Here is a 72,089-nt window from a genome sequence, read left to right on the forward strand (position 1 = left end):
AACTCTGTGACATCTTTAGAGTTATCACAAGAACTCCGGGACATTTGAAAAATCGGGTATAAATCTGTTAGCCGGTGCTTTATTTTTGCAATTTTGCATTATAATTAGTTAATTATGTATGGCAAGAATGAAGACCAGAAATAAATAGGTCAATACTTGTGAATAGGCAAATAATTTAGAAATTTTACTAAAAACTACCAGATTTGAAGCAAGAGGCGATTAAAAATGGCCTGTGAATTAGTTTTTGACACATAATACAAGATGTAAGATAAGCTTAATCAATAAAGTTTAATTTAGCACCTAAAACTCATTTTCGAAAGATGAAAATAACCATTTTTAACGAGTGTTTTTGTAGTATATACAGATGTTTTCCGACGAACTCCGTGACAGTTATCACAAGAACTCCTGAACAAGTTATCATAAGAAATCCATCCTTCGTGTAACACTTCCTCCCCCGTGGCCGTTTGGCGTGCTTCACTAGAGACAGAACGACAAGACGAGAGCGCGACAACGCGCCGTTTGGCGCTTTGTCGTGTTGTCGCTAGCGACAAGACGAAAAGGCGATAAGCGATCAGTTTGCGTTGTTGCGTTAGTCGACAAGGCACATCGCAATGCACCAAATAGTCCACATTTTACAACACGTAAGAAGAACTTTTTAACAGCTCATGCTGGGGTAATAGTCGTAATTATTAATACAGGAGGAAACTAGCAATAGTTGACACCCTCAATGCTAAGGTTACGTGCCAAACAGTAATTAGTTAAGTAACTAAAATTCATGTAAAACAGACAATATTATTTTAGAAATTTGAGCTTTGGGCGATACTGATATCCGCCAAAGTTTATGTATAGTCCACATGAAATAATAACAGACTATAATAAGCAACTGTCTACGAAGCATATGAATTTTACTAAGAATAATGCTTTATAAAAAGCTATGATGTCTTGATTGCTTCAGGCTAGATAATCACGTGCTCGCTTACCTACACCGATATCCAACATCTACATTTCTTGTCAATCTCCTACAATAAATAAATAAATATACCCCCCCTCCCTCTTCCAAAAAAAACAACAAACAAACAAAAAAAACAACACACAGTTAAACACATTTTAAAATACATGTATGCAGTAATACGCGTAAAAAGAAGCGGTGCCATGGTTCTGCATGATGCGATTATACCATGTTTATCAAAGTTTTCTTGATTTTACAACATTATTTTTGCATTATTTGTGTAAAATTGGTATGTTTATCAGCTCGTGTCAACGTTTTTGTGATCATTTGACATCTGATACTTCTTCCGACAACTTTATTTTCGGAAAAGGATGAAAAATGTTCGCATCATGCTCAACACAAATGTTTCACGTGTATAAAAGTGTTTTCATTAGTTTCTGGTTATAACAGCCGAATAGGGTTGCAAATGGTTTTGCACACATAGATGAATCATTCAAAACTTCCGTGGTGTATGCAAACTCTCTAAATAAAATCAATATTATTAAGAATTTTTTTCATTTTTGAATTTACCTCTTGCACTTTTCAGAAGATTACGTAAGAATGATACGGTACTTGCGCGCAGGATTATCGACGGTACGCAGAAAAATGATGCGTATACCTATGACACCGTGAAAGTTAAAAGGGATATAATATTTCAAGACAATATGGAGGATTAAATATGATAGACTTGCTAATTTTCATTAACTCGATTAATCAAGTAGGATCAAAGAATATTTTGATGAAAATAACCATGGATTGTGGAAAGAAATAATAAAGACAGATTTACAAAGAATAGGTGGAATCGATTTATTTAAAAGTAATCTAAACACATATGATATGCAGAAATTAAAAATAGAAAATACTTTCTTAATATTTTTGTTACCTTTTTAAGGTCCATCTGCTACACGGTCGTCTCGGGCACACTTCATTGCATCATTTTTCTTACATGCATGCCCATGATGTGAAGTAAATGATTGCTAGCCATTACTCTAGAAATAAGTAGGCCCAGAAGAAGAAGTTGGTAGCTCTGCATAGTACTTCATGGCATAGCCCTTGAATATTGTTATTATCATTATTTACAGTACCAGTGACTATAGAATAAGTTTTCCTGAAGAGAACATTATTTAAATTATGTTACAAATATATTTACAAGAGCTACGTGCTCGACTATTCTCAGTCAGTTTTTGGTTCGAAAATAAGAACCTATTATGCACTCAAATTAGTTTGTGGAATTTCAAGCCGTTCAAGTTTTGGAGATACCATCATGCAGGCCAATATTTCACCAATGTGTGACGCCGACATAGACGGCTATAGATGTTCTAGACGAGTACTACTGTACAATATAAATTGGATGGCCATTTCCAAGAACAAAGTTATTGTTCGTCGGAGATGCTGAAAATATATCTCTACTTGAATATTGTCTGACATACTGTCAGAAAAGAAACAACAGAAAATACTTACATGATAGTCACCCCCCCCCCCCAAAAAAAATAAATAAATGAATAAATAAAATAAACAAGAATGTGTTTGTTAAACACAAACGCCCCCGGCCTAGATTCTTGTCAGTAGCAATATTTAAAAAAATGTTTACCCATTCACTCAGTTATGGACAGAAAAATTGCCAAAACATTGTAAACACAAGTTATATAGCTTGACAAAGTCATGGCATTTTGTAATTGTGAAAAATATAAGTTGCCAAGTCATTGCTCTGACATTATCTGGAATAAAGTAAAATTCGTGCAATTGTTTAGTTGCATTTTAATTTTAAAAGTATTTCTTTGAAACATAAGACGGTTTAATGCTTATATCACAAGCCTTATTATTTTAAATATTTTTCCTATCTTTCTGTGATGATGATGATGTAAGTGAAATTTTGTCAATCGAAAGTTTTGAGTTAATGATTTATAAAGGCACTTTAGAAATATTTCGATGAACGAAAACATTTATTTCATTGAATAAATCCAACAAATCCGTGTTCTTTGACAACGCTATTTTTGACTTTGTTTATATTTAGACAAAGACTGACATATAAACTAACGTAATAGATAAATAAATAATTATCTTATTAAAATATTAATTAAAGCATTAAATAAATTATTAATTAATCATTTAATTATTAATTTATTATTTAATCAATTAAAAGTGTTGTGTACAGAACAGAACAGTTCCTTTATTTCTTTCCCAGGGTACATGGCAATACAACATGGGGATATACTATATACAGATACAATATGATAAACAAACTTAAGGTAGCACTTTATCAGCCATTGAATAGTGTTTTGATTCAAAATAGCATGAAGATTCAGTAACATTTAAAGATTAAGATGTTTATTTTTGGTATGATTTAAAGCACTTCAAGACCATAAGGTACTGGATCATAACTGAGGCATGGTTATCTTGTTATATAGACACGACTGGTTTGCTAATTTTAAATACTAGTAATAACCAAGACAGGCAATTTCACCAATTTGTCAAAATTCGTATACACATCCCAGTTTTTGTTTTGTTTGAAAATGGTTGATTCCATCAAATGATAGAAACTCGAAGTGTCTTTCTGATGTTTTCGTAAATCTAACAACATATACAATATTTACTTTTTGTCCAACGTATTACTTTAGTATTACTTTTGTTTTTTGGTCACTTTTCAGCTTTCTTCACCTAAAACAAACTGACGCCCAGTGACAGGTGACTTGGTTTATCCAGAGGACAAGTTGGTTTTTCAACAGTTCCCACAATCTCCCAGTATTCCATCCATTCTGTTGGTAACCAGATTCCCTTTACATCTTGTCATTGATAACCAGAGATGACCTATTAACATTTACATGTACTTGGAAATTCAATAACTGATTATACGGATAATCAGTCATCGAATTCTTGGATAGTAGATTAACAGTCACATACTTTTGCTTGTTTGATTGGGTTTTACATCACACCGACACAGTATAGGTCATATAGCGACGTTCCAGCTTTACCGATGGAGGAAGACCTCAGGTGCTCTTCCGTGCATTACTGACACGAACGGCACCGGAAGTAGAAGCCCCACCCGGACGTTCCGAACTAGCGGATACTGCCTAAAGCACAATGAAGAATCAAGGTCAAGGATCGATACCACAGCAGTGGAGGGGCAGTGGTTGAATGTTAACGACCTAACCACTCGCCAGGATGCTATAACAGTCACATACATTCATAACCAATTAGCTGTACCATTTTCTTGGACAACAAATTCACTGTATTATTTTCTTGGGACAACCAATTCACTGTATCATTTTCTTGGGACAACCAATTCACTGTATCATTTTCTTCGACAACCAATTCACTGTATCATTTTCTTCGACAACCAATTCACTGTATCATTTTCTTTGACAACCAGTTCACTTTTCCTTTTTCTTGGGACAACCAATTCACTGTACCATTTTCTTTGACAACCAATTCATTTCTTGGACAACCAAATTCAAGCAAACGAAATAACAAGAAGTAAATGCTGTTTCAGATATTTTTTATTGAGATATGAAGTTGCATGTCAACACTTAGTGTTGAAAAAAAACAAGACAAAAACAAACAATATGCATGTACAATGATTTAAAATGTTACAGTTTTCTTTATCGTAATTCATTATCAAAATTGCAACAATATTTTTATCTAAAAAAATTTTCTCAACTTTTTTCTTTAAAATCTATACAAAAAGGACTAATATAATTTGTAAAATCTAAAAGTACATATCAAAAAAATGATTTTTTAAATTGAAATATATCTGAGTCATGAAGAAATTTTCTACAATGTTCCTCCACATTCAAATTTCAAAACCGATCGGAGGCTTTGTTATGACATTTTTGTAATATAATGAATATGGGACATAAATTCAACAGACATTTATACATACACACATTCAATGCTTTTATTTCGAATTTCAGACTTGAAATTAAATTTGTATTGTGCTTCAAAAAGTATATATCTAAAAATAGAAACCTCTCTATTCTTAATAATCATTTTCAACAGATTTCTTTTAAAACATTTTCAATTAAACTGAAATTCAATTCCTTGTTCAATAAATATCAAAACAATTTTACTGGCAAACTTCCAATTGTCTGTAACTTTAAATAGCTTTTTCATTAAAAAAAACCAACTCTATTTAAGCAACAGCCATTTAAATACAAAAAATTGTAAAAGATGACATAAAAATAACATTTCAAATTCAAAAATAGAGTAAACATTAACAACTAGTGTAAGAAATTTAAACAAATCCAGCTGCTTTAACTTAACCAACTAAAATTTGACATTAAAATGTAACAAAAAGAAAATCAACATAAGAATTCTAACATTAATACAAACCCCTGCATAAATCAGGACAGAAAACATATGGTATATGTATTGTAAGTCATAATTTTCTGACATAACTAATGTGCACTATTAATTAACTGTGTATCATAATTAGAACTCAGATGCAAGTTAAGCCCTATGTACATTGCACATGGTTATCTTACTAAAGAAGATTTATTTGACAAGAATATGTCTGTAACCATTTATCCAGCATTGCTTTAAATTATTTTAAAGGACAGGCTACTTTGGGACAAACTCAGGTATGTTATTTGTAAAAGAAGCAAGAACACCTATTATGTATCAGCATGAAGGAAATTTTTACTGTGATCCTGATAAAACTGGTATTTGATCTAACATAGTTGCTAATAATAATCCCCCACACACAATGGCAATAATTATCAGACGTGTTCTGAATGCTGGTTATTACTAATAAAATATTGAAAAGAACCGATAACAAATTTTGTTCATTAACAGCCAGGTAAAAAATCCTTATTCCATCAAAATAGTTAACATTCATAGTTAACATACATAGTTAACATTCATAGTTAACATACATATAGACAGATAACAAAAACATAGTTTCATAACATCAAAAACATGATCTTTTCCAAATCATTTATTATTAAGTATTCAAATCATTTTTTTTTTATTTCCAAGTTATGCAACATAACAAATTGAACATTATCTTCTTACATCTATTTTATGCTTATAATACATGATTAATAAGTCATAATTAATCAACTTTGAGAACACGGCAACATTTTTAAGTAACATTTCACATAACAAATACTGTATTACATATATATTTATAAAAAGAAGTAAATTAGGAAACAGTAAGACTTTAGACAGATTAAGTCGATATATTTAAAACACATGTCAGTTTTCTTTTTTTTCGGGACGTGTAAACTCAGTAACCAAACCACACACTGTCCTCATGTTGCTGATGTCTTTCTCATTAAGACAAAAGAAAACAAACAAGACCAAAGAGGCCAAAGCAGGCAAAAGTAGCCAAACTAGGAAAAAGGAGAAGAGTTTGAGGATTGTATATTTCTTCACTGTAAATAAAATTAAATTATTTTTAGCCTTCTAATACATCAGTTTTCCTTCCTTTGAAACTGTTCTACATGTACTTAGCAGAATATAAGATAAAATTTTAAAAACTTTTTTTCTCTCTCTTAAAATTTCTCCATAAAACCAACCAATGAAATCCCATACATCTCTTCTCCTTTAAAAATATTCTATTCAATCCTGATTGAATCTCAAGATTGAACTATAACGAAATTAAACGAAAATTATTTTTTGTTAGTGAAAAGCACAGCAGAAAATCAAAGTAAGATACAGATATATTTGAAATGTTAAGTCTAAGAATAGACTATGTCACTTGAAAAGGCACTACACACAAAGCCTTGTTTAATTCATTTACTTCAGTCAAACTTGATGACAATATAGGACAAAAAATTACCAATATTGTCTAGTATATTTTGTGGATATGGTAAAATTTAGAACATTTTAACTATTAAGAGTATTTATACACAGCGTTTGATAATTTTGTTCATCGATGCTATTTAGATTTTTATTAAATAACAGAAAACATTTGCCATTGATGCTTCGATGTTTGACTATTAAATTAAGCCTTAAATTTCCTTCACACGTCTCATTATTCACAAAATAGGGGCTAAATAATTATAAAGTAATTGTCTTCAAACAAATAACATTTTCGTGAACAAGTGAATCATGTAGGCCTTTTCAAAACTTACAACCAGTTCGAACAGTAATATAGAATATAGAAAAATTAAAAGCAAACCTATAGACAGTTCTAGAATAAGAACTAAGTCAGTGAGTATAAAAGAACGTTTAGAAATAAAAAAAAAGTCATACTCAGAAAAGTTTGAGTACAGAGTTGTAAGAGGAAAAAACAAAGCACACTTCATTAAGACATTTAAGATATGTGGTTACTGTTGGAAGTGACCACTAGTAAAAATTCTATGATAAAAACAATCATGAACATGTCTTTTTGTTATTCTCCAAAAAAAACAAAAAACTTGAGGAATGCGCAGGCAAAGAAGAAAAAATTTGGATAGAATATTCATCATTAACATGCTGGGTATATAAATATTTAAATGTTCTGCAATATAAAAAACATTCATAATAACTTGCATTCATTAAAAACATACAGGTGACTTAATTTCAATGAATATTCAAAATTTAATATTAATGAATATTCAAAACTTAATTTTCATGAATATTCAAAACTTAATTTTCATGAATATCAAAATAATCATTTTTTTTTCTAAATAGTTACAGAGAAAACTACATGAATTAAAAACTTTGTACAGTAAGAGTCCTGGTATTAAACTTATGCCTGAAAAAATAATTAAAGTATAAATTAGTCAATGTTCACCAATTTACTGGTAAAATAAAAATTTGTTGATATATTAAAAAAAAACATCTTGTGTATCATTAAATATAAGGCACACTTTAATAAAAAAATTTAAAAAAAGTGTTTTTTCTCTTTCAAAATGACATGTGCTTGATGTGTAATCATAGCATTTACTTTTTATAAAAAAATACATACATTATGTACAGTATAAAATTACAATAATATGCACAAAAGTTAACATAAATAAAATGGTACAAAAATAACTTATACAAACTAAAGGGTTTGTAAAAGCAAAAAGAAGTCAAAGCACTCTTTTAAGACATTTTCACCTGTTCAGTGAGAAAGAAAAAAACAAACAAAAACAACACTATCATTTTATCCTAAAGATACATATAGTGTTAAAATATAATGAATTAAATCTCTTTAGTGTGGATTTGATTCTCTTAAAATATATGTTTCATTACTTGAGTATATTGCCAGAATGAAACAGCGGCAGAAAAATTATCTCCCTTGTCGCTAACACTATCATGTTGAAAAGTACCTCCCTTGTTTTTACTTGTCAATTTCACTAATATTATAGGGCTGGATTTTGTCCCATACTCTTTCACAGTTAAAATTTGCATTATATGTTTTTAATTATAATCAAAAAATAACTTTTAAAGACAATTTATGTATCAGTAGAGGGTCTATTAATACAGGGAAAAAAATATACAAAGCAAATACAAAAGATTTTTGTCATAAAAAAAGGGCATCAAAAGATCTTATCTTAAACCACAGAGGTCAGTTATAAAGAAAAATAAATTTCCTAACAAGAGATAGACATATGTTGTTGAACATTTCTTGAAATAATGATCACTTTTTAAATCATATATCCACATTGTTATTCCATTTCTCTTCTGTATGGGAAAATATGAGCTAATTTACAAAATGAATGAATAAAATGATCAATGCCTATAACAACTGCTGTCAACAACAATTTAACACCAGAAAAATCAGAAATTATTTCCTTTTCATATTACAGTCCCAGTATTCAGCACTTCTATTTTTATTGGTACCAAGTTATAAAACATTTTTTTTCACTGTAAAGGCAAATCCACAGTTCTATATATAAAAGAGCATAATAAAAACACACACAGATTGCAAGTTTTAAAAATTAATCTAATAATAATGTTCAAATCTGACTAGATTTCATCGTTTCAAAACTCCCATAATTCCCTGTGATACAACACAATCTGTCCTAGCAGTGTAAGTCTTCTTTCTTGTAAAGTAAATCCATCTGTTTTCTTTTTATTTTGAAGATATCACTTTATATCACATTATGAACACCATGGCAAAATATGCTGTTGTTTTTTTACCTTAGAACTTGAAATTTTTTTAGTAAGAAATCATACATTTCTAAAAGTTTTTTCTTTCTTCCCAGAAACACTTCTGTTTAAAACATCAACTGAATCCTCATCAACTATTTCATAGTTATTTTTCTTTTCTTTTTTTTAATATCAAAATAATTTTTTTTCTAAGAAACCGTATCAACACAAGAATTGAAGGGTGTTTTTCTCGACCAACAATACGTCAAGTTTTGACCAATCTCAGCTCTTTACTATGCCTCATCAGACAGGATGGTGATACACAGTCGTCTCTCAGGCCATCTGTACGTTTTAGGTAGAAGTAACTGAAAAGAAAATGATTTTTTTTTTACTAATAATGAATATTTCAGCCTTAGCCTAAGCAATTTCAAAGTTAGGCAGAATCTGAAAACTTAACACGATGTATCAGTAGGACAGCAGGCTCAACTATTTTCAATGAAAAGAGCTAGCCTGGATAATATAGAATTTTCAAGTGAAAAAAGGACTATGATTTTGTCAAAATCCATGCCTTGGGCAGTAACCTCCTATTACTCTCTCAAATAAGTGTGTGAAGTTTCAATCCAGTCCTTTCAGTGGATTTTGGAGATATCAACTTCCACGCAAAAACTTAACCTAAGTATGCTGCCGAAGCCAAGCAGAGTTCAAAAGCTCTTTTCTTGGAATAGTTGATCTAAAATGAAATTTCAAGAGCTGATGATATAAACGTAAAACTGCTCAATAAGACACTTTGTTGGACGTTATACTAATTTATAATAAAGTTCTTTTTCAATCATTGTTTAAAACATGTACTAGTATCATAATAATACATACATCATCAGGATTTGATAACTCTTGTAGGTCTATACACATTTCTTCAATGAAATCATCTGCCAGTAAAACTTGCAACCACAGACCATGTGCTGCGAATGGGTGCTCCTCGTCCGCTATGGAGCCGTTTACGCTCGGAGAAACAAGGGTAATTGCAGAATCATTTGTCGCACTCATAAATGTAAAATGTCGCCCATGCCGCAACCTTCCTCTGTAAATAAAAATTACAGTTTTGAAACTTCAAGTTTATCATAATGCTTTGGAAACATATTTTCTTTTTTTTTCAAAGATGAATATTCGATCTTTTTGTAAAAGCTTCATGCCTTCAGATGAGCCAAAATACTTCAATTTATTACTGATAAGCTTATAATATTGAATAATATCATTATGAATGAGAATATACCTTAAGAGCCAAAAATATTACCATAACTTCGATTTCCATAAAAAATCTTCAATATCAAAAACTATAATTTGGTCAGCTAAACAATTAACAACTCTGATAACTTTTTATTTCTTAACTTGTACAAAATAGTTCTATAGCTTCCATTAACATGTCTTACCTCAATGCCAACGGCAGTAAAGAAGCAGCTTCCAGATTAAATTTAAGGTGTACGTATTCGAGCGTTCTTGTCCGTAACAACTCAGTCGGTGCATCTGAACTCTCCGTACTGTCAAATGAATTTTTCCTTGATCGAGGTCGACTAAAAAACATCAAAACATCCTGTTAACTTCTATCATACTTTGCCAAAAATTTCATTTCCTTATTATCTTTATAACTAATTATACTATTTTAATGAATTAAAGAGGAAATTTTATTGTGAAAAAAGGAGAGAAACTATCTATAAAACTCACTTGAAATCTGCAATATTTGGCCGTAGATCAGAATGTAGGCCTCTTGACAATGTTGCTTTTATCTGCTCTGACTCTATAATAACCAAACAATTTAAACATTATTATTTTTACAAATTTAATAAAAAAGACTGGTTTAATCATGAGCCGATAATTTGATTGAATCTTAAATACAACACTTAATAAAGAATATTTTGAATAAAATAAAGTTAACAAAAATTGAATAATAAATTAAGCCATACTGTCTAAACATATGGTCTGCATCGTTTACTACTCATTCAAAATAAATTTTTGAAATTTTGTCGTAAAATGATAAATGGATAGAGTGGTAAGGGTTAATTTTGATGAACTGTTTAAAAAATTCAGAAGAATACATGCATATTAGTAGTTAAAGAAATATATTTTAGTATTGTCAATCCCATGTCTCATATGTACAATTTCTCTTTAACCTCAATCTTTTTTGCCGTATTTCTATATGGTCCATTTCCACATATTTTCATTATTTTAATGAATTAGGAAAGGCCATAAGATATACTATTTATCTAAAATTTGGGACATATTCTGAATCATTCTTAAAATTATCAAAAGGTTGGATGCATGGGGGCTTAAAAATCACTGCAGAGAAATAAACGAACACTTTGTTAATTAGAAAATGTTTTACAAGACCTTTGGTGGGCAAAATCTCTCAAGATTCTCCAGTTGGTCTGTTTTTTTAAAACCCAGGAGATAATTTTATCCAATTTCTAGTCAATCTTGAATACCAAACAGAAACAAAGTTCCGGTTTATACAACATCTGTTCAGAATCCTTGCAACAGTGCTAACAAGACCTCCCCAGATTGACGTCAATCGTATTTGCAGGGGTACAAATCATTAACACTTATGATTATACTCGCTCCTTGGATAATATCAGTTGGCATTGTTTTCCAAACAAATCTTGTGATCATGACCTTTAGTCGTTTAATTTTGAGGACATTTTTTTTCCTTTTTTTAAAGAATTTTTTAACTTCCACTTTTCATTTGTTATAATAAGAACCCCCCCCCCCCCAACACAAACCATGTACCTGTATTCAATATCATTAGAAAGAATCTAAACACTACTGAATAGCAACAGATTAAAAGTCAACAAAGATGTCATCTGATGTTTCAATGAAGTTCAGTAAAAAAGGGCTAGAAAAAGAATCCCCTATTAATTATTACAAATGTAAGCCCTTTTACAGGAACTATTATGATAATAAATTATCCTTATATGATAATTCAATATTAAAAAGCTGTGTTTTTGAAAAATAATTATTTAGACTAAATTCTGAAACAGTCAATATAGAAAAACATATCATAATGAAAATACTCCGACAAAGGGGAAAAAAAACCTTCATTTTCAGGGAAAGCATATATGACTGGACTTAAAGGTCGTTATTAGAATGACAAAGTTCAACTACATGTTTATGTAACTATCTGTATCTGTTAATTATACCTAATATTGAAAGGTGTCCTCTCTCTGCATCATCTTCATCATCATCGAACCCATCCTTGTCATATAAATTATCACGATCATTCTCCCCAGGCTCTTCCCATGAGCATTTGCTGTTAACGCCACTCAAATTCGAACCTTCCGTTTCAATTCCCTGATCCACTTTCTCTTGTAGTTCAAACTGAGACTCACCTCTCCTCATGTCAGTGATCAGCCAAGGACCACCAGCTCTGTTAGAACAAGAAACACATCAACAATCTTGTTATACAGTACTGTTAAAGGGATTGATATTTTTAACAAAAATACAAAGAACCAAAACACCATCCCAACAATTAAAATTCCACAAAAATAGTTTAGTATTTCCTGCAAGAAAAAAGCCAGGTTACAAATAAATGATTAAAACACACAATGGAAAATCTATTTTTTTTTTTTTAAGTTAAAAGTTGCATTACTATAAGTATATTTTTCTTCTGTGCCTCTTAATGATTACATAAAACAGACCTAGCAAAAGAATAAAATTTTATAAAAAGAACCGTAAATCAAATAAACACTTACGAAGATATTGAACGCAAAAGTTCAATAACTCCTGGTCCATTCCAATGCTGAGCAGCACGTAGTTCCTCCGTGCAAACTCCGACAATCTGGAGTGAAAACAAGATGTTTTTATAAAAAAATGTATATCGAAACACTTAATCTAGCCGAGCAAAAGGAAGAAAACAATGCATTTTAAGTGTATATTGTGTTTTTCATCGCACCAAAACAGTAGAGGTCAAAAGGCAACTTTTCTAAATGGTGGAGGAAGAACGCATTACTTCATGCATGAACAGGCACCTTAGTAGAACCACTGACATTATATAAGCTAGCTGGATAGATTCTTCACATGAAAGAATCCAGTCTCTGGCTGAATTCAAACACATGGAGGCGAGGGTCAAGTGGTTTGAAATCAACAACCTAAACCACCTGGCCTCGAACACCTTGTTATATCTATAATGATTTAAAATAAATTTATCTTCAATGTTCTTGAATGAATGTTAAATATTTAATAAAATCATAAACATCCTGTTAAGCAGCTTTTTTCATGGTTTTATGAAGCAAAAATCCCTAAATTATGAATTCGCTTGATTTTGATGAGCATGAAATGTCATGGTTTTGTCAAAAAGGCCATTGTTGCAGATCTTAAATTGACGTTTGTCTGTTTTTACAAAAAGTAAAATGCAAATAAAGTAATAGTACAGCAGACAAAAAAAATTTTCATTGGATCTTAAATTCATAGATTGACATACAATGTATCCATGAAAATGATGAAAATTTGTGCCACACTAATAATAATAATAAGAGCCGCATCACAACAAGCATCCACGCAGTCTGATCAGGATCCATGCTGTTTGCTATCAGTTTCTCTACTTGTTATAAGGTTTGTAAGCGAACAGCATGGATCCTGATCAGACTGTGTGGATGCGCAGGCTGGTCTGGATCCATGTTGGTCGCAAACCCATTATGTTGGTTTTGTCATGGCGAGGCTCATAATGATTTTGCATTACCTGTACAAAGCAGACCGGTCCGAATGGTGTTGTAATGGGGTTCAGCTGAGGGTCCTCCGCCATGAGCATATGCTGTATGCGAGACTCACTACCATCTAATGGAATATGCCATGGTACATGATCTCCAGCGTATACCTTGTTCTCTGCAATGTGAAGTTAAATCACCAACATTAGATTTTAATATACATGTAGTTGTACTTTATGTGTAAGATTAACATCTTATATTTTAAGTGCTGTACATGTAGCCTTCATTGTATATTGAATTTGCATCGAGTTAAAAGCTTTTAATTGGCCACTGTAAGAAGTAATAGATAAGATTCTACGAATATGATCAGTGCACTGTACTGATTGCTATTCAGTCATTACATAAATTGCAATTTTTTCCTAAAAATGATGAACAGTTTTATCCAGATTGAAAGATGCACTAACACAGTTCAGATATTAAGCGTTGTAAGGACTGAAAGTGGTTTCAATATAAAAATACTTAATTCAACAGTCAAATAATGAGTTAGGTAAGACTGCATTGCAAAATCATTATTACCACTAGCATTCAAAAGTAGCATGTCATTAGTTACATGAAAATCTATATAATTACATTGTGAACAATTAACAACTATCAGACCAAAAATCTATCTGTACTTATAGGAAATAATTTTCATGGTGAATGTCATTTCTTAGTTTACCTGTTTGAAAGACATATCTTGAGAGAGCTTGCATTTACGTGGCTGGCAAGGTGGGTGGATTGGTCTCTCCGGGCTCGCGTTTCAGTCTGAACGTCAACTCAAAACCAAAACCACTTGGTCCGTCTGTACCTTGACATCTGTAATAAATGGTCAATACATAAATGTAGGATTAAATGGACTTGAGGAAGCATGAGTTGCAAAACTAATGTTTAATTAAAACAAAGCCAAAAGAAAGAAACAAACATACAATCTATTGCATTAGTACATGTAGGTCACGTTTCTTTGACACATGTAAAACATGAATTTTGTCTCGTTCCTCACCCTAATTGGAAACAATTTTATATTCTTTTAAAACTGACCTAGGCCAGGGTCACTTTGTTCATATAGTGTATCGAATTTGGTCAACATTTTTCACAAAATTAACCAGGAACAAACACACCCTTTCAAAAATGTTCAATAAGTTGACATGGCCAATGATTTTCATGACCTCAAATTTTTTTTTTTTATAACCAAACCATTTAAATGATCTAAAAAACAGTATGCACTTTTCCCCTCATTGAAATAAACACATTTTGGCACATTCGATTGGTTTCACATTACCAGCCCAAAACTTAATGGAAAATGAATCTAAATTGATCATACATAGTGTTACGCTAATATTCTTAAGCAATGATCATACTTGGGTGTAAAATTGCTATAACAACTTCATGATATTTAAATGCCTCGTTATATATTGTGATTGTATACCGGGACAGTGTTTTGTACCCATGCCAGAATTTGTCAAAATCAAACAATACGTGAATTTCAATCGATTGGCGATTGTTTTCATTTTCTAATCTTTCCATTGAGTAAATCTCTTTACACAACAAGTTTCTAATTTCTCGAAGTAAAGATTTTTTTCCTGTATGTATGACACTATTTCTCATTGTTGACAACTGCCTATTGTTCCGATACCTACCTTTTGGAATGCAGCCATATATTCAAAAACTTTATCTATTTTAACTGATACAATTAATTCCTAAATTCTTTCTCGCTTATATACATTATGTATCACAAATCTTAATCAGTTATTCTACCTTTTCAAAACAGACGATTAATTGTAATTTTGCTTATATTAAAACTTTATCAAGCTTTAACTTTAAATATGATACACAGAACAGTATGATTTTAACAGAGACGGCATTTATAAACTTTTCTATATCATCTTCTTTTCATCAGATTTAAAAACTTTATATCAATATTAATCAGTTCTATGATACGGTAATTATATTCATAAAAAATCTGATATATATATATATATATATAAATAAAACAAAAAACACAGTCCATGAGTTAACTTATCGTACAATAATTAAATGGTTATTTCAAGGAGATAATGCACTGATGTCTCTATCTAACTGTAAAATTTCTAAAACAGAACTAATTTTTCAAGATTAAAAATTTAAATAAATATTATAATAAAAGAATCAAACTTTAAAAAATTCTGGTAATATCTTATGTCAACGTCTACTTCAGTAGAGCTGTTCCCTTCAGTACAAGTTAAACTGAATAAGAACCAAGGGAGGTCCAATACCCAAAGCATAATACATTCCGGCCTTCAAAAATTAATGACTACAAATTAAATTGATAGTGTAATATCTAATTAATATGTAAAGATAATGCTGCAGTCTTTAAGTAGACCGATTTACGCAAGCCCCCTGAAGACTGGAGACCGTCCAAAAAAGCAAGATGGCCGTTTTGTTTAACTATTGTCTCATAATGATAAAGCAAATTGTTTCTTAATCAGTACGAGTATCATTAATTTAAGGTAAATGTCTAAAGATGAGTCAAAAATAAATATAGGACACTTCACAAGGGTACGTAGATAGGGTGTTGTAATACATATATACAAACAGGGGGGTGGTCATTATATAAAACAAGAAACATGGCAATGCCACGAAACCAGGTTTTCAATTATCTCCATTGTAGATAAATATGTTGTATTTGAAATACAAATACAAGCAATAAACAATGTAACTATGTGCAATATAAAACATGAATAATGTAGGAGGAATTGCCACAGAAGAAGTGTTCACTATATATTCTGTATAAGGAAAAAATATATTCTGTATAAGGAAAAAAAACAAAGGGCCATAATTAGGTCAAAAATTATCCAATCAAAAAACCTCTACAATATGCGCCAGGGCACTTGATGACATGGCTTCTGTGAAAGTTTGAACAAAATCTGTTGAGAAATGTAGGACTAGTTCAGCACAGAAGAATTTGTTCACTATATATTGAGGAAAAAAAAACAAAGGGGCATAATTAGGTCAAATATTATCCAATCACAAAACCCCGACAATATGCGCCAGGGCACTTGATAACAAAGCTTCTGTGAAAGTTTGGTCAAAATCCATCGAGAAATGTAGGAGAAGTTGCGCACGGTAGAAATTGTTCACTATATATTCTGTATAAGGAAAAAAACAAAGGGCCATAATTACGTTAAATATTATCCAATCACAAAACCCCGATAATATGTGCCAGGGCACTTGATAACAAAGCTTCTGAGAAAGTTTGGTTAAAATCCGTTGAGAAATGTAGGAGGAGTTGCGCACAGAAGAAATTGTTCACTATATATTCTACATAAAGAAAAAAAAACAAAGGGCCATAATTAGGTCAAATATTATCCAATCACAAAACCTGGACAATATGTGCCAGGGCACTTGATGACATGGCTTCTGTGAAAGTTTGGTCAAAATCCTTTGAGAAATGTAGGAGGAGTTGCGCACAGAAGAAATTGTTCACTATATATTCTATATAAGGAAAATAAAACAAAGGGCCATAATTAGGTCAAATATTATCCAATCGCAAAACCCCGACATTATGTGCCAGGGCACTTGATGACAAAGCTTCTGTGAAAGTTTGGTCAAAATCTGTTGAGAAATGATGGAGGAGTTGCGCACAGAAGAAATAGTTCACTATATATTCTATATAAGAAAAAACAACAAAGGGCCATAATTAGGTCAAATATTATCCAATGGCAAAACCCCGACAATATGCGCCAGGGCACTTGATGACAAAGCTTCTGTGAAAGTTTGGTCAAAATCCGTTGAGAAATGTAGGAGGAGTTGCGCACAGAAGAAATTGTTTACGCACGCCCGCCCGCCCGTCCGCCCATCCGCCCGCCGACATGCCTCAATCTAATAACCAGTTTTTTCCTTCGGAAAACCTGGTTAATAAATGTCATACTTTTTTCCCCTTTTATATTTTAAGAGTAAGAAACGTACTGATAAAATATCCTGCATGGACACCTTTACGTTTAATACATATATATATAATAGATTTAATCAACGGGGTATTATTTATTTACATTGTACACTGTATAAAACATAAAAGTAAATAATAAAAACTCTGCCATGGTCCATAGTTACAAATGTAACAGTTTAGTTAACGGTAACTGACTTCTTTTTGTGATCAAACAAAGGAGGTCTGAGAATACTGACAGAAAGTATTAACAAGTTATCATATTTCTACGCAAGGTGCTTACTTTCAAGCTTCAGTGCCAAACTACTGTAACTATTACTTATAATTGTGTTGAAATTAGAACACTTTAGCACTAACCTATAATCATAGTTTCAATCTGACATTTTAGTAAGACAGGGGAATATGTGAAATTATTTTTTTTAAATATGTCACAGAGATGACTAAAATATTGTATTGGCGAGAAAAAGAAAGACATTTAAAAATCAGTACTGTATTTGGAACACTGATGAAATTCTTAATTTTGAAATATATCTGACATTATAATTTAGAAACTTCTAAAAAGAACTTTCCAGTTTAAAACTAAAGTACAAGAAATTTCAACTTCTTATTTCATAAGCACCTGTAGGCTTTAGAAAAAAACCCAGTACAACATATTATTGTATAATAACAGAAATTAAGAAATATAACACAAAAACACAAGTATACTGCAAATGATTAAGGGACTCTTTTAAAAATATATAACTTTTTTTCGGTTACTAAAACTTTTACGCCAAATAGACAAAGTAACCTAAAAGTTAACATATGTGTGCAGCCCATTATAAACCCCAGATCTGATAAAATATCAAATCAAATACATCAATACATTTATAGTGGGATACATTACTAAGAGTGGTGGAATTTTAACATAAATGTAGCAACCAAATTAATGACCCATTTGCTTAACTACGCTTTAATTTAAAACAAATTTTATATGATATTGCAGTATACAGTCTACATTTATATAATGTACAACTAATGGGAAGGGAGTTGGTTTAATTCAACATCAAGGCATTGCTATAATTAGACTAATCTCTGACTCAAAGATGATATTATACCACAAAATGTTATTATATTAATAATAATTTCAATGTCATTATCAATTTTTGTGATGTTATTATTACTATATCACAACTTTACGAAAAATATCAAGCAATTAGGTAAATTATGATGAAAAACACTTTTTCCTCCCTTAAGCTTTATTATTATCAACAACAACAACAACAACACCGGTTTACCAAAAAGACTTTTTTCTCTCATTAAAATACATGTAACTTCCAATTCAAACCGAAATTTACCTCGTCTGACAAAGTTATTTTATTTTCTACTGTGCGATCATAAAAATTTCATACATAATTATTCTGCTATTTACATTTTAATTATTCAGTATATTATAAGGAACAAATAAATCTGAACTAATCTCTTTTTTTTACTTAACGCAAAACGTCTGTCTGTGAATTTCTAAATAGAGAACGGTTTCTGATATTGACAAACAAAACTTTACTAAAATAGCACACACAGTTGCGAACCCCCCTACTGACTGGATTAACATACTTCGGTCTTTTTAAGTCTTAAATGCAGCACTGATGGATTATCATGCCAGATTACCATTTAATTAATCTGTACCCCAGTATCTATTACCTCTAACCTCCCCATTTCCATGTGTGAGAAAAAACATGACTTTTATTATGTAAAATCCCTCAGTAAACATAACAAAGTTGCGCCTTTTAAATTAAACACAAAATAATACCTTTTTGGTTCACTAATGGAGTAAGTTTATGTAAAAAGACAGACAAATGGAGAACATTTTGAAGTACAGACACACAGACAAAAGGACAGAGTTTGAGGTATTTAACTTAGCAGATTATATATAATGCTCAATCTGTTTGAGTATGCCAAGTTGTTTCCTAGCAACAAATTGCTTTCTACTTACTCATGAACTCTGCCATCACCATGGAGATCTGACAGGCCGAAGCTGATGTAGTGCCAATGCGGGGGAACCCCTTTATCTGGATCTCCTGGGTTTGCATACATACTGATGTAGTCTAATGGATCTGGTCCACCCAGCCTGAAAATACAAGCAAATTCCATATTTTAAATATAATCCTTCATTATCATGTTTTTAATCACTTCTACAAATTATTTCTTATAAATAGCTAAAAAAAATTTTTTTTTAATCAGTTTTTTTTCTGATTCACCTGAAAACAAAAAAATAGTAAAAGAGTCACACTCTGCCTTAACAGAGCAAAATATTACAGTTAATTGATCAAAGAGTAACCATAGTACTGTGTTCATTAACACGATACCCCATTTTCTCACAAATGCTCATTTAAATACAGACAATCAAAATATACATGGGGAACAAAAACTAAAATTAAAAATTTTGTTGACAGTAATTTTAACCATGAGACTTAACGTTCAACATCTGATTTATAATTGTTATTGTGTATACATGTATATCAGAAAAATTAACATTGTATATATAAGAAAAACAAACGGTATCTTCAAATTGTTTTCATATATCAAAAGAGAAAAATTATTGTAGGCAATAAGAATAATATACAACTCGGAAAAATTGTGCACGGCAAACTCTTGAAATTCAACTTTAATGCATACTTACAAAATAATTAAAACATTATAGGGTGATTTTACTTTGAAAAGTACAAATTCGCCCATTATGCACTTCAACTTTTATCAATTCTTTCAATATTTTCACAAAAAATTAGACGGAATTGACAGATCTTGTACCAAAGCCCTACTTTATCTGTGAAAAGTTAGTTTACCCCATGCGTTGATTTATCCTTAAAATTTACTCAAGTTGTTAAACAATTTTTGCCTCCTTATGTACCTTTCAATTTAAATAAAACTGTCAAATTCCCCACTAAAATGTTTAATGTTTAAAATATGAAAATGAGAACGGAAAATTCTCATGTAGATCTGATCATAAGAGATGATTCTTTGACCTGCGGAAATTGTACGAAGATCGCCATTTCACACTGACATTTTTCACCTAAGATAACAAAGGCCTACTAAAAGGTCTCTTCCCAATTGAAATTTTCTTTAAAATTATGCAGTTTTCCCAAATTTCTGACCTAACACCTGCTTATTACATCCCAAATTAGCAATTTTAGTGATAATTTTTTCTAAAAACCATAAAGACAATTAGGCCTTTTCCCAATTAATGAAGAAAAATACTGAAGCTAATGCAACATCAATTCACATTTATTACATGTAAAGCAATTTAGACCATTTTCTTGGTCCATAACTCTTTCACTGCTTAAACTTTTAATTAACAAGAGCTGTCACAGGAGACAGCGAAGCTCGACTAATGAAATACTGGACGCAGTAAGGAGGACAAAACTATGAAAGAAAAATCAATTATGTATAATTATGTATTAAGTTACAGTAAAAAATAACATTTGTTAACATAAATTCCAAGATCAAGGGGAATAATTCTAGAAATAGTCATGCTAGAGTTATGGACCTTGCCACACAACATTTGTGTAATGATAAGAAATATATATTTGAAGTTTGAAGTAGATACCTTAAAAAATAAAGAAGTTATTATATTTCTTAATGAAAATCCTAAGTAAATAAAAGATAAATCTGTAAATATTGCTTCAAGAGTTATGAACATTGTCACATAATATGTAATTGATGATAAGGAATAAGTATTTGAAGTTTGAGGTAGATACCTTTAAAAATAAAAAAGTTAAAATAAAAAATAACATTTTTCTAGTAAATAAATCTAAGTTTATGGGGAGATAATTCTTGCAATATTGGTGCTAGAGTTATGAACCTTGTCACATAAGATGTGGATGATGATAACGTAAATATAATTGAAGTATGAAGTTGATCACTTCAGAAATAAATAAGTTACAGTAAAAAATAATATTTTTTATGGAAAATTCTAAGTTCAAAGGGAGATAAATCTGAAAATATTGGTGCTAGAGTTATGAACCTTGTCACATAAGATGGAGATGGTGATAACGTAAATATATTTGAAGTATGAGGTTGATCCCTTAAGAAATAAAGAAGAAACAGTAAGAAATAGTATTTTTTGAGGAAAATTCTAAGTTCAAGGGGAGATAAATCTGAAAATATTGGTGCTAGAGTTATGAACCTTGTCACATAAGATGTGGTTGATGATAAGGAACATCTATTTGAAGTTTGAAGTTGATACCTTAAGAAATGACAAAGTTATAGTGAAAAATATTTTACTGCACCAAAACTTTAATCTAAAATATGGACGCGGACGCCGACGCCGGGGCGAGTAGGACAGCTCTCCATATACTTCGTATAGTCGAGCTAAAAATCAATGATAATCGACAAATTAATTTAGAAAACGGATGATACAAAAAAATGTCCTCGTCTGTAACGCACACTGAATCATATAAAAGATTAAGAAGTGATAAAAAAAGCAGAAGCACTGTTGTGAAATAATAATAACAAGGCTATTACTGTTTAATGACAATTTTCAATGATCTTTTGACATGAATTATTGATAATGGCGTAAGTATTCAAGTCCTAATAATGTTAAAATGATGTAGCCCACCACCACCTAAGACGAGCTTTGTATGGAAAGCAATTAAAAACGCGACCCCCTAGATAGCGTGTATTATTGACCTTCGCCCGATTTTATTCACAAAACTTCCCGCGTTTTGTTTCTGAGGCGATCAATCTATATCACTTAAATAAACATTAATACTACAAAAGGAAGCCCATCTTCATACACAGCAACATTCACAGCATTGATAACCTGCGCTTTTTTGTAATAAATTTTGCTTCATGTTAAAAAAAGTTCAGCAATTTCAGCATATTATATATCATTTATTTTTTTTAACACTTTGCTTAGATTTTATATCTGGTAATCTCTGTATCTAACATTCATGATTATTTTATGGTCAACCACTCTAATGAGGGTATAAAATAGACAGGGCTACGCAACCAACTGTTAGAAGAGATGCATGCATAATTATTACTGCCGGACTAAGTTATAAGATTTTTGGTTCAGTTATTTTTTGGGGGGGTTGGGGGATGGAAATGTGCAGGAGCAATAACTTAATGCATCTCAACATGTATGTTCAAAGACAAATAAACAGTTTAATGAAGCATAATTTTTTACAAGCAAAATCAGAAGAAAATAAATCAAACTCCATTTTCACTTCATTTTCTTTAAGACACCATTATCGATGACTAAAATGACCTGTAATGAGATTAAAATCTACCCACTACAACAAAGTAAGAAAACCACTTTTATCCCACAAGCAATGAACACAGAGACTACCCTACGGCAAATGACTGGGATAAACGCTGTTTGTAATCCCATTTATTTCTTACAGTCGGTCCAACATTTACATTCTTATTTAAAGATGGCAAGATTTCCACCTTTACTACCAATCTGTTTACCAATTATTTTACGCTGGCAGTCTGCAGGGGGCAAATATAGTGGATCACATACAATAAACAGCCAATAACTAAACTCGGATTATTTATTCAATCTAAAGAAGTCTACGGTCCAGGAGGGGTATATTTTAAACATTAATTTGTTGCATTTTTCTTTCACTGGAAGCCGATTATAGGTAATTTGAATGCAATGGCAGCACAAGAATCTGCAATTTTATAACACTGATAAAAATCTTAGTTCTCATAACACTGAATTTGATTCACAACTATTTTTTAAATGTCATTTTAATACAAAATTCTGCATAATTACTTAAAGATTTTAAAACTTGTAAATTATAATTAAATTCCATATTGATATATCATAGAACTTTAATACTATTATTTTTTTTATTCTAATACATTATGGAAATGATACTGTCATTAAATTATCAAGACTGCCATATGGTTAAAAACCTATATGATAGCATTATGAAGTTTAAGAAGAAATTAATATCATATTTAAGGAATGAGTTTTTTCGTTATTTCACAGCTAATTTCTTAACAAACACTTAATATTATTTAAGCCTTTAAAACACTTTTAACATCAAATACTTAATTGATTTATCTGCTGCTAAATTTCATTTTTAAAATCCCCCTGACAGAAGTACTCCCGTATAATCTAACTTCACATGAAAATATTGAAAAGGAAATATTTTAATCGTCACCGATCAAGAAATACTTAAGAAAGCACCCACTACGACCCCCTGCATGCTTTAAGTTCATGAAACAAAGTATTGAGTAAATACTTTAAATATTAAATACAAATTAATAAAAGACCATTTATCTCTGGTCAAAATCCAGTCAGAATTACACTGGCAATGATAAACCATCTGTTGACAATACAGCAAAATTACACAGAAAAACTATGGTCTCTTTACTCCTACAGTGTCTATCTTGGTCCCCTGCTATGCTAAATGGAAAGACATCATCTGTATTAAACAAACACCTTGCCTAAATAGCACTTGACCTTCAACTTTGGTGGTTTTATGAAGATGTTTTTTCCTAGTTTAAAAGGTCATATATTTTAAATACATTTCACATTGGCAAGTGCAGTTATTTGCAAGTCTAACAAACTTTTACTTTATTTTTTTTTTAAATTATATTGATTATTAATTATAATTAAAGTATTATTACAGTTTTATTCCAATCTATGTACATTTATTTTACTTTAAATTAAATGTTACTAGGTTTTTAACAATTAATTATTAAACTTATCAATAAATTGTCTTTAACATAGAAAATTTTAAGGTTTTTTTTATTTTTTATTATTAAATTTATTTGTAAATTATTCATAAATATGATAACTTATCATATTAACCCTTATAAGCTTTATATCTTAAAGGGACTGAGTCTTGTCCATCTTTCAATCTGGACAAACCCATAATCATCATTTTTAGGGAAATTTCAAAATATTCATACTCAAGACTGTCAAATACAAATTTATGAATGTGATGGCTGATGCACTTGTCACACAAGTAAACTAAGTTGCTACCAGCAGGCTCGGAGTTATAGAGCAATTAACTGCATGTTAGAAAATACATGTACATGCTATTATTAAATACCGGCATTAAGATTAAATCTGTTCAAACAAGAGAATTTTTTAAACTCCGAGGCATAATATAACAACATTTGTCCCCTCGATCAATTTTTTATTTAAATAAAATTTAATTAGAACACTGAACCACTTATTCATCATCACATGACCCAGTCAGATCACATAAAAATCAATTCATTACAAAACATTCCAATTGCTGCAGAGGGACCCCCTCTGATGGAAAATACCATGCCACAGTATAAAGTATCATTTATTTTATGTAACTGAAATCTACTATTTATTTTGACCACTTAGAGAATTTCTCATGGCATTTTTTTATAGCATTTATTTCCCACAATCCCGAATCAAGATTGCGACAGATCATTTCGTACCCCATGGATGAGATGTGTTAACAACAGACCATTCATCTTCCCCATACTCCACTGTATAAGCAAACTTCAGCCCTCCTTTTTCTCAATGGCTTGCTTGCAGATAATCTGCCCTCCCACAATGTCAACTTTGATACCCATAAACTGTGCCAACCATTGTTATACTAAAATTTATTATCCATCCACTAGACAAAAATAGACTCCTAACAATATAGATAGAGCTATTAACAGCCCTAAACTTAAAACAGCATTTTTGAATAGTGTATAGTTCATACAAAAAAAACATTATTTCTAACTATATTTGTAGTCAATTTGGGTTCTAACATAAACATGACCAGAAATATTAAAATGCTAATGGGTATAGAAAACGGACATTAAAACTTGAAAAGCATCAAAAGCTTTTTATTATTAAACTCTATCATTCCATTATCCTATAATGTCCTATAAAAACCAGGAACTGCCATAACACACTCATCTGGCATTGACAAATGTATTAAAAAAAATTCAAACAAAAATGGCTGCATGATTCTTTATGAGGTGAAAATCCCATACTTTATAAGGTCTCTGGCACAAATACAGTGATCACAGAGTTCCATACAATTCAAAGTAACGATGAAAGATACACATTTTTCAAACCTGTAGCTTAATGATCATGATAATGATTTAGAAAATGTCTACCAATTATTGTTTTAATGCCCATTTGCTACACCATTAGAATTTAAATATTTTTTGTCAAAGATATTGTAATACACATATTCATAAGTAAAATACATTGTTTAACTTCGCCTACATATGTATATCTAATCTAATAACAACTTTTTCTGGTTCATTATGTTGATTGGAGAAAAGAATTGTAAAGACTATTGAGTTGAGGTGTCATCCTATACAATAAGTGTTTCACATGTTACTGATGAACATGGAAAGCTAATGTAAAGTGTTTTAGAGGGAAACACGCTTTCTTGTCCCTATCAGTTTGGCCCTATTTCAATTCATTTTACATTGTTCTGATTCAGCCAAGCAAAAAGGCCAATTTTCATCAAATATATTGATATAGGGTCTTCAAATGATCTCAAATTGCCATCATGCATTGAATAAAAAATTTACTAATGATTTTGTGTTAATCTAAAATTTACTGAAATAAACATTGTAGGGACGAGGAGAGCGTAAACAAGCATCTCACCTGAAGCATAATGTATCGTAGGACATGAAAAAGTATGAAAAAGATAATTAAGATGAGAATCAAATGAAAATCAAATTAGCAAAAATTTTAAATATTCAATTTCCCGTCATAAAAAAACTCTGTGCAGTCCATTCATATTTTGATAACAGTTGACGATTTATGACGTAGTTTCTTTACTTATAAGATGTATGAAATGTCCCGACTTTTACAATCTTACCAAATGCACTGCCGCCTTCCTTAATAAACAGTTTATGAATACATACTGCATAACAATCATTACAATCATCAGTAAATATGACAGTCCGATAGCAAGCAGGAATTACACCCCCTTCAAAATAACAGCAAGATCTGATAAGAAAATTGCTCTTGTTTATTTAGATAACTAAAAATTTCAAAATGACGTCAATTGAAACAACCTAGAAACAAGCATAAACCAACCAAAACAATATTTTTTTGCTTTACATTATTAAAAAAAGTATATATAATTTTTTTTCATTAAAGCTGCATGCCTCCAGATGAGCCAAAATATTTCAACAAAATGAAACTTTCTTGAGAAAGTATATAAATAAGATGCTACGAAAGATAAAAAGATTCAAGTAATAATTTACATGTTATACATGTGCGATTATTGACTGATTACCATATTCATTGTGTAACTAATTAACGCAGTCAAGAGCTGTTTTTGCATATTTTGACCTCTTTTGGTAATTTACATGACTTGTAAATGCTGTTTGCAATGTGTAAATTACTTTCTTTGATCACCTCACAATATTGTACTATTAAATACATTTTCAAAATGTTCATGAAATTGGCATGAATCTGAATGTGTGCTGCTTTAAAGCCAAAATTTCTTATTTACGGCAAACAACTTTGCTTTCAGTGTTATTATTGCATTCTTTAGCAGTACTTTAAAATATCTATAATATCTTAGGAAAATTCAGTGCAACAGGTATTAATTAATCAAAACTGCGCAACATTGCCAAAAAAGATTACAAGAAAAAAAGAGAAAGAACAGATAAACTAACATTTGTTACAATCACATGTTTCTATTATAAACTTAAAAGGAGTAGGTCACAGAAACTTAGATAATTTATTACTTGTAAACAATAGGAAAGTCAAAATTGTAACCAGTATTTTAAACACAATCAGTATCAAATAGCAAGTTAAGGAAAGATTGTATGCCTTTAACGTCATACAAATTCTTTCGTCCGTTATTTCACACCTGGAATCGCATGACTTCTTTAAAATGTCTTCCATTCAACAGATGTACACATTATTTACGTTCATAAACAATTCAATGAAACTTATCTTTTAAGCGAAGATCATTTTAATTTTAACAATACTTTCTAGGGGTTACACGACTTACCGGAATCGGCCGAATTACCGGAATCGACCGGAATCGGCGGTGAATTACCGGAATCGACCTGTAACTTTGTAATAATTAAACTTTTTAAGTTTTTTCTTGCAATTTTATAAAATATAAACAATATCAATGATTTATGAAAAGATTTTTATAAATAAAATCGCTTTTGATTAATTTAACAAGAGATCTAATATCGGCGAGCTACTGCCAAACTGCCCGTGACCGGAATCGGCCTGTTATTTCGTTGTTTATGCAACTTTTAATGTTCCTTTTGCATGTTTTTATAAAACCTAAATATTATCATTAATCTTCCTAGAGATTGTGAAAAAAATCGCTTTTAAATAATAATAATAAACAAATATTTATGATCAGCGAAAACGGGCAAACTGCCGGAATCGGCAAAGGATTACCGAAATCGGCCTGTAATTTGCTTATCTTTATACTTTAAACAAAATGTTTGCACCCTTGATATTAAATAAACAATAGCAATGATATGTAATCAGATTATTGTCAATAAAATCACTTTTTATTAATTAAACAAGATATTTAATATCGGCGAGTTACTGCCATACTGTCGGAATCGACGAAGGATTACCGGAATCGACGTATAATTTAGTCTATTGTACATTTTTAACGTTTCTGTTGCATTGTTAATATTCGTCTTATAAAATATAAATATTATGAATGATATTTAAAAGTTTCTTTCATTCTTTTATTTTGTAAATTTCAATTCGCCTTTGGTTAATAAAGCAAGAGATCGAAGATCGGCGAGTTACATATACTGTCATACAGTCGAAATAGCCGAATGATTACCGGAATCGGCCTGTATTATTGTAATTTATGGACTTTGCAAGAAAAAAATGCAAACAATATAATAGATATCTAAAAAGATTTCTGTAAATGAAGAATCCTTATTAAATAATAAGCTAGAGATCTAAGGTCGGCGAATTACTGCCATATCGCATAATTATATGCAGTGCCAGGGCTATCGGACAATTACCGGAATCGGTCTGTTTTCCCCCACCAATATTTCAACGTTTAAAAAATAACCTTGACTTATTTTATTAAATACAAACAATTTAAAAGATTTTTTATAATGTTTATTGAAATCGGTATTAAATAAGAAGCAAAAGATTTATGAAAAATTGCTGTTATAAATAATAAAAAGATTAATATTGAAGATCGGCAAAAAACGGGAAACCTGTCGGAATAGGCGATAGATTACCGGAATCGACCTGTAATTTGGTTATTTGTGATTTTTTTTGAATATTTCTTTTGCATGTTTTTATAAGATATAAACATTTTCAACGATATTCATTTTTGTAAATAAATTCGCTTTTGATTAATAAAACAAGAGACCTAAGATCGGCGAATTACTGTCATTCTGCCGATATATAGGGAAGGATGGGCGGAATCAGCCTGTAATATAGTTATTTTTATGTTATTTTATTGAATGCAAATAATATCATTGATATACGAAGATTTTTTTGAGAAATAAAGATCACTTTTTTACTATAAACTAGATATCTAAGATAGACTAATTACTATCACAGTGCCTGAATTAACAGGTAAATACCGGAATTAGTCTGTTTTTTTTTTGTTATATTTCAGCGTTTTAAAAATATCTTGCCATACAAACAATTCAAATGATATTTGAAAATATTTATTGCAATTGCTATTACATAATAAACAAGGTGATCTATGATTTCTTCCATACTACCGAAATCGACGAGCGATTACCGGAATCGGCTTCACTTCGTCTAGGATTACTGGAATCGGTTCTAATTTTGTTATGAATGTGAACTCAATATTATTATTATCATTTATTTTTGCATTTATATACAAACATTATCAATGATATTTTATGGAATAATGCAATATCGTCTTTACATTATATTTTTCAGGACATTGCTAACAGAGGATTGTTTGAAATGACGGATAACAATAGGTCAGTTTTGTCTTTCTTTATGTTTGCAAAACTCAATTCTTGATTTCATAAAGTAGTCGATTTATAATTACATGCAATAATATTTACATGAAATCAATGTTTTACCAGGCAGTTACTTGACAGTTCATGGTCATTCTGGAGTATCAAATCAATTGTCGTCATTTGCGTTATTGGTGCACCATAAAAATATTACAAAGATTGCGAATAAGTCAATCGTTGAAACATAGATTATTTAGTCTTAAATAGTAAACAAATCATCTATATCCGTAAAGTATAAAAAAAAGTGAGATATGGATGTTAACTATATACGCACAGATGATACTGTCACTTTATTGGAAGTAAACGAGCTGTATATTGGGAGCTGTGTATTGGGAAGTGTGATATACTACAAAACAGTGGGGTGCCAATATACGGTATGCTGATATATTTCATAGTGGGAGAGACTATCTATTAGAGAATGCCTGTTGTTCAGCAAGCTGTTGATGAATTAAGTCATAGGATTTATTGAACTTCATAATTTTTAAAGACTTAAGATTTAGTCAATGTAAAAACAAAACAACAATATAAACACCCTGTATAGATCTAAAGATTCTTTTCAAAGTTTAGCATAATTTCTAACCGTTTGACCCATTTAATTATTAATAAAAAATGGAAGAAGATCCTTTAAAGTTAAGGACTATGATATATACATGTAGTCATCTATGTCTCTGGCTTATGACACTGAATTAATAATGACATTTTCCGCGAACATCCCAAATAAACACACAATATTTTTTTAATGTGATGTATATATATTTTTTCATCTTTGATTAAATACAAATGTATAAACAATATCAATGATATGTAATCAGATTTTTGTAAATAAAATCTCATTGATAAATGATTAATTAAACAAGATATTTAATATCGGCGAGTTATTGCCATACTGTCGGAATCGGCGAAGGATTACCGAAATATAATTTGGTTATTAATGTCAGAAGATTAAAAAAAAAGGTTCTTGCATCTTTATACAATATCAATGAAATGTAAAAAGATGTAAATAAAATCGCTTTTGATTAATTTAACAAGAGATCTAATATCGGCGAGCTACTGCCAAACTACCCGAATAACAATCCTTCCGACAGTATGACAGTAAGTTCAGTAACTTGCTGATCTAGTTTAATTAATAAAGCGTGATTTTGTTTATAAAAATCTTTGTACATGTCATTCATATTGTTTGTATTTAATAATTCTTAAAAAGTTCATAAATAAAATTACTGGCCGATTCCGGTAATAATTCCCCGATTCCAGCAGTATGACAGCTGGGACATACGATATATCGTATGTCCCAGATGACAGTAACTTGCTGATCATAATTAAATCTCTTGTTTAATAAATCAAATGTGTTTTTTATAAAAAATCTTATTACATGTCATTAATTGTTTATATTTTATAAAAGTTTAAAAGTTCATGAATAACAAAATTACAGGCCGATTCCGGTAATCATTCCTCGATTCCGGCAGTATGACAGTAACTAGCTGATCTTAAGTATGTTGCTTAATTAATCGTAAGCGATTTTTATTTATAAAAATATTTTTACATGTCATTAACATTGTTTATATTTTATAAAAGATGCAAGATTTTTTTAAAAGTTCATAAATAACAAAATTACAGGCCGATTCCGGTAATCATTCCCCGAAACAACACGCTTTCTCTAACAGACAGACCCTCCCACTATGAAATATATCAGCATACCGTATATTGGCACCCCACTGTTTTGTAGTATATCACACTTCCCAATACACAGCTCCCAATATACAGCTCGTTTACTTCCAATAAAGTGACAGTATCATCTGTGCGTATATAGTTAACATCCATATCTCACTTTTTTTTATACTTTACGGATATAGATGATTTGTTTACTATTTAAGACTAAATAATCTATGTTTCAACGATTGACTTATTCGCAATCTTTGTAATATTTTTATGGTGCACCAATAACGCAAATGACGACAATTGATTTGATACTCCAGAATGACCATGAACTGTCAAGTAACTGCCTGGTAAAACATTGATTTCATGTAAATATTATTGCATGTAATTATAAATCGACTACTTTATGAAATCAAGAATTGAGTTTTGCAAACATAAAGAAAGACAAAACTGACCTATTGTTATCCGTCATTTCAAACAATCCTCTGTTAGCAATGTCCTGAAAAATATTATGTAAAGACGATATTGCATTATTCCATAAAAGATCAATGATAATGTTTGTAAATACATGCAAAAATAAATGATAATAATAATATTGAGTTCACATTCATAACAAAATTAGAACCGATTCCAGTAATCCTAGACGAAGTGAAGCCGATTCCGGTAATCGCTCGTCGATTTCGGTAGTATGGAAGAAATCATAGATCACCTTGTTTATTATGTAATAGCGATTACAATAAATATTATTAAATATCATTTGAATTGTTTGTATTTAATAAAATATGGCAAGATATTTTTAAAACGCTGAAATATAACAAAATAACAGACTAATTCCGGTATTTACCTGTTAATTCAGGCACTGTGATAGTAATTATTCTATCTTAGACATCTAGTTTATAATAAGAAGTGACCTTTATTTCATAAAAAATCTTTTTATATCAATGATATTATTTGCATTTAATAAAATAACATAAAAATAACTATAGTATACTGGCTGATCCCGCCCATCCTTCCCCTATATCGGCAGTATGACAGTAATTTGCCGATCTTAGGTCTCTTGTTTTATTAATTAAAAGCGAATTTACTTACAAAAATGAATATCGTTGAAAATTTTTATATCTTATAAAAACATGCAAAAGAAATATTTAAAAAGTTCACAAATAACCAAATTACAGGTCGATTCCGGTAATCCATCGCCTATTCCGACAGGTTTCCCGTTTTTGCCGATCTTCAATATTAATCTTTTTATTATTATATAACAGCGATTTTTCATAAATCTTTTGCTTCTTATTTAATACCGATTTCAATAAACATTATAAAAATCGTTTATATTGTGTTTGTATTTAATAAAATAATTCAAGGTTATTTTTTAAACGTTGAAATATTGGTGGGGGAAAAAACAGACCGATTCCGGTAATTCCCCGATAGCCCTGACACTGCATATATGCGATATGGCAGTAATTCGCCGACCTTAGATCTCTAGTTTATTATTTAATAAGGATTCTTCATATTCAGAAATCTTTTTAGATATCAATGCTATTGTTTTCATTTTTTTTCTTGCAAAGTCCATAAATTACAATAATACAGGCCGATTCCGGTAATCATTCGGCTATTTCGGCAGTATGACAGTATATGTAACTCGCCGATTTTCGATCTCTTGCTTTATTAACCAAAGGCGAATTGAAATTTACAAAATAAAAGAAAGAAAGAAACTTTTAAATATCATTCATAATATTTATATTTTATAAGACGAATATTAACAATGCAACAGAAACGTTAAAAAGTACAATAGACTAAATTATACGTCGATTCCGGTAATCTTTCGTCGATTCCGACAGTATGGCAGTAACTCGCCGATATTAAATATCTTGTTTAATTAATAAAAAGTGATTTTATTGACAATAATCTGATTACATATTATTGCTATTGTTTATTTATAATCAAGGGTGCAAACATTTTGTTTAATGTATAAAGATAAGCAAATTACAGGCCGATTTCGGTAATCCTTTGCCGATTCCGGCAGTTTGCCCGTTTTCGCTGATCATATATATAAATATTTGTTTATTATTATTATTTAAAAGCGATTTTTTTCACAATCTCTAGGAAGATTAATGATAATATTTAGGGTTTATAAAAACATGCAAAAGGAACATTAAAAGTTGCATAAACAACGAAATAACAGGCCGATTCCGGTCACGGGCAGTTTGGCAGTAGCTCGCCGATATTAGATCTCTTGTTAAATTAATCAAAAGCGATTTTATTTATAAAAATCTTTTCATAAATCATTGATATTGTTTATATTTTATAAAATTGCAAGAAAAAACTTAAAAAGTTTAATTATTACAAAGTTACAGGTCGATTCCGGTAATTCACCGCCGATTCCGGTCGATTCCGGTAATTCGGCCGATTCCGGTAAGTCGTGTAACCGCTTTCTAGTGTCAAATTTCATTTTAAAACAAAAATTTAGATATTACTGATAAGCCAATCTTGTGAAACTAAAACATATTTCAGAATATTATTTAACTTTTATACAGTAAAAACGTCACCATACTTGAAAGTTGAATAAATAATCTACATACTTTGACAACTAAGTAATTAATAGTTAACTATAGAAAAAGTTAACCTTACATACATTGTAAACAAAATGTTTTTACTCTTGGCATTATTTTTCAACAAAAATGAAATTTTTTCAAAAAGAGTTCATTTTCAATATACATGTATTACAAATGTACAATTGATGAATGATATAAATATACAATATTTAATCAACAAACTATTTATTTCATCATTTTGCCTACTAGCAATTTTATACTTTTCAAGACTTTTTCATACATTATTTCATAACATGTGATACTGTAGTGTAAAATATTCACAAAGCTCAACATTAAGTTTTCAGACCAATTACTTAAATATAGCAGAAATGATTGTATGCAGTGATATTTTAAAATTTTTACGCTTTCTGATTAATATGATTTTATCCCGTAGAATATTTTCACATGAAATGAAGTAGAATCAATAACTAGTTGTCCCCCACATGGAGGTAAATTCGTGTCCAGACTTTGCTAATCTTCACCCCCACCTAGTCAAATAGTCAATAAATAAACAACAAAATGCAAATAATTATATCAATCCCTATTATACTGGAACGCAGCAGACGCTCGGTATAATTGCTAGCATTTTGTTCATGAATGGCTCGCACCACCACACAGCGAGAACTTTAAAATAGCCAGTGAAAAGAGGAGCGAAATAAAAAAAATATCTACATTATAGCTGAATGCTATAAAAAGGCTGATCTTTTCAACAGAGAACATTTCCGTTGTTTGAACAATTCAAAATATATAAAAGGTTTGAATATCTTTAATTGTCCCGCGGTTTTAGTATATATATATGATATAACGGTTTTAACAACTTCAATTGTCTAGTATTCTCTATAACAGTTAAGACAGATCTCTAAAATATTCCCAGGTGTTTCTAAAGCTACAATAATTAGTTTTAAATTTTTTATCAACATGCCACATACAAAGTTACACTGACTGTTCCACATTCTCCCACCTAGAGAGGTAGGGACACCTAAATACATTGTAACTTATTTATCATTCTGAATCCATCAAAAGTGTAATATCATCAATTTTCTTTCAACTTGCATTTTATTTGAAAAAATTCTAACAAAGTTTGCACCCAAGAAATTACATACATAATCAGGGTTCAGAATTTGGAAGTCTGAATCTGCAAAACCTCTGATTGGAAGTCACAAGATATCTATAGGTAATGAGGGAAAAGAATTATAAAACTACAGGGCCAAAAAAACCTTCTTTGTAGAGGCCGAAGATAGGCTGCTTCCCCAACCAAAATAGCCTCTTTTTTTCCCCCACTTTGGTCCTCAAAATTCCCCAGTCTTTTAAAATTTCCCATAGAATTTAGAACAAAATTAAATGATGGTGTTGAATTAAGGTCTTTTACTGCCTTATTAGTATTTCCCAGTACTTTTTGCTTTTCTGTTTTGAAGAACTTGTTAGATGTTCAGTGATATTCATATTTTTACAGAATCAAACTAAAATCGACATCAAACTATCAACAAGATTGTATATTGATGTTTTTAGCTGATTATATTACACAGAAGATACCAGGCAGAATTTGAAAGGACAGGAAAAGAAATAACTGCCAGTAATCAGTTGCCTGAAAATAGCCAAGCTTTAAGTGGCCCCACTACCAACTGTTATGAAACCACGTGGATATTTCATACAATGAGTATTTAAAGACAGTAAAAAATCAAAAATACTATGAAGTTTCTCTCCCATTTTTATTCAATACAATGGCATTGAATGACATATTGGGAAAAGGCCCCTGGCATAAACTGGGAAAATTATAACATTTTGGAAAATTTGAAAATTTTAAAAAGTTGAAATACTACATCTCTGCTAATACATTTATATATAAGTTATGTCTACCAAAAACTTCAATAACTTGACAATTCTTTCAAGAAACTGTCAAAATACTGAAAATAGTTCAACGTTTAACATTTTTTGGCTGCTATTGGTTTCTTTTTAATTGGGAAAATGTATGCTTGTAAGAAATGGTAATGATAAATTTTGGAAATTGTTTGAATAATTATAAGAATCTTAATTTAGTTAAATTGTTTGAATAATTATAAGAATCTTAATTTAGCTTAGTATACAATATTAATATCTGTTTAATAATACATAGTGTTATTACCAAATTCAGCTTAATTGTAAAATAGTATTGAAATATTATAAGTCACTACTAGATCTGCTGTTTTCAATACTTTCCCCTGTCTCCCCCAGGGATTTCTTTAAAAACATGCAGTTTTCCCTTGAATCCAATTTACATTGATAATCATAAAGTCTTTCCCTTTTACAAAATTTAAATATCATGCAATTTTTCCTCAAATTTAATGAAGGACAATCCCCCTTATCTTAAAAAGCTTTTTATTATGAAAGTGGTAAACTGTTATGAGACCATAAACAAGATATCATCATCAACATGGACTGAAATATGGTCCTTACATTTCGACTGGAGCGTAGAATAAGAATAGTCATTAAAATATTCTTAACACTACATTTTATATCAATCAGTTTGAGAAATAAATTGTTATTTTTTTGTGTGGTTGAAAATTTCAAGGGCGAATAATGCTTCTGTCACAACCAAGTTAGGACTTTTTACAAAAAGACAATATATTGTTCGACAGTCAACATCAAATGGCAATCACTGTAAAAGGCTTTTATAATTTTTGGTGACTTGTAACCAGAATTATTAGTGATAAAGATTCTTCATACAACACCGACACATTCTTTGTTTACGTCCAAAAATGGCTACCAAAAATTACATTGGCAAAAAGAAAATATTCTTACCAGTATTTCACGAGTGCTGTTACTTGTAACGGGTTGGGCTGATCTTGATATAATTTCCGACATGCTGAATAAATGGCTTCTAATCCTGGTGGAGTCACTGGCACCTGATAATTCTGATAATTTGGTGCAAAATAATTGTCTCTTTCATCCATGTTTGCTTGGTTGTAAGGCATTTTTGAAACTGATCCGTTTGTCTCCCTCGGGAGTGTACCTGTCATTACTTAGTTCGGAAATAATTTAATTTTTGTTATTAAGCCTAATATAATCACACTTTTCTATTTTGTCATTCATAAATTTTATTTTACTATTCCTTCGATTTTTCAGACAACAGTTTTTCCCTTTCTGCTTGTATTGGAAACAATGAATATCTTATATATACACTGTCAGTTCTTACGAAATATAGAACAGCCGCTGATTGTGTATTGGCCACCCACTTCGCTCGGTCAATTCCGTAAATATACGAAAATGATATCTAAACTGCGGATAAGTCATACAATTTGCGGCCCTGAAAAAAACAGGAGGGAAGCTTTATTTTAAGTTGCAATTACACAATTGCTAAACAGCCTAATCGTAGAGTAATTGAAAAGTAAAATTTAAACAAAGATCGTAAAACATATATTTACATAGAATAGAATAGAATAACTTTTATTTCCAATCAAGGGTCATGTTAAATGACATGTGAATCACGATGATAATGAGATCAAAGATCAAATAAAGACGTTAAAGAAACTAAAACTTGATTTGTATTATAGTTACAACAATAAACTTAAAGAAAAAACAAAAACAAAACAAACAAACACAGCAAATGACAGGGTTTCACGAACTATAATTAAACATCATAACTACATATATATATGAATTGAAAATTACATTTTGTTTTTATTCTTCGAATAACCTGGGACATAAGATAAGTCCCAGGAATAACATACACTAACAGATAGCGTACACCTGTTTTGTAACGTAACAAAACTGTACAATACACATGTCTCTCAAAAAAATAATATATATATACCAAGTTAGATTAATTTATGTTTTCTCATTATCATTTCTGAGTTTAAAACAAGTAAAAATAGAATCTACAAATTGTTTTATGATTTTTTCATCTTCGTTGCTCATTAATAAAATGAATTTGCTCATTGCAGACATTTTTTCAAAGTTTAAATTCTTATCTTTTATTTCATTATATAAAATGCTGCGTTGACTAGTAAAAGCATTGCAAGCAGTAACAAAATGTAGCTCGTCTTCAACTTATTTAAGTTGCAAACTTCGCAAAATCTTTTATCAGACTTGATTTTTTTATATCTCCCAATCTCTATTTGTAATTTATGAGAACTTATCCTTAACTTTGTAAAACAAGCTCTAATATTTTTATCTTTGATTACTGCTAAATAAGGTTCCCTACAAAAATTTGTTTTAAACAGTGCATAAGTACGTAGTTTTCCATCATTATCAACAGCATTTTTTAATTTATCCATAAATCGAATTTTAAAAGTGCTCAATAGTTGTTTTCGAACAACAACATACAGATGCTTATCACTATCAGGTATTTAAAAATATTTTAGTATGAAGAATACATTCGATAACCAACTGTTTTTTTTACAATTGTACAAATTTTCACTTTCAACAGAAGCATTTTTTAAAAGTTCACTAATTGGAGATTTGGTTAACCTTGTATAATACTTAATACAACTGATTATGCAATCAAAATATAAAGGAAATCTCCCTATATATAACAACATATAACAACCTGAATTAAAAAGTAAATGATGTACTTATATAGAAAGGGAATTGGGACATAAAATTAAGCAAACAAATACAGGGAAATAGTTATGGGATAAGCACATGGTAACTAAAAACTCTGAGTAAAAAGTAAATAAAACAAAAGATAAAATAATAATGTCGTTAGTACATAACCTTGGACGTTTTTTATTGGAGAGGGGAGGCTGGAGGGTCGCAAATGAGATTGTGGTTGATGATGAACGCAGTCACCCACGTCTACTACGATTGAGAATAGGTACGAAGGGGTCTCCCTCCCGTTTATGGGGATTTGGTGTATTCTGGCTGGGACTTACTAAAAGTAAGTATATTTTTAGTCCCATATTCTTGTCCATTTTTGGGGGCCTTTTTGCATTTTTAGACACAAACATATATTTTTCATTCTAACCGTAAAACATAAGAATCCGAAAACATAAGAATCATATTCAAAGTCTGTTATTACCCCATTTCCCCATTTTTTATCACTATTAAATGATCTGTCTGATTCAATACTGAATAGAAAGTTACAGCTTGTGCTGCTACAGGTCTGGATCCGATTCCCAAACTCCATGTAACCTTGAGATTCATATACATTTTATTTTTATCGATATTATAAGGATCCATTAAAGTTCATGCAGTTTACATAAAGTTTTTTTTTCATTTTTCGCAAAAATACCTTGTTATTTTTGCACAAATTTCAATTAAAGGAAAGGTCCCTATCACTGTCTGTAGAAAAGTCTTGATTATGCGTCATCATTCATATTAGTACGAAGAGGAAGTTCCAAAGAAAGGTTAGTTGTTAACACCTTTGCATGTCTGTTAATAGATATTCATATTATTTCTTGAGTAGAAAAAAGTTAAAGAAAAATTAGTGCCAAATACCTAATAATAAAAATGGGACCGGGTTGACCAGAAAGCAGATTGACTTGGGGCCGGATTGACTAATTTGGGGCCGGATTGACCTGAGGCCGGATTGACTTGGGGCCATGTTGACTCGTACCGTTTTAAAATGTGCATCAAATGCGCAAGAAAACATCATTTAATATTAAAAGAAAGACTGGCATGTAACGCTCTTGCAGTTTTTTTTAGATCGGATAGAATTTAAACCCCTAGTTTGCATGTTCTTAAGCCTGCAATTTTGTGGGGGAAAAAAGATGTAGACACTTGTACATTGTATTTTAAATGCAGAAGCCTCCATCAATTTGACTAAGAAGTACTCCCAGACTCTCCTTAAAGGCCCATTATGTCCAGAAATGCTATATTTTTTATTTCTTAAATGCTTTTTATTTTTGTCGTCCTGTTATAGTTTCCAAAATGTTAGTCATTGGCCAAGTGACACATCTTTTGCTACTCCTGCTTTTGTCAATTACATTTTGCTACTTTTATTACGAATACTTTCACATTCAGCGCTACTTTCTTCAGGTGACAAGTATAAAAATTCTCTACAATCATTAATAATACACTTTTAAAATTCTAAAGGTGGATTTTTTAAAATTCAGTTCTGAGGCATAATGTGCCTGTAAGGTAGGGTATTTGCTTCATTAATGCAAGGGAAGTAATTTAAAAATCGGTATGTAATATTTATACTGGAGTTCTTTCGCTTTTTTATGCAACATACATATACTTTAACCCCACGGGGATGGACTACATATAGATCTCAAAATTGAAAATCGGTAGAAAAAATATGTGAATTCCCGCTGATCCTGATGTGCATTTGAACTCCATATGTGAAGACAAAGGAATTAACTTCACAAGGCAAGTTTTCAACTGTTTCAACATTTTTATGAAAATCAACGCTTTTTTGAAGAAAATCGAAATGTGATTTTACCCATTTGACTTTCCTCTATATTTGCTTTTAGATTTTCATGATTTTTTTTCTACAGATGCTCTATTTGAGATCCATATATGTTGTTCACCGCCCCTCCCTTAACCCCAAATAGGACTCGAAGAACAAAACCAGACACTGAATCTTAGTAGATATTTATAAGGATAAAACTATATCTTATATTAATGCATCAAAAATGCTTATTAATTGATCATGGTACAGGAGGGGAGCGGTGGCCTAGTGGTTAAGGTGTCTGAATATCAACGCAGGGTTTGAGCCCTACTCGATTCATCAACATATGTTTCTTTAGTACTGGTTAGTTCCAAGAAGCAGACTCATAAGTGATTAATATAAGTTGCAAGAACTTGTTTCACAATCGAGCCTAAAAATGATATGTTTAAAATAAACTAGGTAATAATGCCATACAAGTTATCTTTAATTGGTGTAAATGCAATGTACGCGTGTATCCTTTAAAAGCCTTCTTATATTCAGTATTTCTCTGTACCCAACAATGCAAGATGCATTATATGTAATCTCGGACATAATTATTATGCCATGTCCTATATATAGTGGACGCGTGGACCATGTACATGCAAATGAAAAAATAATAATGTAGAAATGCAGTCAAAGAGTTATCGAATACAGCAATTACATACATACGTTTAATTCCAAACTGATAATTTCTAATGAAAAACGGACGACAGAGAAATAACGTACTTGTTCCGTTTTAAAAAATCATATGTTTTTGTTTCGTTATATAATAAACACCGACCACTCGAACTTGTATAGGTAAATAGGATTAAGTGCCTTTAAATCTGTGATGATGGTATAACTATGGTGGCGGGTCGGTTGCGGCCATTTCAAACCGGCGAGTATATTTATACTCCAATGGTTACTAATGGTTAATCATTCAGATTACATTAAATTGTTTATGAATTTGTTGAATACTGATAAAATTGTATTCTTTCGTTACTGCTGCTTTTGTGCCCTTCACAGTGTCCATCTTTTCAAATTTTATCTGTCAAATAGAACGAAAGTTAAGGTAGGACGTACCATGTCCAATAGCAGGCTTGTAACCTCTGGAGTTCCTTAGACCCCCTGTATTCTTACTATACATAAACGATATTGCTTTAGTGATTACAGATGGTAATATATATCTTTATGTTTATATTGATAATAACTTGTCATGGAATTAACAAATTGAAGCACTTTTTTCAAAACAACTCAAAAATAGCATTATTGAGGCGTATATCTCATTATTTGACTGATGAAATGAAACAGTAACTTTATAATGTATATATAATGTTGAATTTTGATTATTACTGTACTGTTTGGAGCAAAAGAAATTTAAGGTCTCTATAAAATACGTAAAATACAAATAAGAGCTGAAAGGATTATTTTAAACAAAACATCACGAATAAGAAGTCAAGATATACAATATACTGAAAGAACTTGGGTGGATGTCGTACAACGAACGATGTAATTTTCATACTGGAATTCTTATTTATAAAGCTTGTAATAACCTAGCCCAATCTTATATATCTGAAATTTTGACTTTCTCTAGCAATGAAATTCACAGTTTAAGATCAGTATCACATGATGACATACATGTAGTATTCCTAAACTCCGCACAAACTATGTTGTTACAATGGTGCAAAGACTATCTAATAAACATTCTTCTAATTCTCTGACATGTTTTTAAAAATAAGTATAAAAACATATCTTGCAGATCAAATAAATATCTTCATGACTTTGTCATTATGTCATTATGTTATAATTATTATGCACGTATATTTTGTTAAAATATTTTTAAATGAAAATTGTATAAATGATATTTAATATCTAAATGGGGAGTTTGTCATAGGACAAAATCTTAATGGAATAGTGAACTGTTGTTATTGTTTCATGATGTTTTGTGTTTCTATAATTATATTGTTTAGAAGGCCACATTTTAAAAACAAGATATGTTATTTGTTTTCTACGATGGGCTACCTTCATGTGTTACCTTCTTTAAATAAAGATGTTATTTCTATTATTATTATTATTATTATTAATTTATTATGCACATACGTGAAATGCTATGGAAATATCGTATTGTAAAATGGTCTGTAGTTCCAAAATATTGTATAAGCATTTTATTGGATTATGACATCTTCCTGCGTGTCAAAAATTCAAACAAACTGTTATTCAAATTCATTCTACATGTACAATGTTTCAAGTCTTTGCACATATTACCTTTTATTTTATATAATTTCATCTCAAGCATGGGTTGTTATTATCATTAAAACCTCTTAATTATATAATTTCAATTTGACTGTCCAAGTGAGCGATTTTTGTTGTTTTTGACAGTCAGGGGGTCGAACGTATAGCGGTGCGATACTCCTTTAAGCGAGGTGATTACATGCGATACGCCCTAATGGCGGATTTACCCGTGTAAACACACGTCAGAGTGAGTGTTTTTTATTAAATATTTTATAAATCTTCGATTACAAATGCATATTTTGTATTGAGGATGTGAAGATAGGACCGACACACATTTCATCAAAATTACAGAGGCCTAAATTCATAAATAAAAAAGGTATTGAAGGTAAACTGACGGCAACTAATTTTGGGTCGGTGAATAAAATCGCTTAATGTAAGCTTATATTAATATAGTTAATTTCTTTTTCTTTTTTATGCTATAAGAGTAATCATAATTGAGTTGCATAGCAAGTACCTTTGTGCTCCGATATACATAGACCATAACTGGTCAAAATATTTAAGTGTACGCTGGATTTTGGTGCGATAAAATAAATGTACGCTGTTAAAGGTTCGATATTTGTCATTATCACATAAGTTGAACATGTCTTCCTATGATTATACTAAGATATCTACCATATATGTGCCCGTTTCCGGAATTCTGAAATCTTCTTCTTTCCTTTAGAGATTTACTTGAAATAAAAGTTTTATATAACCATCTATATAAGTGTTTGAACTTAATTTGAATAATTGATAATAATTATCGTGTGATAATTAGGAGTTGGATAAAGGTAACCTTTACTCTAAGATCTTAGATAAAAAGTAGGAATTTGACCAAAATATGTAAGAATGAATTTAAGAAACCAATTAGGAAATCTTGTATAAATTAACTCACTTTCAAAGCAGAACATTTCAGAAAAATAGCAAACTGATATTTTTCATATTATAAATAGAATTGAACATTTCAAACAACCTATAAAATACAGTGAAAGTACATTTCACTGCTGTTCTAGAGATAGAGACTGAGAACCAGATGGTAAAAATCTTTAGGTGGTAAAATTCTTTTCTAAAATGTTGCTTAGAACATGGTATTTTTGTGGTGCACATAATTGTGGCCTGTCAGGAAAAAACACAAAACTTCAATTTCAAACGTCAGTCAGACATTGGACACCAAACAGCTCAGTGTTTTTCTTAGGAACAGCTGATGCTTACATGTGCAAAGACACAGTTGTAAATGTTGCAGAGCAATTAAAACATAACAACTTTATTAACAGACAAAACTACTACCAGATAGGTAAAGTACCACAAGTACAAATGCTGACACATGTGCAAATAAACAAAAAGCTATTGAGTATATAATATTAGATTGAGTCACACTGGTTATGGAGTAGTATATAAATAACACATGGGTTTGTGGGTTACAGTTAAAAACTCATCCCAAGGAAAATACTGTTAGCCAAGGTGTTAGCCGAGGGAAACAGTAGTTTTAGGAGGGTTGATATTTTTAATATTTGTGCTTGTGTGTTATTTTTTTTTTCCCGAACAGATACTGTAATCTATAATACTTTTATTTACATAAAAAACACTTGCCCAGATTTTATACTGTTAAAAAGTACTGTTTGCCTGTAACAGTATAAATCTCTTAGTCACATGGTACACTTGTTTTTACAGTAAGAGTAACTCCCAGTGGAAATGAATATTTACAAAAAAGTGAGGTTGCTATACATTAAATGTTGCAGAGAAAGCCTAGTTTTAAAAGTAAAACTACTGGCAGATATGTTAAATCACTAAAAGTATGAATGCTTTCATAAGCAAATACACAAAGCTGTTTGGTATACACTGGTTATGGAGTAGTATAGTTATATATTCAAAGCGTCAGAGCTAATGACAAACATCAGAATTACTGAAATACAATGATGTGCTCTGTATATAATATATAACATCCAATCCATAGAGGAAATCAAACCAGTATTTTTTCATATAAATTTCAAGTTCCCTTGCAAAAAAAAAAAAAAATATTACATGTAGTTCTCAAGGTATCGAATGAACATAAGAATGGATGGGAGCATTTTTCGACAAGTGCATGTAATACAATAGTAGATCCATTTCTCATATGTTGCTTTTTTAATTAAAGTTATTTTCTCTGACAACAAATATGTAATTAATAATAGAAAAACATATTATTAAATAATAAAACCTTTACTGAATAAATGGAAGAAACAAAACGAATATTATCGTGACTATTGATTATTTGATAGAATTTCAAATTTATGTGCAATAATTTGAATGATTAACCTTTGTGAGAAAAGAATATTTAAATTAAATATATCATAGTATAATACATTAATTGACACTGTTATTTTGTTGACACTGTGATTTACACATGATTAACATACAAACTCAAAACTTGATATTTCATCAATATTGAATAAGAATGTACTGTAATGAGAAAGTTGCTACAGAAAAACATACCAACATTTGTGCGTACAGTTGGTTTATCGGACCAAATATTAGGCGTACAGTAAGAAAACTGGAAATATTTTATATTTTTACGAATAGATATGGAAAACTACTCTTGTATATCGTTTTTTTTTTTTCAAAAATAAACATGTTGGGACTTAAACTAATCGAATATCTCGTTTTAAAACGACTGATACATGATTCGTTTGCATGTGCATATCAGGTTGACGGTTGAATTTGCAGTAACAAATACCTCAATAACTTCATCAATTCTATAAGTATTAGTATTTTATTTTGACAATTATGCACAATTATAAGTTCTGATCAGCATGCAAAATGCTATTCTTCAAAAAATTACAATAGACAACAAATATTTGGAAAAAAACATGCTCATACCCACTTTCGTTTTCGCTCCCGTCCGCCATTAGGGCGTATCGCATGAATTCACCTCGCTTAAAGGAGTATCGCACCGCTATACGTTCGACCCCCTGACAGTGGATGCTGAAAAGCACGTCCCTAAAAAATTGTACCAGATCTGTTATAAAACTTCAGGATAACATGAATAAGAGAAATATGACCCTATAACGCTTTAACCTTTTGTTATTTTAATAAATGATAATCATATTTCATCATTCAAAAAAGAAAGAAAGAAAGAAAGAATGATAATAATTACAATTTTCGCTACGACATAGAAAAGCTGCAATAAATAATAGATTCTAATAATAATCATCATAATAATTTTTCGCTACAACGTACACAAACTGCGAGAACTTCTCAAAGCCGAGACAATGTGGATCATACTTTGAACTGAAACAAATACGCCACCATGATTTGAAATTCGTCTCCACTTAGTAGAATACAACGGAATACTTTAAAGGCAAATTGTGCATCAAAAACGAATAAAATTGTTTTCTTTAGAAAGGGCAAACATGAGTTTTATAATGTTTAAAGAACGTTTTTAGAGCATGTTAGATGATTTTCATCTGATAAAGTAGTCTTGAATATGAAATTACAGTGTATTTGTCAGTTGTAAGATACAGCCTCGACTGCTGCTACCATCCCCTTCCTCAGGTGGGTGCCATATTCATTGGGCGTTTCGGCGCTTCCCACTACGCCTTCCTATGGTGCGCCGACTAGAGTGATATCCAGCTCTAGCCAGGAGATGGTAGGCTTAAGCTATCCCTGCTTCATCTGTCTTCAAGCGGGTACATGCACTGCTTCACTATTGGTCTTTCGACCCTCCATCCATAGCTCTTTTTTCTTGCGCCAGATCACAATGAGGCTGACTCTGCTTCATGTGCTATGTTAGATATGGCTTTGTTGCGCGCTTGTCCTGTCACACCAAGGCAACTAAATGCTCGGCATAGTGATCGCGCTGGGAAGTCCCTACAACCTACTTCCACTGGATAGCACCATGACCTCCAACCCCTTTCCTTACAGGTATCCACAATCAGAAAGGCCCCATGTTTTTAGGCTTACAGGACTGGGAAGTACATCGTAGACAGACCTTAGTAAGTAACTTAGTCTGTCGCCCTCTGTCTTCCAAATATCGCCCCATGTCAGCTTCCTTTGCTGAACGCCTTCCCAACTGAGTCATCTGCCTTGCTTACCAAGAGCTGCGGCCTTGGTTTGTCTGTGTTCTCTTCTGTCCGTCTGACCTCACTGTGTGTCAAAGTTATTTTGTCCTTTTGACCTACCTTGCTTCACTGAGACCGAGTGACACACCCTAGTCACAGCCTTCCCTCTGTCACAATTCCAACAATGTCACTGGCGGAGCCGCCGTGACTCTGCATCCCTTACAGCTTCCTCTGCCTTCCAGTTCCTTCCCGTAAGTAACTCCTGCCTCTCTCTCTTTCTCATCCGCACTGTCTCGGAACATGATGACCTTGCGTGCCTTTGTAACCTTATATTCTTCAGTTAAGGCTTTGAGTTGCAATTGTAGGTTACTTTTTGAGCAGTGTAAGCCAAGGCTGGTGAAACATTTTGGCACTCGCAACCATCTTCTTAGAAAGCAATCAATGGTTCTCTCTATAGCTACTACTGTGAACGATGGCACACTATAGATCAGAAGTGGCCATAGTATAAAAGTAGTAAAAGGTTTAAACACAGTAGTATTTTGACTTATATACAAAAAACTACATCACTAAAATAGTACTAATTGCCAAAAAAAAAAAACCCAGGTAATTAGCCAATGAGTAACTTAAAAACTATAACAGGACACAAAAAAGAAAAGCTTTATACTATTCTCATTTTTTAAAAAATCAAATGAAATAAATGATTTAATGGTCAATAATGTAAATGTCCTTATTTGATATTTGCGACAACATTGGATGGTATCTAAGACTAGCGCAAATCCAGCTAGCTTACGGAACGTCGGTGGTTCTACTCAGGTGCCCGTTCGTGCCTGAAATAATGAACGGAAGGGGACCTCAGGTCTTCTTCCACCAGTAAAGCTGGAACGTCGCCATATGAACAATAATGTGTCGGTGTGACGTAAAACCCAAACAAACTAGCGCAAATGGAAAAAGACGGACCGCATCCAAGTTTTGTTACGGTCTTTTACGTTCTGCCGCGATTTCCAACGTTAACCGCATCCAAAAGTAGCAGTAACAATCTGTTACGTTTGCTTATATCACCCTGAGTTGTTTCACGTTCCCCCCGTTTTTCTCAACAGTGGTCCGAAACGTAATATCTGTAGAACATAGCGCAAATTTATCAAGGGGTTTCAATCGAACTAACAGACCTATACATGTAATTGTCATTTAGTTCCCAGGAGCGTATTGTCAAAGGTTTTATGACAATCATTTTCTGTTGAATAATGTCCTATGCGTTTTCCATAAATGTAATATATGAAGAAATACTAGTCTGTGTGCAACATAGAAATTCAACTAAACTCTCACATAACTTTGCCTTCTGTATTTTGGAATGGTTTTATGGTTGGAAAACCTGGATTAATGAAATTTATTGTCATGAAGAAGAAGAAGCCATTGACAAAGCATCAATATATATACATACAAAAAATAGAAACATTGCAATACTTGACAAGAAGTCGAGATGGCATGTGTATTCACGGGAAATAATTCTTTGGTAAATGGGAAAATAGCTCATACACTTTAAGCTGATTCACTGTAAGTGTCATATAAAATTACCAAACCAAAGAGCTTCAGGGAACAATATTAAAAGAAAAGTGGTTTCACATGACATCTCGCTTGGGAGAGGCAGAATAATGTAAATATTACAATAATACAAAACATATTAATTTCTATATAATAATAATATGGTTAACGAGGTTGGATGCTCCTAGATAATATGTTGATATCATTTAAGGATTTTGCTCTTTCTTGGAAAGGGGCGCTATCCACAAATGATACATAATGCTAAATATGATACATTCACCAACACATAAATGCCCCATCAGAAAACGAAAACGAAAATATAGAGCACATGATGGTGATCTGTACATAACAACGGCATAATAAACAGAAAAATTAGGAGTCTCCATCAACGGAACCATTTTTAAAAGGTATCTTTGACTAGGTTATCATCAAAGTACTCAATATTATACATACAACATAAAGCATTTTGTTTGACCAAAAAGATTAAAGTAGTCTTATAAAATGATATAGATATATCTATATATAGTTTATCGAGTCACCGTTTTCATTTTAGATGAGTTAACCCTTGACAGAAAGCTGGTTATAATATTTAAGGTATAATGTAAAGCAATTAATTTTTACAAAATATTTTGTCTTAGTAAGCATTAACTTAGCATTATGCTATAGATATATCTACATGTAAAATTGGCAATTCTACAGTGAATCGATCTGTTGCTGACGTTTTATAAAAGCATGATACGTGTGAATACTTAAATTACGAATATCTGTTACATTTTCTGTATTCATAAGAGAAATAAACTTAAAATTACTAGGGTGATTCCAATAGTATCTCTTAAAATATTTGTACGAAGTTCTTTAAACATATTACATTCAAGTACAAAATGGTATTCATCTTCTAATGTATTACATATATGACAAATTCGTTCATTAAAAGGAACACATTCTGGTTTTCTCCACCTTCCAGATTCTTCAGATAATCTATGAGATGACATGCGTAAACGTGCTAAAGCTATTCTGTACTTATGGATATTTATAACATCTAGATATTTGCTAAAATTAAAACTAACTATTGTTCTAAAAACAGTGCTCTTGTCGAGTCTTCTTATCTGTTATTAAAATCAATCAGCCATATATCTTTTATCCTTTGTTTTAATATCAATAAAAATAGTTCTTTATTTTCAACACCTTGGTTTAACCATACATGTTCAAATCCTAGTTTTATTAGTAAGCTTTTAACATTAGTCACCCAGTTAGTTACATTTGGTTCTTTATCTGCGTCATTCTTTAAATTCTGAGGTAATATACCTGCTTTTCTAAACACCATGACTTTAGTTTTTCTTGTATTTACTGTTAATTTCCATCTATTACAATATTCTAATAAAAACATTCAGAGAATGTTGCAATTCTTCTGCACTTTTCGCAAAAAGAATTATATCATCAGCGTATAACAACAGACCTATCTTTATCATTCCAACATCAAACCTTCTATACCTCTATCATTTAAAGTTTGCTCCAAATCATTTAAATACATGCTAAAAAGAAAAGGTGAGAGACTTTCACCTTGGCGAACGCCTAAATAACAGTAAAACGCATCTCTTAACTCATTATTACATTTCATTTGTGACTTAACATTGCTATACATTGATTTTATAACATTTAATATATTTCCACTTACATCACATTGCAAAAGTTTGACTTTTCAAGTGTAAGGTTGGTCCTCTTAAATTTTTGGTCATTTCAAGATTAATGATTTAATGTTACGCTTTTATGGTTATTCTTATTTATTGATAATGTTTTCTTAAGTAATTGTTTAATTTGAAACTACCCCTATTTCCTTTATTTTCTAGCATGAGATTTTTAGTGAGTTCACTTTTTGTCAGACTATATAAGAAAGATTTTGACCTTCTCAATTGCTTTTGCCTCAAGGACGCCAAGGTAGCTTTTACCTAGTCAACGAGATAAGCCACAATTTTTACCAATGTAGGGCTATTTTTTGTTTCATTTTGAATAAGTAATCTATTTTTATTATATTTTCTCAGGAGTGTTTTTCTATTTAGTTAAATAAGAAACTTAAATAACTTAACTTTGCTTTCATATTAAACTCTGTAAATCATGACTAACTTATAGATTGTAGTAGATTTTGAAATGTTATAAACTAGAATCACTATATTTGAGAAATGTAATTTAATAAAAGTCATTTAAATTGTGAATGATCTTTGTTTGAATTGAAACCTTAGAGTTTATAATTAACCTGGGTTTGCAAGGTTAGTAAACCTGCTACACAATATATCCCTAACAACAAAATCGAAAGCTTTTTGAAAATCTATAAATGCACAGTACAAATATTCATTATTATTTAAACAATGGTTAATCAACCCGTTAAGAACAAAAACATTATCAAGAGAGAGAGAGAGAGATTTTATTAAGGCACAAACATAATGTCTATTGCCATAAACAATAATGGCGTGTATACATACATATAAACATATACACATATTAACAAATGCATAAAACATCTAAATACGAGAAAAGTAATATTACATATATAACAGTCATGAAATAAATATTAAGACTATAATAATTAATGTTTGAAATTAGTTGGAATTAGCTACCAGTTGTTTCTCAAGCTAAAGTTGCATAGTAAATAAATTGAGATAATTTCTTTATAACATTCTGTTGTCAGTTGTACCCATACCTTTTCTAAAACCTGCCTGAGCCTCAACATATATAGAATAGTTTTCAGCCCAACTATCGAGTCTGTTGTTCAAAATTCGACTAAACAATTTGCCAAATGTACTCAGTAATGTGAGTCCACGGTAATTTCCTTTTTCATTTATATCACCAGACTTATGGATCGGAACAACAAAACCCTGACTCCATTGCTCAGGAAAATAACCCCGTCATGTATTTACGTTTCTTTTGATAACGATAATACCAATACAGATTTTAACTCTTTCTACTGACTTTGCTTTGTTCGCACTTCTATATAACGTTTACTTTCATGCCAATTCAGGTCTCTCTGTATGAAAGCTTAATTGTTCAACAACAAGTATAGAGGCTATCAGGTATGTCAATCGATTATCTCTTTCCATTTAAATGAAACTGGCCGGCAATATGTATGTTGTTAATATTTGATAGAGAAACGGACGATTTTTATATGGACGAATATAGCAATTTATGTTATGATATAAATGCAAAAATTGGTCGATCATGGTGCAGGTAATAAAACCATTTTAATAATTTGTGATTAACTTAAAAACATCTATTTTGTCACAACGTAGCATGTTTGTCTTTTGTTCAGTACTTTTTTGTACCTAACATTTCATTTGGATTTATAATGCATATATAACGGACACATAGACATTGTACTATTTACATATTTAAATAGAAGAAGATTACAGAACTTCTGATTCTAATCTGATTTTTTGTTTGTTAAAGAGAGTAGCGAAAACTGTTCTATTAAATTTCGTAAAATATACGGGTTATTGCATTGGAATATCAATAGATAAAAACGTATTCAACAAAGACAAAAGGCTTGAGCAACAAGTTCTATGAGACACATTGCCCAAAAAACCAAGAACTACAATGTCCATGCATATGTAAAACTGTATAGTTCCATGCCATTTAGGTAATATAAGTTAACCACAATTAGCAAACAAATTAAAAACATGTTTAAAAAAGAAATTATATAAAACATTTTTGTCAAATTTAACAGATCGCCTTCCTTCAGTTCTTTTAAGTACTTTGATTTATTATGCTTTTGTTTACAGAGGCCCTGTCCATCAGAACAGATATTGCAGAGGGTGTTTAAGTATATAAAACGGAAAAATGCAGTATTGTTTCTTATAATGACATCTGCGTTGTTGTCAGTATGCATACTGATGAGTACATCTGGACTTACAGGTAAGATACGACCAAAATCTAAATGTATATACATGTACATGCAATGTTCTAAAATGCGGTTTGTTTGTTGTTTGTGGAAACATGTGCCGGTTATGATAATAATTTAAGTAAGTGCAATAAATGTACTTTTAAACCCATTTCCTCAACAATGAATTGTTGCGAAATTTACAATGTGTTGTGTTAGAATTATTTTAAATACAAGTTGGACGTGTGTAATGATGATTTAAGATATGAAATGTGTATCGTATGATAAAATAGTATGAATTGATAAAAAAAAAAGATAGATTAGTAACTTTGATCCACCAAATCGATTGCATCTTTTTAATAGTTTAGGAATTTAAAACCCAAGCTAGTGCACCGTGTGTATCCCGTAATGCAGGAATGTGAGTTGTGCATTAGAAAAGCCGAATATGATGTGAATATAGCGGCCGTACAAGTTTCTCAAAGTTTTCCAAAATAATGTTTTTTTACCATTCTGTTTACTAGAATACAATTTTAAACTGTATATTTGTAAATCAATGTTCATAAATTGTCGGTAAGTCAATATAAGTTCCATTAATTATTCAATAGTCTATAATGTTTGATGTGTGGTGACTAAAAGTAATTGCCCTCATTTCATATTGATCTTTACACTCCATTGAACGTTCATTTCAAATGACAATAGCTAGAATGTCAGATGTACATTAAACTTCTAGTATTGTATGTTTATTTTGTCATACGCACAGAGTTTAGGTTGCTGATAAAAAGCTTGATAAACAATACGCAAGAATACCACCAGCAATGATTATCTCGCCAGGGACTTTGGATTCTTTCATTAAGTTTGAGGAAGCTTTCCAGTCTACGGAACGTCGATGGTTCTGCTCAGGTGCCCGTTTGTGCCTGACAAAATGCATAGAAGGGCACCTGAGGTCTTCCTCCACCAATAAAGCTGAAATATCGCCATATGACCTATACTGTGTTGTGGCGACATAAAGCCCAAACTGAAAAACAACAACAAAGACAAACAAACATGATACTGAAGTAAGATAACATTTAACGGACTTTTCACGTTGTCTAAAGGGTGTGCTGTTGTTTTTTTACTTTCTTAACCATTGACCTGCTGCAACCCACATACAGTAATAAGCCTTCATGACCAGAACAGGGTCAGCCCGATTATGCTTTTTAAAGTGTATAGGTCAACAATGGGTTCATTTTCCATAAGTACTAATTAAGTAATAATTATTTCTAATATTGTTAAAAACAAAAGAAACGTATCATTAGAATTTTCTTGCATATATTGCTGCTTATGATTAGGTTCTAAGTGATTTAGAATGACCATTTATCCGATGAATACAAATTCAATATTTTGTTCTAGAACACTTTATTATCTGCTATATAGATATGTGCAATATCGTATCATGTATCTGACACTTGCCAAAAACTCCCGTATATATATGACGTTTTCGTGGTTTGTGGTTATGTCTAATGTATACTAAATACATGTACTATCAACGTGATTATTCATTTTATTACAAATCTTCTATTACAGACCAATTCACTTTAAATAGAAAAGAGCTAGCTCATATTTCGAAATTTCTATTGTTCTTAATTCAAAACAGGGAACAACCATGGTAGAAATTCGTCAGGTTAATGGTTTAAACATTATCAATTTAAGTTATATGTATATTGTAAGTAAAGCGTGTAGCTCTTTTTGAATCACTCCTGGGACATACCAGTACTAGTGTCACGTGAGGAACCATGGTGCTGGTCCAAGAGGACTCAACTTTGTGAGTCAGGCACCTTCGCATCAGGACTACCGTGCACATCTACTTGGTGAATGCAACTCGATAACCTCTTTCATTTGTATAAAAACATTTACTTGTAGTTTCAAGATTTACATATATTTTCCCTTTTTTGGTATTGATGTTTAGGTTATATGTCTTCAGTTGTTGAGAAAATAAAGATGTGCACATTTCTTTCAGGATCGGAGGCAGAAGAATTACCAACCGCTCACGACGATGTAAATGAGGTCAGATATCAAAAGAATAGAATAAGATACAGCATTTATGACACGGAGTTTGAACCAAACGTTGACCAAGACTTTCAAACAGGCGATTCAGAAACTTACCATAGGATACCTCATATAATTCATTTTATTTTCATATCTTCTATAGAAAGCAAAAATGATTTACCAGAAATGTTTAAAGCAAATGTTAATTCATTCTTCCATTTCAATCCTAGTTGGACATATTATTTTTGGACGAACATTTCAGCTCGGCAGCTCATAGCAACAAAACACCCATCGTTGCTGGAAACTTGGGACAATTATCCGCTCGTTATCAACAAAGCTGATGCTTTACGTTATGTGTTGCTTTATGAATTCGGGGGTGTTTATGCCGACCTAGATATGAAATGTTTACGGCCATTAGACAGGGCGACGATAAAATATTCTTGCATACTTACACCTGAACCATTCGTGCACAGTGCAATCATTTACAAAATGTCGTATTTACTTAGCAATGCTTTTATGATGTGCCGGCCAAAACATCCGTTCATGAAAGTAGCAATACTCTCTCTATCAAAATTTGCCACAAGGCCTAGCCCGTCAAGGAAAGCAGGGCCCATGTTTTTAACAATCATGTTTAAACGTTATAATAAATTGACGCATAGAGATGAGCACAGAGTAAAGACTCAATTCGAAAGTAACTCTCCATATTTTTATAAAGGTTCTCTACGAGAGGACCATATTAATGCTGTATATGTAGCAAACACAAAATACTTCATGAACAATTTTGACACACGTGTAGATTTCGATAGCATGTGTTCTAATGCTTACATACAGATTGTGAAACGAGGATGCATTCTATGGCTTCAGAGAAAATCTCTTCAGACTAAAAACGTATATTCATACACTAACCACAACTGGGCACATGTTTATTCCTTTCGTAACTCAACACGGATGGTTCGAATAGATAGTGTTATTACAAGATCACAATTAAAGCTATGGAAAGCAGATATAACCTAACTTTGTTGAAAAGTAACAAGACACATTGTTTAAAGAGTTGTTTTCAATGTTGATAAAAATACAACACAACTCAGTGAGTAGCTTTCTATAGACCGTGCAGGACGGGCCTATACTTTTTTCCAAAAAAGTGAAAAAAGATGATAATTTGTCTCCTTGATAATGTTCTTAAAATCATCTTCACATATTTATTGTACTAAACGTAGAAAAACTTCAAAATGCTCATCTGAAAATCCAGGGCAAGAAACAATCATTGGGGTGTACGCCCCTACATGTCCTAAAAAAAACCACTATAGATGTTGTCCTTCCGACGACTTCAGACCAAGCTGTGCCCCTGCAACTGTATCAGACTTTTATCCAATGACAAAGAACACTTTAAGTCTTTTTGTTGACAACGATTGTATATTTATTTAAATTGGATTATTATATACATGAAAAGTAATTGGTCAGCGTCTGTGTGCATTATTGGAAAATATTTTTGTTATTTTAATTTTACTATCCAGTCGATGATCGCAATGATTATGTTACGTGTGGAGATCAAGCATTTATAACGTTGTAAAATGAAAACTTTATGCACCCCTAATGTAATAACTATCTTTAGTGTTACAACAAAATAAATAAATAAATAAATAAATAAAAATTTATTCTCTGTACTTGTCCTCTGTACTGATGTAAAAGATCTGATGACATATATGTAGTTCTGTTTTGATGCCAACCAGTATTCAAAAAGAATATAAATTAAATTAATGTTTTATTATTATCATTTCTTTTGTATGTATTCAATTTCTAGTTCTATCATAATGCATTATAAGCTCATGTCTGGTAAGCCATATGCTTAGTTTTGAGCTTAAGAAAGATATGCTGAAAATAAACTAGGTAATAATTCCATTTATCTTTAATTGGTGTAAATGCAATGTACGTGTGTACCATTTAAAAGTCTTCTTATCTTTACCCAACAATGCAAGATGAATGTATTTAATCTCGGACATACTTATAATGCCATGTCCTATATATAGTGGACGCGTAGACAATGTACATGTCAATGAAAACAATGTAAATGCAGACGAAGAGTTAATGACTACAGCTATAACAAACACGTTTAATTTCAAACTTATAATTTCTAATGCAAGACGGACGACAGAGAAATAACGCACTCGTTCCGTTTTAAAAAAAATCATATGTTTTTGTTCCGTTATATGACATAAAAAACAAAATAAGAAATACAGTTAGGTTTCATCCGCTCGAACTCGGACCGCTCAAATACCTACCTTCTCTCAAACTCATCACCCAGTCCCGGATGATATATATATTGTTCTACCTCGCATCGCTGAGACACCGATCGCTCAAACTCTTGAACTTGTACAGGTAAATAGGATTAAGCGCCTTTATATCTGATGATGGGAAAACAGCATTTCATTACGATTTTAAAACATTTCATCTCTTGTTTAAAGAACAGATTCTTGACATTTTAAACAATCTTGGTGTAACCAAATTGCATTGAGCGGCGCTTTGTTTTTATATAAAGAGTTTAAAAGCTCATCAGCTGAATATTGAAGTTAGTCGCCATGGCAGAAATCGAGTGGATAGAAACCAGCGTTTGTGGCTATTATGTGATAAAAATTACATAGAGGACGAATACCATTTTGTGTTAATATGTCAAATTTATTTACATTTTTGGAAATGTTTCATTTAATCGTATTTATTTTTTTATAATAGACCAATTATTTTAAGTTTGTTAAATTGATGCAATTTTCTGATAGGCATACACTGCTTAACTTTTGAAAATTTATTTATGAAGCTTTTGCTTTGCGCAATACTCTAGTTTATTGAATGAAAGTATAATTTGCAACGTATTTTGTTAAATCGTTTTTGCATTTCGATATATTCTTGCATAGTCAAAACAATTTATTGTAAACACTTTAATTATACAACTTAATTGAACGGCAAAATAGAGAAAATAAGAATCCCTAAAGAAAGCCCAACACGGCATTATTGAAAATGTTGCAGGCTCGGTTTGATTGAGCCTGTTCATGGACGGTCAATAAAATGTATTGTTGTTGTTGTTATTGTTAGTAACAGTTGTTAAATTATTCTTTCCAGCATTCCAAATATGATTAAAGGAAATATATGCTGCAGCGTGGGTCATCACTGATCCTACACTAACCGTCATATATAAAGAAACATGGTCGTGACCCGAGTAGGGCTCGAACCCATGATTCCTTGGTTGAGAGGCAGACGCCTCAATCACTAGACAACCGCTCACCGCCATATGCTTAATCTTAGTCTAATAACCGCATGGTTATATCAAAAAAATTGAAAATTGGACAGATTCTTGTGCGACACAAGGGAAGTAATTTGAAAAGTGGTATGTTATATATGTACTGGAGTTATTTTGCTTATCTAACTACACGTACTATAACCCCACGGTGAGAGCATCGATAGAAAAATATATGAATTCCCGCTGATCCTGATGTGCACGTAATTTCAACCTCTTCAACATTTTTAAGAAAATCCCAGTGATTTGCAGTGGAAAGTAAAATAAAATTATGTTTGCTAATTTTCACAGTGAAATTATATTTGATAATTTTCACTGCACCCAGACTTAAAATCGCAAAAGGCATGAAATGAATAGAAAATTTGTTTGTTTTGCGTGTAAGATTGAAATAAGTAAGTAAGTAAGTAAATTGTTTATTATAGTGACATTGTGCATTTATCAATTCACATACATGATAAGAATACATACAAAAACACCCGGCCCATTGGACCTATAAGTCACCTTATTATATATATACAAACATACAAACTGAGAACAGTACATAACTTATAAAATGGAACATTTAAATGAGATCAAAGTTGCTGCTCGATCTGTAAATTACAGTATCACATTTCAGAAAATGGACAGTCAATATATCATCATGTTGTAACTATTGGTACGTTAAAAGTCAATAACCTATTATAAAGAAAATTTCTCCTTAACACATATGCTTTAACAAGAAATTTTATTATTTTGTTCTGGTGATTTTAATGAGAAATACTAATTTTTCCATGTTTTTCATGTTGTTATATACATCATTTATAATAATGTCATTAAATGTCATTGATCTTATATCATTATATAGCGGGCACACAATTAAGAAAAGAGTTTCATCTTCAATTAATCCTGATTGACACAAAGTACATTGTCTTTGATTTGGCGTTTCTCCTACATATCTTCCGGTTTCTACACGTAAGGGCAGAATACCACACCGAAATTGTGCATAGATTGAGCGTTCATTTCTTTTAAGATTTAGTGACAAATAGCTTTCACCTGAATATTGAGACTTAAATGTTTTGTAAGTCCGTAATTTAGAGACCTTTTCATAGTCGATTGTCCATATATTTGCATAATACTCGAAATTTTTCAATTTAATATAATCCATATTCACTGTTTATTTATTGTCAAAGTGGTTGGATAAGTCTAACTTAGACATAATGGTTTTCACTTCACTGCACCAGTTACTTTTTTCGCTTGAGTTATCGTAATCCATATTAAACACGCGTTTAGTAATCCTATCATCACTTAATTTAACCAGTCTATTCCAATATCGGACAATACAAATCCATCTTCTATAGGCGCACGGTATCCAACCTGTTTCTCCCAACAGTGCTTATTTAGGTGTAAATCTGTGAACGCCTAAGAAGTAACGAATCGCACGATGTTGTACATTTTCCGCCGCTTGAAAATGTTTGAAACCCCAAACGGAAGCACAGTAATCCAAAATAGGAACAACACATGAGTAATATAATTTTTCAAATGTTTTAAATCCACAATGTTTTAGACCATGTACTTTTGAAATAAGGTTGCCAAGAGCCCGTCCTGCGCTTTTTGAAAGCGTTTCACAATTGTAGTTAAAGTCGTGTTTTTAATGGAAAATAAACACCAAGGTATTTATATTTGTCGACTGTTTCAAGATAATTAGCTCCGATTTTGAACTGATAATCACTGCGGTTCGTTCGTCCTTTCCGGAAGTGTATTATCTTGGATGTTTCGCAGTTAATCAAGACCCTCCAATGTTTGCACCAGTCGTGCATTGTATTCAACATTGTTTGTAGATTTTCTTCAGAATTGGGAATCAAGACTTTATCGTCCGCATATAGTAGCATTGATATTGATGTGTCCCCTCATTGACTCCTAGGTCAAGGTCGTTGATTTCCCTAACTAAGTAATTAACGAAGATAGCAAAAATTGTCGGTGATAAATTGCATGAATAATTGTATATACTTTTCACTGAGTTATATATTTTACCATCAATTTTATTCAAGAGTAGTTTATATAGCATCATGTCTCTATCGATGAAATCAAAGCATTTCTTGAGGTCAATAAACGCTGTCATTACGGACGTACTATTTTTTATAATACTATCTAATGTAAAGATGTGATCCTCACATGTGCGATCTGCTCTAAATCCATTCTGTTCGTCGGCTAAAATATCGTGTTCGTTCAAATAAACCGTAGTTCTTTTGTTAATGAATTCACTATATAACTTGCTATGCATGATAGAAGACTGACCCCTCTATAATTCATAGGTAATCGTGCGTCAGTATTTGAGTCTTTCAAAATTGGACAGATTATTGATTTTCTCCAGGGTTCCAGTATCCATAATTAGTTGAAATAATTGCTGAAAGACCACTATCATGCTAGGAAATTTAATTATCATATCATAACCGGATGTAGATCTTGATTTCGCTTGCATTACTATGCTAGAAAGTTATTGAATTGTAATATTTCAATTCAGTTTAGTATTGGGCGTGTATAAAGGGTCCAGCATGTCTAACTCGACTTTTATAGAGAAATATATTTCACTCGTGAACACCAGCTATTATATCTCTATCCGGTGTTCATTCAGAGAAAAATTATTTCGATCTTACATGCAAACAAACAGAAACTGCGATTACTTCTCAAAGCCAAGACAATGAGGATCATTCTTTAAACTGAAACAAATAAGTCACCATAATTTTCCATCGGCTTAACACACGCTGCACTAATAATAATAGAATAATTCATTGGAAACAATAGACCATAACTGTAAATGATAGTGTGTATTTTGTTAATATTTAAATTGGTTTAAACATATTTATTTAAGCTCGACTGCGAAACAAGTTTTGCACCTTATGTAAATCACATTCGAGTCCGCTCCCAGGAACCAACCAGTACTGGTGCCATATAAAGAAACATGGTCTTGACCCGATTAGGACTCAAAACCTATGACCCCTGGGGGCTGAAAACCTTAAGCCCCTGGGCCAAACCGCCCCCCTTAAAATTTTAAAGTTTTGGGGGCCCTTACGGTTTAAAGATTTATAGGAAATCATTGGGAAATTTATTTTAAAAAACTTTTAGGGAGTGTTCGGGAAGGGATCTTTGTTTCAAAATTTTTAAAGTTCAAATGCTTCTTTTGGTGTTCCATAAATTGGGGTCGAACTGTAGAACAGTGAAATAAGATACATTGCTATAACTTGAAGTTCGTCCCCACTTATCAGAATACAACGGAATACTTTAAAGGCATATTGTGCCTCAGAAACGAAAGAATCTTTCATTCTTTAGAAAGGGCAAACATAAGTTTTATCATGTTAAAAGAAAAGTTTTAGAGCATGTTAGATGATTTTCATCTGAAAAAGTAGCCCTGAATATGAAATTATTTGATGTCATAAAAATAGCAAAAGGTAAACACAGTAGTATTTTGACTTCCATACAAAACACTAAATCATTAAAATAGTACTAATTGCCAAAAAGAACAAAGAACAAGATTGTTTAAGTTATTAGCCAATGAGTAACTTTTAAAAAAAACAGGACACACAAAAAAAATGAAAAGATATTTAGAAATAAGAGCATTTCTTGGGCATAATGGGGCCTTTATTTTTTAAAGTACATCCCTACTAAAAAGTGTGTTGAAATCCATGGAAGAAACGCCAATAGTTTTACCAATAGTATTTTATTTCTTAAAGGGTTTCAAACGAACTAACAGACATATACATGTAATTGTTATTAAGTTCCAAGGAGCGTATTGTCAAAGGTTTTGTGACAATAATAATATCCTTTGTGTTTTTCATAAATGTAATATATGAAGAAATACGAGTCTGCGTGCCACATTTCCCATAGAAATTCAACTTAACTCTCACATAACTTTGTCTTCTGTATTTTGGAATGGTTTTATGCTTGGAAAACCTGGATTAATGAAATTTCCCGTCACGTATTAACGTTTCTTTTGATAACGATAATACAAATACAGATTTTAACTCTTTCTACTGACTTTGCTTTGTTCGCACTTCTAATGTTAACTTTCATGGCAATTCAGGTCTCTTGGGGTCATTCAATGACTTTTGTATGAAAGCTGTAATTGTTCTCGATAATAATTTCAACAAGAAGTATAGAGGCTTTCAGGCATGCAAATCGATTATCTCTTTTATAGTATCGTTCAATTGTATGTTGTTAATGTTTGATAAGAGAAACGGGAAAGGAATTTTATAAGATTATTATATGGACGAATATACAACAATTTTTGTTATGACATAAATACATAAATTCATTGATCATGGTGCAGGTAATAAAACCATTTTAATATTTTCTGATTATAGTAAAATATATATTTTGTCATAATATAGCATGTTTGTCTTTTTTATTCAGTACGTTTTTGTACATAACATTTCATGTTGACTTATAATACAGATGCATATGGACGGAAGGATAAAGGACGCATAGACATTGTACTATTTACATAAAAAAAGAATTGAGGAAAACTTTGATTCTAATTTGATATTTTTAATCTGTTAAAAAAGTACCAAAGAGAAGTAACGAAAACTGTTCTGTTAACTTTTGTGAAATACATGTGTTATTGCTCTGGAATATAAATTAATATAAAAACATATTTAACAAAGATTGAAAATTATGATTCTATGAAACACGTGGATATGCAGTGTCTTGAAGGCGATATTGCGTCCAAAAGACCCAAGAAAGACAATGTCCATGTATACACGAAACTGTATAGGTCCATGCCATTTAAGTATTTAAGTAATATTAGTTGAACACAATTAGCAAACATATAAAAATGTTTCAAATAGTGAAATTATATAAAACTTTTTTTTTCAAATTTAACAAATCGCCTTCCTCCAGTTCTTTTAAATTCATGGATTTATTATGCTTTTGTTTACAGAGGTCCTGTCCATCAGAACAGATATTGCAGAGGGTGTTTAAGTATATAAAACGGAAAAATGCAGTATTGTTTCTTATAATGACGTCTGCGGTGTTGTCGGTATGCATATTGATGAGTACACCTGGACTTACAGGTAAGATACGACCAACATCTTAATGTATATACATGTACATGCAATGTTCTAAAATGCGGTTTTGTTTGTGTTGTTTGTTCAGAGTAAACATGTGCCGGTTGAGATAAAAATTGAATAAGAGCAGTAAATGTATCTTGTTCCCTGTGGGCTGGAGTGCGTACGATTTTAAAGCATGGAGGAGTACGTACATAGAGGAGCATGTGATCTGTAAACCGTACGACCTTTTCTAAAACCTAGCTAAACACAGTTTTCCTGTACGTTACGGATTGAGCTCTGGTGAATCACGCCGCATTGATGTGTTTGACAATTATCCATGATAATACATTATGAGAATAAAGCGGGAGTTGGGCAACAGTAACTCCGAATCTGTCGAGCAACACGTTAACAAAACTGACCAATATTTATAAAAATCAAACTGAATCGAACAAATAAGCGCATACGACAGTCTATTGCTTTCAAATTGTTTCCTGTAAGATGTATTGGCCTGTTACTTGCCGTGTTGCTAATTCCGACCATATGCGTTATTTTCACATTCCTGCTTTGTTGATATATATTTATATGGTGAAGTGAGCTTTAAAGTATAATGTGTATAAATCAAAGAATAATGTGAATATAGCGGCCGTACAAGTTTCTCAAAGTTTTTTGATGGCTTTTACCAATTTGTTTACTACAATACAATTTCAAACTGTTTATTTGTAAATCAATGTTCATAAATTGTCGGTAAGTCAATATAAGTTCCATTAATAATTCAATAGTTTATAATGTTTGATGTGTAGTGACTAAAAGTTATTGCCCTCATTTCATATTGATCATTACATTCCATTGAACGTTCATATCAAATGACAATAGCTAGAATATCTGATGTACATAAAAATTCTAGTATTGTATGTTTATTTTGTCATACAGAGTTTAGGTTGCTGATAAAAATACATAATAATACCATCAGCGATGATTATCCCACAAGGGACTTTGGTTTCTTCCATGTAAGGAGGCTATCTAGCTAGAAAGGAGGTAGATCTACACTGAGGTGCCCGTTTGTGCCTGAAAGGAAGGGCACCTGAGGTCTTCCTCCACCAGTTGGAAAGCTGCCATATGACCTATACTGTTCTATGGACAAAAAAGATATTACTGAAGTAAAATAACATGTAACTGGTGTTTAACGTTGTCGAAAGGGCGTGTAATTGTTCTTTAATTATTAAATTCTTTGCCTGCTGGAACCAGCAGCAATTAGCCTTCATTAGCCAGATAAGCGAGAATAGAGTTGTACGAAATAGTATAGGGCTACCTCATATTTTTGAATTTTGATATCGAAATCTGTATTGGTGTTTAAAGCAGGGAGCAACATGGTAAAAAAATCGCCAGGTTAAGGGTTTTTAAGGTAGCTTTTTTTCGAATCATTCTTGTATTCGCTTCGTGGAACTAACCGGTACTGGTATCAGGAACCATGGTGTTGGTCCAAGAGAGTCAGACATCTTCCCTAGCCTGGTTCCCTGTCTACTATTCTGTGATTTTTATAGCGATAACGTAATAACAGGGGCAGGAAATACAGAGTAGTACCTTCCCGTCAGGACTACCGTGCACATCTACTTTGTGAATGCACTTTGATAATCTCTTTCATTTATATAAATACATTTACTTATAGTTTCGAGAATTACATTTACATTGTATTTTCCTTTTTTGTGTTGATAATTATATGATAGTTATATGTCTTCAATTGTTGTGAAAATGAAGATGTGCACATTTCTTGCAGCTTCAGAGGCAGAAGAATTACCAACCGCTCACGACGATGAAAATGAGGTCACATATCAAAAGAATAGAATAAGATACAGCATTCATGACACGGAGTTTGAACCAAACGTTGACCAAGACTTTCAAACAGGCGGTTCAGAAACTCACCATAGGATACCTCATATAATTCATTTTATTTTCATATCTTCTATAGAAAGCAAAAATGATTTACCAGAAATGTTTAAAGCAAATGTTAATTCATTCTTCCATTTCAATCCTAGTTGGACATACTATTTTTGGACGAACATTTCAGCTCGGCAGCTCATAGCAACAAAGCACCCATCGTTGCTGGAAACTTGGGACAATTATCCGCTCGTTATCAACAAAGCGGATGCTTTACGTTATGTGTTGCTTTATGAATTCGGGGGTGTTTATGCCGACCTAGATATGAAATGTTTACGACCATTAGACAGGGCAACTATTAAATATTCTTGCATACTTACACCTGAACCATTCGTGCACAGTGCAATCATTTACAAAATGCCATATTTACTTAGCACTGCTTTTATGATGTGCCGGCCAAAACATCCGTTCATGAAAGTAGCAATACTCTCTCTATCAAAATTTGCCACAAGACCTAGTCCATCAGGGAAAGCAGGGCCCACGTTTTTAACATTCATGTTTAAACGTTATAATAAATTGACGCATAGAGATGAGCACAGAGTAAAGACTCAATTCGAAAGTAACTCTCCATACTTTTATAAAGGGTCTCTACGAGAGGACCATATTAATGCTGTATATGTAGCAAACACAAAATACTTCATGAACAATTTTGACAAACGTGTAGATTTCGATAGCATGTGTTTTGGTGCTAACATACAGATTGTGCAACGAGGATGCATTCTTTGGCTTCAGAGAAAATCAATTAAGACTAAAAACGTATATTCATACACTGACCACAACTGGGCACATGTTTATTCCTTTCGTAACTCAACACGGATGGTTCGAATAGATAGTGTTATTACAACATCAAAATTAAAGCTATAGAAAACCGATATGACCTAAATTTGTTGAAAAGAAACAAGGCACATCGTATGGAAAGCCGATACAACCTTAATAATATCTGTCATATTTTGCGGTTCGGATCGGAATATCCGTCCCGAGGTGACCCGCCCATTGGGCGGTAACGAGGCTTGCCGAGTTACCGCCCATGGGCGGGTGACCGAGGGACGGATATTCCGATCCAAACCGCAAACATATGTCAGATATTTTTTCTTGCATATTCTACCATATTCCATTATATTTTAAATTCTTTATCTTTATTTTCAATGAAAATTTATATCATTACAACCGTAACTACTTTCATTCAACAGCGTATGAATTACAAAATCATTCATAACGGTAAAATGACGTCATCTTTATCGTGCCATTGTACAGCACGCGACTCATCTGGAACCCCCCATGCCAGATGAAATTTCCGGCATGGGTAAAACTAACGGAAACGCCAGTCTGATATGCAAGAAAATTTGTTGAAAAGTCACATCGTTTCAATGCTGATAAAAATACAACACAACTCAGTGACGTAGCTTTCTATAGACCGTGCAGGGCGGGCCAACACTTTTTTTAAAAAGAACATAATTTTTCTACTTGAAAATGTTCTAAAAATCATCGTCACATATTAATTGTACTAAACGTAGATATACTTCAAAATGCTCATCTGAAAATTCAGGCCAAAAAAATAATCATTGTGGTGTACGCCCCTACATGCCCTAATAAACGCCACTATAGATGTCGTTCTTTCGATGAATTTAGACCAAGTTATGCCCCTGCAACTGTGTCAGACTTTTATCCTTTGACAAACAACGGTTTAAGTCATTTCATTGTAAACTATTGTATATTTATTTAAATTGGATTGTTATAACACGAAAAGAAATGTTTTCGCGTCTGTGTGCATTATTGTAAAATGTTTTTTATTGATTTTTTTTTAATTTTTCATATTGAATCCAATCAATGATCGCAATAATTATTGTATGTGTGGAGATGAAGCATTTAGAAACTTTTTGCACCCCTAATGTAACAAGAAATGTCGAATGACACATATGCTTTCTTTCTGGCCCTTGTCTCACATAATTTGTAATTTTGTTATAGAAACTTGCAATAAATGAGTACATGGAAGTGTTCAATGATGGAAAAAAGAAAAATAAGATAATGAGACACAATTGAGGCCCCTGTGACCTAGACCTTTGAACTAGTGACCAAAAATCGATAGGGTCATCTAATAGTTATGACCAATCAATACAAATGTATTAGAAATATGAAGACTTTGTGATAAATAGCTTTCAAGATAATGAGCGGAAACAATACTTACATTCAAGAACCCTGTCACCTTGACTTTTGACCTATTTAACCCAAAATCAATAGGGGTCTGAAATGACTAATACAACGTAATGTTAGTATCTATTTAAAAATATGATGGATTGTCACTGTGGTATCTTAGATTTAATTCATGTAATGCCTTCTACATAGAATTCTTTGGTTAAAACACAGTGTGTGATGGAGGCATCAAATATCCACAGGAAAGTAAAACATACCTACATAAATCATACTATTGTTCGGTGTCCGTGTTTTTTTTTTATATAATTGTCTTGCGAAATATGGATACCCGAGATAAGATTATTCAAGTTAACTTAAGCTTGTTGCGTTGTTTTGAAAACATATATCCAGTGAGAAATTGACATAATGGTCCAGATGTCAGCCTCTAAACCACAGGATAGTGGTTTTTCCCATTAATAAACCATTAATATGACTCAAGAATGGTTAAATTAGCTACACCGGCAACGGTTTTTACACAATCAAACGTAAATGAATATTACGAGGGCTGTTCGAAAAGAATTAGTCCTCTATCTCGTGATCCACATAGGACACGATATAAACCAAATCATACCTGTGTAGGGTAATTCAATACCTACACAACGGCGTATAAATGTACATGTTAGACTAAGTGTAAGACATACAATTTGCCATTAAATACACGCAGTCATTGACCACTGTAGTAAAAATGTTTGGTAGAAGCGTCGACAAAAAAGATGAAATACGGGCTTACATCAAGGCTGGCTCAAAACTGGGTTGCTCTTTAAAGCAGTTGATGACTGAACTCTCTCCTGCTTATGGGCCTTCTTGTGTGTCTTGTGACACAGGCGATGAAAAAAGAAATTTGAGTCTGGTGTAGAGTGCATAAAAAATGCACCAAAATCAGGTAGGCCAAAATCCGCATCTCGTAACGAAATCGTTTCCGAAAGTTAGGCATATCACTATCAACGTGTCATTTTATTTTTAAGAAGCATTTTGAAAGTCAAAACGATTTGTGCTAGATGGGTGCCACATCTGTTGACCGATGAGCAAAAGAGGCAACGAGTTAAGGTGGCCAAAAAGTTGCTTCAAATGCTTCCAAAATATGACAAAAACAGTTTGCCAATGTCGTCACAGGTGATGAAACTTGGGTTCATTATTTTGAGCCCGTCAGAAAAGTTAGCAACTAAACACAACAAACACCCAATAATTGCCGAACGGTCTTTGAGTGCAAGAAGGTTTTGTATGCAATTTTCTTCTCTGGTGAAGGAGTCGCAATAAAAGTGCCGGTGAAAAGTATCACTGGGAAGTACTACAAAGACGTAGTACTTAAGAAACTGAAAAAGTATTATACGAAACGACACCCTGTCACTGGTTTTAAGCATATCCGTCTTCTACATGACAATGCCCCCGCTCATACCTCCGCAATAGTTTCGGCGTTTTTGAAAAAAGAAAAAGTAACTGTTTTGCCTCACCCCCCGTATTCTCCAGACCTTGCCCCATGTGATTTCTTTTTGTTTCCGAAATTGAAATCCTTCCTTGCTGGGCGGAAATACAAGTCCCGACAGGCACTTGAATCTGCCATTCATCAGTACCTTATTACTGTGCCAAAATCAGCGTACCGTGACGCCTTCAAGAAGTGGATACATCGGCTGAAACTTTGCATTTCTAGCCACGGCGAGTACTTAGAGGGCATGAAATGAACACTTTTGAGCTATCTTGAAATTTTAAGTCTCCAGATAGAAATAAGCAATACATTTCGAACATCCCTCGTAATGTTCGACTCTTCACTGAAATATTTTTTTGAAATTGGAAAAATTCGTGTTAAATTTCTCACGTACAATAAATAATAATGTATGTTTTAAGTTTTTTTTCCAAAATAGGTCGCTTCGTTTTGTGCCGAAACTTTCTGTAGAACCTTGATCACAAGTTATTTGTGTCTATTTTATTATTAAAGTGATTAACCCCAAAATGAGTCCTACATTTGACAATATATCAATCATCTGCATAACATAACCCAAACATACTTGAAAATGGGTCGTATTAAGCTTTATTATAACAAACTCTTTTTAATTTAATCACCATTATTTCCCGTTAAATTTGCTTCAGCAGATTAAATGCAAAATTGCACGCGTGTCTGTATGTTCTTCCGGAGTACTTCAGAAATGATTCCTATATATTAAATTGAAACTATCAATAATTAAGCAGTGTGCATCTTATCGTGAACATCTAGCTGTCGTTACCAGAGGCTGCATAATATGATTTTATTCAACACGTTCGATAAATTTAATATTAAATTTACACGTATTCTATATCCTCTACTTAACGTTTCAATCTGCTGCCTAAGTTGTTCAATCTGTTACTATTTCTCAATACTTTTCGTGTTAATTTATTTTAACAAATTAGCATTCAATTTGTCATTAACTGTGTTAACCGTTGTAAAATAAAGACTATATAAAATGTTATATAATATTCGTAATACTCAACTTGTTAAGCTTAAGATGGCGTCTTTTCGTGGGAAATTGACATTCTTTGCCTCTGGCATTGCGTGTTTATTGTTTGTATTATGGAATAATGATAATTCTATAATCAGTAAGTATCATTCTTACATAGAATTATTCATTTATTTATTGTGAATGTGCCTGACAGTGGAATGCGAAAATACGGCCCCGTTATAGTTTCATTATCAAAACATATCTGTCAAATTAGGCCGCACTAGTTCGAAGAAAGCGTACCAAATGGTTTCCATATTCGAAAGCAGAATTACCAAATTACAAGAATAGCGCTAATACACCCCTTTTTTCGTGCATTAATGTCTGCAGATACAGACAGGGGATTGACTCTTGCAGATGTTAATGCACGAAAAGAAGTGCATGAACTCGCTACTCTAAGAAAAGATACTAAAATGAAATACACGGTCAATGCTTTACTATATAAATAGAATGATAAGTACCAATGTTGTTCTTGCTTTTAAGAATGGCGTTCGTGATTATAACTAATATGTGTGTCAAAATTTAACATCATGGCTAACGCGATTTTGTGTTTATCACTACCTACATACATGCATTATTGATCCGTGGACAAAGATTTTTTTGAATATTATGGGTCCATTTACTAATATTATATTTTACATAAATAACCTCCTTTTTATTTATATAAGTGCCAACGGGCCTTAAAATTGTTTAATATTCACAATGACGTCATTGGTCCGACAAAAAGAAAATTGACCGCCTTAACTCAAACAATCGCGAGGAAAATTTTACAAAACGCGCATTATACAAGCTGAATGCCAAAAGTTTTCATACTTTCACCAGTTTGTTTTAGTAAAGTTCGGTATAATATAAGAAAAAGAACACAATACTTAGGACTGCATAGCATTATAGTGACGCCCAAGTTAGACCTTTGGTCCTTAAATGTTTGAGGGCTGACTTATCAGTCACTGTAAAGCTATGAGACCTACTGTGTTGTGTACTATTTCGCAAGTAAGACCGTGCACTTGATACATACGCTTGCGCCTTGTTCTATCGTTTACACGGGGTTGGAACCCTATATGGATATCAAAATTGAGCATCGATAGAATATATGTGAATTTCCGCTCATCTAGATGTGCGCTATAACTTGATATGTGAAGGAGAAAATAGGTCAATCACAGGGTAAGTTTTTACTTTTTAAATATTTATATAAAATTCAAAGCTTTTTTTAAAAGAAAAAATCGAAATGTGATTCTACCCTCCTGACTTTCCTTTATAATAAACACTTTTTTGTTCCGCATTTTTATGCAGTTTTCGTGGAGATATTATTTCCGTCTGGGGTTCTGGTGTGCCCAAAACATGCAATGCGTATGAAGAAACTGTCGCTAAACGGACGCAAATACATTTTTCACAAAATTTTTCCACCGAACGATGCTAAACATTTAAACAAACCCTAATTGAAACATTCATTGAGATTGGGCCAAAAATGAAGGAATTGCTGGTCAAAATTCCAGTCGAGCTTCGTATGTGATGAAGAGATCCATGATATAGAAAACGATCAATTCCAAATATTAATACTGTACTAAGGAGTGGAATAATTCGAAAATAATCAATGTAATAAGTCCTCAAACCTCATTTTTAAACGTTATCGGAGTAAGTGAAAATATAGAAGCTACCATACGCGTACGATTGAAAGAGACATTGACTTTCAAACATAGCTATAATCAATGCTTTTAGAATGCTAAATGTCGTTTATCTTTTTTAATGATGATGTTATTAAAGCTCGACTTGGGACAATCTCTCTATTTCGAATATAAGTTTTTATAACAGAATGATACACAAAATATTGATTCTTTTAAGGAAAAGATCCGTTATTATATTGGTGATTTATATCATGCACCTATGGATCTCTTCATCACACATGGAGCTCAGATGAAATTTTGACCGTCAATTTCTTTATTTAGAGCCAAATCTCAATAAATGTTTCAATAAGGGTTTGATTGAATGTTAAGCATCATTTGGTGGTACGATTTTGTAAAAACTGTATTCAGAGTCCGTTAAGCGACATTTTCTTCATATGCATAGCATGTTTTGAGCACATCTACACCCACAACGGAAAGATTATCTCGACGAAGACTGCATTAAATCCGGAACAAAATGGGTAATTATAAAAGAAAGTCAGGAGGGTAGAATCACATTTCGATCATAAAGCTTTGAATTTTATATCAATGTTTAAAAAGTTAACAACTTACGCTGTGATTGACCTATTTTCTCCTTTAAGCGCACATCTGGATCAGCAGAAATTCACATATATTTTTTACCGATCCACTGAATATGCCAGCTGTTTTGAGTGGCGGGAACATTATTATGTACATGCCCATGACAGTATTAGATAATATTTAAAATAAACATATGATTATACAGCAAATACTGTACGGGAAATATTAACACGTACTACTGTAGTGTACTTACAAGTAAATCGAATTGTTTCGGCCCTACACAATAGGTAATCGACAAGGTGTTCCGAATAGTACTTCATAATGTACTGATGATAACTTTATATCAGCTTGTTTTCTTTAACTGTAAAAGCTTTACTCCAAAAGAAATATAGACTATTTGAAGAATTTTGAAGTAATAGTACTAGGATATAGATGACAACACTAACCTGTTAGTAATTTATGTAAAATATTACGCAATTACGGATGTAATTAATTATTATCAAAAATTTTTTGGTACTTTCTATTGGTACCAAGATATTTGGAAACAAAATGGATATTCATTTTCAAGAAATATTGCTGACACTTTGTTATAGCTACATATTTTATATTACTTTCCAATTTTTCCCCGATGCATTTATTTTTCAGATGCGCTTTCAAAACAGAAGAAACACTCATTGAAAGTCATATCATCATTTTTTCTTAACAAAGAAAAGAAACTTGTCCTACCGGTGTCAATCCGACCTGAAAACCGTTTAACAGAAAATGACTTTCTGTCGGCGACGGCCGATAATCAAAATATTACACATGATGCCGACGCATTTGAACCTCTTGTGGAAGAAGATTTTCCAACAATTGAATCGCAAAGTCCCAGAATTACTCACATTATTCATTTTATTTTTATAACTGGTATAAAAGAAAAACATGGGATTCCTAGTATATTCAAAGACAATGTTTTGTCATTCTATAATTCTAATCCTAATTGGACGTACTATTTTTGGTCTGATGTATCAGCACGTGACTTAATTGCATCCCGGCATCCGGAACTACTTTCAACATTTGATAACTACTCGCGTGTTATTATGAAAGCAGACGCATTTCGATACGTTT

General features: G+C 31.8%; 3 protein-coding genes across 3 annotated transcripts; 2 read left to right on the forward strand and 1 right to left on the reverse strand.

Moving 5' to 3' along the window:
• Positions 1-5,962: 5,962 nt before the first annotated feature.
• On the reverse strand, positions 5,963-37,016 carry LOC132713295 (suppressor of fused homolog). Its single transcript, XM_060695820.1, is given in 10 exon segments — positions 5,963-9,354; positions 9,860-10,067; positions 10,417-10,557; positions 10,709-10,781; positions 12,178-12,404; positions 12,730-12,815; positions 13,716-13,858; positions 14,399-14,535; positions 19,611-19,745; positions 36,598-37,016. Coding segments are annotated over 10 exon segments (1,440 nt in total). The 5' UTR covers positions 36,816-37,016; the 3' UTR covers positions 5,963-9,282.
• Positions 37,017-38,493: 1,477 nt separating this feature from the next.
• Positions 38,494-55,460, forward strand: LOC132713299 (uncharacterized). Its single transcript, XM_060695825.1, has 2 exons — positions 38,494-38,674; positions 53,856-55,460. Exons 1-2 carry the CDS (start codon positions 38,494-38,496, stop codon positions 54,896-54,898), a joined length of 1,224 nt encoding a protein of 407 aa, XP_060551808.1. The 3' UTR covers positions 54,899-55,460.
• An 8,480-nt stretch (positions 55,461-63,940) lies between these two features.
• Positions 63,941-64,990, forward strand: LOC132713300 (uncharacterized). Its single transcript, XM_060695826.1, has one exon. The coding sequence runs from the start codon at positions 63,941-63,943 to the stop codon at positions 64,988-64,990; it is 1,050 nt and encodes a 349-aa protein (XP_060551809.1).
• The last annotated feature ends 7,099 nt before the right edge of the window (positions 64,991-72,089 follow it).

Source organism: Ruditapes philippinarum, unplaced genomic scaffold (assembly GCF_026571515.1).
Source record: "Ruditapes philippinarum isolate M1 unplaced genomic scaffold, ASM2657151v2 ctg253_1_1_1_1, whole genome shotgun sequence".
NCBI lineage: Eukaryota > Metazoa > Mollusca > Bivalvia > Venerida > Veneridae > Ruditapes > Ruditapes philippinarum.

Bases quoted from the DNA above. Each gene is read 5' to 3' on its own strand.
- LOC132713299 (XM_060695825.1), top strand. From the start codon at position 38,494: ATGTCGTTAGTACATAACCTTGGACGTTTTTTATTGGAGAGGGGAGGC. The intron at 38,675-53,855 runs GTAAGTATATTT...CATTTCTTTCAG, and splicing joins CTGGCTGGGACTTACTAAAA to GATCGGAGGCAGAAGAATTA.
- LOC132713300 (XM_060695826.1), top strand. From the start codon at position 63,941: ATGAAGATGTGCACATTTCTTGCAGCTTCAGAGGCAGAAGAATTACCA.